Source organism: Phyllobates terribilis, unplaced genomic scaffold (assembly GCF_046119375.1).
Source record: "Phyllobates terribilis strain yellow unplaced genomic scaffold, ASM4611937v1 Scaffold_3__8_contigs__length_932513732, whole genome shotgun sequence".
Classification (NCBI taxonomy): Eukaryota; Metazoa; Chordata; class Amphibia; order Anura; family Dendrobatidae; genus Phyllobates; species Phyllobates terribilis.
In genome coordinates this window covers 447,094,928-447,167,016 of record NW_027362763.1, presented here as the reverse complement: position 1 = coordinate 447,167,016, position 72,089 = coordinate 447,094,928, and positions in this window count along the sequence as shown.

Sequence of the window (72,089 nt, the reverse complement as noted above, 5' to 3'; positions counted from 1 at the left end):
TGGGCACGGCAGATAGACGGCCAGGCAGGTACGGCAGATAGACAGGCTGGTGGGCACAGCTGATAGACAGGCAGGCGGGCATGGTTGATAGACAGGCAGACGGGCACGGAACCTGAGGACTGAGGAGAGTGTTAGCACACAAACAACAATCTTGCACAGGCACCTCCATTTTGGAGGAGGTGCCTTATATAGGGTAATTCCTCCGGCCATTGGCTGGGGACTCTTTAGGATGACGCGTGCAGCTCCTTTAAGAGGAAGGAAGCGCACGCGCCCTAAGCACAGTGCTCGGGGAACGGCGCGCGGTGCGCGCACCCTGGGCAAGCGCAGGAGGGGAGCCGGAGGATGCTAGACTGGGACCGCAGCGGTGAGGGGATTGGCGTCTCTGCCCAGCAGGAGCCGACGCTACAGTAACCCCCCTTTATGCCCCCTCTTCTTTAGGCCCGCAAGAAATTTCTCTAGAAGACGAGGGGCATGAATGTTCTCCCTGGGCTCCCAAGACCTCTCTTCAGGACCAAACCCTTTCCAATCCACAAGAAAGAAAGTTTTTCCTCTTACCCTCTTGATGGCCAAAATATTCTCTACCTCAAAGACGTCCTCAGCGGAGACTGGAGCTGGAGTGGTACGAGGATCGTCAGAGAAAGGATTAAGGACAACAGGCTTGAGGAGAGACACATGAAAGGAATTGGGAATCCGTAAGGAGGCAGGGAGTTTCAGCTTGTACGCCACTGGATTTATTTGGTTCAGAATCTCGAAAGGACCGATGAACCGTGGGCCCAACTTGTATGATGGTATCTCGAGACGGACATTTTTGGAGGAAAGCCAGACCTTGTCTCCCGGACGAAATAGAGGCGGATCCAGACGTCTCCTATCAGCATGCTTCTTCATCTTCTCGGAGGACTGAAGAAGGGCAGATATAGTGTCTTCCCAAATCACTGAAAATTCACTGACGAGGGACTTCACGGCAGGATTGTCCACTGAAGAGGAGACGGGAAACGGAATTCCGGGGTGTCGACCATAAACCACAAAAAACGGAGACTTAGCAGAGGACTTACTCACATGGTTGTTATAAGAAAACTCGGCCCAAGGCAGGAACTCTACCCAATCACTATGGTGAGCGTTGACAAAGTGCTGAAGAAAATTGGTAAGGATCTGATTAATACGTTCCACTTGACCATTGGACTGAGGATGATAGGCCGAAGAAAAGTCCAAAGAGACATCCAGCAGCTTGCACGTGGCTCTCCAGAAGCGAGAAGTGAACTGAACTCCACGATCCGAAACAATTTTGGAAGGGTAAGCCATGAAGACGAAAGATGTGACGGATGACATCCTTAGCCAGCACAGGTGCGGAAGGAAGACAAGGAAGAGGGATGAAGTGAGCCATCTTGGAGAAGCGGTCAGCGACCACCCAAATGACGGTAGAACTGGAAGATACTGGGAGATCAGTGATGAAGTCCATAGCAATGTGTTGCCAAGGAGCAGAAGGCACGGGAAGAGGAAGAATACGACCAGCAGGAAGGTGCCTAGGTATCTTGTTACAGGCACAAGAGGAACAAGCCGCAACAAAATCCTCAAAATCCTTGCACAGGATGGGCCACCAATAATGTCGGGCAATGAGAAGAAGCGTCTTCCTCTGGCCAGCATGACCAGCCAGTTTGGACAAATGACCCCAGAGTAAGACCCTCTTCCGATCCTGAGCCGCTATAAAGGTCTTACCAGGAGGTAGATGAGACAGGTCAAACGGAGCAACAGTCATTATTCTGGAAGGGTCAATGATGTGTAGAGGCTCCTCCTCTTGGTCGGCAGTCAGAAAAGAGCGGGATAGAGTGTCAGCTTTAATATTCTTGTCTGCCGGGTGGTAGTGAACAGAGAAGCAGAAACGAGCAAAGAACAAAGACCATCTGGCCTGACGCGGATTTAGTCTTTGGGTGGTCTGCAGGTAAGCGAGGTTTTTATGGTCAGTGTAGATGACTACCGAGTGCAGAGCCCCCTCAAGCAAGTAGCACCACTCCTCCAGCGCTAATTTGATTGCCAGCAATTCTCAATTAGTGTTGAGCCACCCCCGTAGTGTTCGGGTTCGGTTCGGTTCGTCGAACACCGGGATGTTCGAGGAACTGTACGTCGAACTGTTCGTCGAACACCTTAGAACACCGTCGAACACCGTTAAAACCAATGGCAGGCAAACAAAAACACATAGAAACACATAGAAAACACCTTCAAAGGTGTCCAAAAGCTGACAAACTGCTCAGAAGACGCTTTCTTTAAAAAAGCCGGCCGGCAATTCAGCAGCGGCATACACCGGTACCCGACAATTTAGACAAGAAGGAATAGAGCCTCACACATAGATTAGATAGATAGAAACATGTCAGTCACATATATATGAAGTACAGTGACAGTGTTGCTTACTGTACTTGTCATTTAGTGTAAAGGATTTATTAAAAAATATAATAGTGTTTTCATGCACTGTCTCTTTAAAAAAGCCAGCCGGCAATTCAGCATCTGTACCCGACAATTTATAACAGACAGAATAGAGCTTCACACATAGATTAGATAGATAGAAACATGTCAGTCACATATATATGAAGTACAGTGACAGTGTTGATTACTGTACTTGTCATTTAGTGTAAAGGATTTATTAAAAAAAATAATAGTGTTTTCATGCACCGTCTCTTTAAAAAAGCCGGCCGGCAATTCAGCATCTGTACCCGACATTTTATAACAGACAGAATAGAGCTTCACACATAGATTAGATAGATAGAAACATGCCAGTCACATATATATGAAGTACAGTGACAGTGTTGATTACTGTACTTGTCATTTAGTGTAAAGGATTTATTAAAAAAAATAATAGTGTTTTCATGCACCGTCTCTTTAAAAAAGCCGGCCGGCAATTCAGCATCTGTACCCGACAATTTATAACAGACAGAATAGAGCTTCACACATAGATTAGATAGATAGAAACATGTCAGTCACATATATATGAAGTACAGTGATAGTGTTGGTTACTGTACTTGTCATTTAGTATTAAAATAAAGGATTTATTATTAAAAAAAATTGGCGTGGGGTTCCCCTTAATTTTAGTCTCTAGCGGAGGTTAAGCAGACAGCTGGGGCAGATGTTTGAAGCCTGGGAAGGGGGTAATACCCACGGAGCTTCCCAGGCTACTAATATGAGCCCCCAGCTGAATACATAGCCTTTACTAGCTATTAAAATGGGGGACCCCCCCAAAAAAATGACGTGGGGGTCCCCCCTAATTTAATAGCTAGCAAAGGCTAGGCAGACAGCTGGGGGCTGATATTAATAGCCCAGGAAGGGAGCCATGAATATTGGCCCCCTCCCAGGCTAGAAACACCAGCCGTCAGCCGCCCCAGAAATGGCGCATTCATAGGATGCGCCAATTCTGGCACTTAGCCTCGCTCTTCCACGCTGCCCTGTAGCGGTGGCAGGGGGTAATAGGGCTGGGGTTGATGTCAGCTTATAATGCCAGCTGACATCAAGCCCAGGTTAGTAATGGAGAGGCGTCTATAAGACACCCCCATTACTAACCCCATAGTCAAAGTTAAAAGAAAACACAAACACCCAGAATAAAGTCCTTTAATTGAAATAAAGACACAATCCTTTATTGTTCTAAATTAAACCATACTTACCATCACGCCCATTCCAGCTGAAGCCAACGATCTCCTGCAATAAAAGAAAAATAATAAAGCAACATCATCCTTACCTTTCCATGGTTCCCACGACAGCTTCAGCTCTGCTACATCGAGATGACAGGCTGGACCGCAGCAGAACGCTGCCATTCAGCCTGTCATCCCGCAGACACTGAGAAGCGCAGGCTTGCTTGCGCTCTGCAGTGTCTGGCTGTGACGGCATAAAGATGAGACGAGTTCATGTCCAATGAACTCGGCGCACCTCATGCACGTCACTGACAGCGTGGGAAAATTCTCACGCTGAAGCGCTGAGTGCAGGAGAATTCTCCCACGCTGTCAGTGACGTGCATAAGGTGAGCTCATGTCCAATGAACTCAGCTCACCTGCACGTCAGTGACAGCGTGGGAGAATTCTCCTGCACTCAGCGCTTCAGCGTGAGAATTCTCCCACACTGAAGCGCTGAGTGCAGGAGAATTTTCCCACGCTGTCAGTGACGTGCATAAGGTGAGCTCATGTCCAATGAACTCAGCTCACCTCCTGCACGTCACTGACAGCGTGGGAGAATTCTCCTGCACTCAGCGCTTCAGTGTGAGAATTCTCCCACGCTGAAGCGCTGAGTGCAGGAGAATTTTCCCACGCTGTCAGTGACGTGCATGAGGTGAGCCGAGTTCATTGGACATTAACTCGGCTCATCTGGATGCCCTCACAGAGAGACACTGTGGAGCGCAAGCAAGCCTGCGCTTCTCAGTGTCTGCGGGATGACAGGCTGGATGGCAGCGTTCTGCTGGGGTCCAGCCTGTCATCTCGATGTAGCAGAGCTGAAGCTGTCATGGGAACCATGGAAAGGTAAGGATGATGTTGCTTTATTATTTTTCTTTTATTTCAGGAGATCGTTGGCTTCAGCTGGAATGGGCGTGACGGTAAGTATGGTTTAATTTAGAACAATAAAGAATTGTGTGTTTATTTCAATTAAAGGACTTTTTTCTGGGTGTTGTGTTTTTTTTAAATACTTTACTAGAAATTCATGGTGGTCATGTCTAATATTGGCGTGACCCCATGAATTTTGGGCTTAGGGCCAGCTGATAATGCCAAGCTGGCCCTAACCCCTTTATTACCCAGTGAGCCACCGCATCAGGGCCCTGGATGAGTTGGGTACAGCGCCAGAAGATGGCGCTTCTATGAACGCGCCATTTTCCGGGGTGGCTGCGGACTGCAATTTGCAGCGGGGGTGGCCCAGAAAGCTTGGGCCTCCCTGCGCTGCGGATTCCAGCCCCCAGCTGCATAGTTGTACCTGGCTGGACACAAAAACAGGGCGAAGCCCCACGTCAATTTTCTTTAAATTATTTCATGAAATAATTAAGAAAAAAGGGCTTCCCTATATTGTTGTGTCCGGCCAGGTACAAATAGGCAGCTGGTGGTTGGGGGCAGCCCGTTCCTGCCTGCTGCACCTGACTGGACACAAACATAGTGCGAAGCCCCACGTCAATTTTTTTTTAATTATTTCATGAATTTCCTGAAATAATTTAAAAAAATTGAAGTGGGGCTTCGCACTATATTTGTGTCCAGCCAGGTACAGCAGGCAGGAACGGGCTGCCCCCAACCACCAGCTGCCTATTTGTACCTGGCCGGACACAACAATATAGAGAAGGCCTTTTTTTCTTAATTATTTCATGAATTTCATGAAATAATTAAAAAAAATTGAAGTGGGGCTTCGCACTATATTTGTGTCCAGCCAGGTACAGCAGGCAGGAACGGGCTGCCCCCAACCACCAGCTGCCTATTTGTACCTGGCCGGACACAACAATATAGGGAAGGCCTTTTTTTCTTAATTATTTCATGAATTTCATGAAATAATTAAAAAAAAAATACGTGGGGCTTCGCCCTATTTTTGTGTCCAGCCAGGTACAACTAGGCAGCTGGGGGCTGGAATCTGCAGCGCAGGGAGGCCCAAGCTTTCTGGGCCCCCCCCCGCTGCAAATTGCAGTCCGCAGCCACCCCGGAAAATGGCGCGTTCATAGAAGCGCCATCTTCTGGCGCTGTACCCAACTCATCCAGGGCCCTGGTGCGGTGGCTCACTGGGTAATAAAGGGGTTAGGGCCAGCTTGGTATTATCAGCTGGCCCCAAGCCCAAAATTCATGGGGTCACGCCAGTATTAGACATGACCGCCATGAATTTCTAGTAAAGTATTTAAAAAAAACACAACAAAAAGAAAAAAGTCCTTTAATTGAAATAAACACACAATTCTTTATTGTTCTAAATTAAACCATACTTACCATCACACCCATTCCAGCTGAAGCCAACGATCTCCTGCAATAAAAGAAAAATAATAAACCAACCTCATCCTTACCTTTCCATGGTTCCCACTACAGCTTCAGCTCTGCTACATCGAGATGACAGGCTGGACCGCAGCAGAACGCCGCCATCCAGCCTGTCATCCCGCGGACACTGAGAAGAGCAGGCATGCTTGCGCTCCTCAGTGTCTCGCTGTGACGGCATCCAGATGAGCCGAGGTCATGTCCAATGAACTCGGCTCACCTCATGCACGTCACTGACAGCGTGGGAAAATTCTCACGCTGAAGTGCTGAGTGCAGGAGAATTCTCCCACGCTGTCAGTTACGTGCATGAGGTGAGCTCATGTCCAATGAACTCAGCTCACCTCATGCACCTCACTGACAGCGTGGGAAAATTCTCCTGCACTCAGCGCTTCAGCGTGAGAATTTTCCCACGCTGTCAGTGACGTGCATGAGGTGAGCCGAGTTCATTGGACATGACCTCGGCTCATCTTTATGCCGTCACAGAGAGACAATGTGGAGCGCAAGCAAGCCTGCTCTTCTCAGTGTCTGCGGGATGACAGGCTGGATGGCGGCGTTCTGCTGCGGTCCAGCCTGTCATCTTGATGTAGCAGAGCTGAAGCTGTCGTGGGAACCATGGAAAGGTAAGGATGAGGTTGCTTTATTATTTTATTTTTATTACAGGAAATCGTTGGCTTCAGCTGGAATGGGCGTGACGGTAAGTATGGTTTAATTTAGAACAATAAAGAATTGTGTCTTTATTTCAATTAAAGGACTTTATTCTGGGTGTTTGTGTTTTTTTTAACTTTGACTATGGGGTTAGTAATGGGGGTGTCTTATAGACGCCTCTCCATTACTAACCTGGGCTTGATGTCAGCTGGCATTATAAGCTGACATCAACCCCAGCCCTATTACCCCCTGCCACCGCACCAGGGCAGCGTGGAAGAGCGAGGCTAAGTGCCAGAATTGGCGCATCCTATGAATGCGCCATTTCTGGGGCGGCTGACGGCTGGTGTTTCTAGCCTGGGAGGGGGCCAATATTCATGGCTCCCTTCCTGGGCTATTAATATCAGCCCCCAGCTGTCTGCCTAGCCTTTGCTAGCTATTAAATTAGGGGGGACCCCAAGTCATTTTTTGGGGGGGGTCCCCCATTTTAATAGCTAGTAAAGGCTAGGTATTCAGCTGGGGGCTCATATTAGTAGCCTGGGAAGCTCCATGGGTATTACCCCCTTCCCAGGCTTCAAACATCTGCCCCAGCTGTCTGCTTAACCTCCGCTAGAGCCTAAAATTAAGGGGAACCCCACGCCAATTTTTTTAATAATAAATCCTTTATTTTAATACTAAATGACAAGTACAGTAACCAACACTATCACTGTACTTCATATATATGTGACTGACATGTTTCTATCTAATCTATGTGTGAAGCTCTATTCTGTCTGTTATAAATTGTCGGGTACAGATGCTGAATTGCCGGCCGGCTTTCTTAAAGAGACGGTGCATGAAAACACTATTATTTTTTTTGATAAATCCTTTACACTAAATGACAAGTACAGTAATCAACACTGTCACTGTACTTCATATATATGTGACTGACATGTTTCTATCTATCTAATCTATGTGTGATTCTCTATTCCTTCTATTCTAAATTGTCGGGTACCGCTGCTGAATTGCCGGCCGGCTTTTTTAAAGAGACGGTGCATGAAAACACTATTATTTTTTTTGATAAATCCTTTACGCTAAATGACAAGTACAGTAAGCAGCACTATCACTGTACTTCGTATATATGTGGCTGACATGTTTATATCTATCTAATCTATGTGTGAAGCTCTATTCTTTCGGTTCTAAATTGTTGGGTACCGGTGTATGCCGCTGCTGAATTGCCGGCTTTTCATGTTTCACTGTTGGCACTGTTCCCATCGATTTGGGCAATCACTGTAATGCCACAACCACCATGGCTGTGGCATTACAGTGAGTGGCAGACAATCCCTGCATGATTGGTGCTCTAAATAGCACCAGACATGCAGGACACGCTTTTGGTGCACGAACAGTTATCGAACATAACCTCGAACAGCCGAATTTTCTGCAAATCGTTCCGGTTCGTCGAACAACTCGAACACCGCCCAAAACAGCTCGAATTTGAGATTGGCGAACAGTTCTAGTCGAACACCGCTCATCTCTATTCTCAATCTCCTGTGGAGTAATTGCGCTCGGACGACGAAAAGAGTTTGGAGAAGAAGCCGTAGGTCACCATTCGCCCGGACGAGGATTTCTGGGTGAGCACTGCTCCGGCCCCAGAGGAAGAGGCATCAACCTCCAGGAAGAACTGTTTATTGCAATAAGGATGATGTAGCACTGGAGCAGAGGAGAAGGCTTGCTTAAGAGAGACAAAGGAATTTTCCACCTCATAAGTCCATTCAATGGGATTTGTTCCTTTACGGGTGAGAGCAGAGATGGGAGCAGAAATGAGGAATGAAGAGGCGGTAATAGTTAGCGAACCCCAGAAACCGCTGAACAGCCTTCAACCGCTCGGATCGGGGCCACTTTAAGACGGCAGACACCTTCTCGGGATCCATCCGCAGTCCGGTCTCAGAGATGATATATCCCAGAAATGGTAGGGAGGTCTGCTCAAAGAGGCATTTCTCATACTTGGCATACAGGCGATTCCTCCAGAGCCACAGCAGTACCTGACAAACATCCCTCCAGTGAGAGAACAGATCAGGGGAGAGCACCAAGATATCGTCCAGGTACACCACCACACAGGAATACAGGAGATCTCGGAAGATGTCATTTACTAACTCCTGGAAGATGGCTGGAGCATTACAGAGACCGTAGGGCATCACGCGGTACTCATAGTGACCATCACGAGTGTTGAATGCTGTCTTCCACCCTTCTCCCTGGCGAATCCGGACCAGATTGTACGGCCCACGAAGATCGAGCTTAGTGAAGATCTTCGCACCTTTCTGGCTGTCAAACAGCTGCGAGATGAGAGGCAGGGGGTACTTATTTTTGATGGTAATCTGTTTTAGACCCCTATAGTCGATACATGGACGAAGAGAGCCGTCTTTCTTCTTGACGAAGAAGAATCCTGCTCCAGCCGGAGAGGTGGATTTCTGGATAAATCCCCTTGCAAGATTCTCCTCTTCGAATTCAGACATAGCACGGGTCTTGGCCAGTGGCAAGGAGTATATTCTCTCACGAGGAGGTGAAGCACCAGGTATTAGGTCGATGGGGCAATCATACGGCCTATGAGGTGGTAGAGTCTCTGCCTCCTTTTTATCAAAGACATCTGCATATGACCAGTAGGGTGCCGGCAGGCCAGGTAGGTTAGCTGGAGTACACGGAGGTCAAGCAGGATGAACCGGAACCAGACAAGACTTATGACATTCCTGACCCCAATGGAGCACCTCACCTGAGCTCCAATAAAGGACGGGCTCATGTCTCTGTAACCAAGGCAGGCCAAGCAAGAGGGCATGATAGGGACCGGACAGCACGTAAAAGGAGATCTTCTTCGAATGTAGCATTCCCACCTGAAGAGTTACAGGCTCAGTGAAAAACAAGATGGTCTCAGAGAGAAGCTTTCCATCCACAGAGGAAACCGCTAAAGGATCAGCCAGACGTATGGTAGGAATTTGATATCGCTCCACAACAGCCTGTTGAATGAGATTCCCAGCGGCTGCGGAATCCAGATAGGCAGTCACGAAGAAGCGAGTCTCATCACTGGTAACTGAAACGGACAGAGTCAAAGGCGGAGAGGAAGAACTTTTGCCTAGGACGACCTCGCCGAACAGTCCTAGACACTGGAGTTTCCCGGTCTCACCGGACAGAAGCGGATTTGATGCTCTATACTGCCACAGTAGAAGCAACTCCCCTCGGCACGGCGGATCTCCTGGCGAGACTTGACCATCTTAACTTGGTCTATTTGCATAGACTCTGGAGAAGACACCGGGGGGAATGCTGGTTGCGAGACTGGCCTTTGGAAGGTTGGTGCGAGGCGCAGAGGTCTTCTCTCACAGGTCGTTTCCTTAGAACGCTCCTGAAAACAGATGTCAGTCCGGGTAGCTAATGACACCAGGTCGTCCAGGGAGGGAGGTATGTCACGACCGGCTAGCTCATCCTTGATCTGTCTGGAAAGGCCCTCCCTAAAGGTGACACCAGAGCCTCATTGTTCCAGGCAAGTTCAGATGCGAGGGTGCGGAAACGCACGGCATACTGTCCCACAGAGAGACGGAGAAGAGAGGAGGCAGTCGAAGATTTTCGTCAAAGCTCATCGAAAACCTTCCGGAAAGCCGCGAGGAAGGCCTGGAGATCGGACATCAGAGGATCCCCTCTCTCCCACAGAGGGTTAAGCCACTCCAACGCCTCTCCGGTGAGGTGAGAAATGATGAATGCCACCTTGGCCCGGTTGGAAGTGAACTGGTGTGCCAGGAGCTCAAAATGCAGTGTGCACTGATTTATGAAGCCCTGACATAGGGCAGGGTCACCACCAAAATGTGGAGGCGCAGAAAGCCGGGGTCAAAAGCCGGATGCCACAGTGCCACTGGGTTGAGATGCCGCCAGAGCGGGTGTCGCTCGGTTAGAGGTGGACACTAGTGTTGAGCCACCCGCGTAGTGTTCGAGTTCGGTTCGGTTCGTCGAACACCCGTGTGTTCGCCGAACTGTTTGTCGAACTGTTCGTCGAACACCTTCGAACACCGTTAAAACCAATGGCAGGCAAACAAAAACACATAGAAACACATAGAAAACACCTTCAAAGATGTCCAAAAGCTGACAAACTGCTCAGAAGACACAACTAACACATGGAAAAGTGACAAGTACATATAGTCATGCGAAAAGAAAAGAGGTGGAGGAGTAAAAGGAGGGGGAGACACAGATATAGGCATGTCATGCCCTTCTAAAATCCAAAAAGTGAGAAGCCGAGACGGCCAGTCCGCTCCTGCCCGTGCCACCTCCGTGTCGCCGGGTTTGTGCCAGAGCCGCGGTGAACCCTGACGGCCAGCCCCCCTCTCCCAATACTGGTGCCTGTCCGCTGGTGGGTCGAGAGAGCCCCCCTGTGGTGGAGGCAGCTCTAAGCTTTTTAATTTAAATTGTCCCTCTAATTTGAATGAATACACTTTAAATCCATTTACAAGGATCTATTGGAGGGCAAGTCTCATGCCAGCAGCTGCGTAATTCCAGCTCCAGTAGCGTCCACTAAAGCTGCTGCAGTTAAAAAGCTTTTATAAGGATCGAGCTCGGCTGTCCACCGCAAGGCATCCTAGTGCCAGTCCCAGCCCCTATGCCTTGGGGTGCCTCCTGATGCTCTTCACTAAGTATCCCGTGGTCCCGAAGCATTTCCTTTGAAAAAATTAAGTGTCCAAACTACAGGTGGTGTAGCTTGCTTAACAGCCGGGATAATCCGCTGACTAGCAGACACTGCTACTAGGCACAAAGTATTTCCTGGGCTAGATGCAGTTAAAAATTTGTAAGTAGATACTCTCGTTGGATGCTGAGAAAGCATTCCATAGAGTCTCCTGGCACGCCATATATGATTCTCTTAAAAAGCTTGGGGTAGGGGTCTAGGGGACCCTTTTATAGCCAAAATCACGGCCCTGTATCACAATACGTCACCTAGGCTGAAGATAAATGGAACTGTAGCACCGAGGGCTCGGTTGCTACAGACGTATTGCACCTCACCCAGAGGTGTGATATCTCACTCTCAGATAAGGATGGAGTGTGGATCAGGACCCGACACCTGCATGCATTACACCACATTGCCGTGGGGCAGGGCGACCAATATGCCCCTGAGATGGGCACGACAGTCCCTGTCCCTGGCTAGAGTGGGGGGAGGGAACACTGAGGAAGGGGAACCCTGCAGTGCAGTAGCAGGGAGGAAGCAGTTCCTGGGTGCATTGAGAAGGGAGTATAAAAGGTGGGCACCATCTTAGTTCAGTGCAGAGAAGTCTGAGCAGAAGTGGCAGGGAGCAGGGGCTCTGCATGAGCTCTGCTCCGGAGGCGGGCCTAGTAACAGAGGCCCAGGCCTGCAAGAGGGAGAAGGAAGGAAGAGGAGCGGAGAAGGCTCCAGGAACGAGGAATGAAGGGATCCCAGGGGTGCGGACGGGCGAGTCGCCACCGCACGCCCGAATCCACCTGCGTGGAGGGGTCAGGCCAAAGGGGGAGACCGGTCCCCGAACTAGTGGAGGCAGGAAACGACCCTCAGCTAGAAACCGGAGGCTCTGACATTTTATGTGGCGCAGCCCCTTGCTCCACCCGCTAGGAAGGCACCACATAGGGTCAGGGAAACTGGCGCCAAGTTTACCAAGAGGAGGCCCGAGGCAGCTGGACAGAAGTGTTGGTAAGAAAGGCCAGACAAAGGACACACAAAGGGGGTCCTGTGAAGCGCTCCAAAGTTATCTGGGAGTTGTCTGAGCCCCTCACCTGGTGAGCACAGTACGACGTGGGCAGCCGTTACCTGCAGACGTGGTCTGGATAATAAGAACTGTGAGTAAAGGCCCTGAACTGCATCACTGACTCCGTGTCGTTACTGCTGCTGCCCTGCACCATCACCCCCATCCTCCGCATACACTGCCCTGAGGCTATACTCCTCCCGTGGGGAGTTATGCTACGCTCTGCTGCACCCACAACACCAGCCTTAGCGGTCTGCCCTGTAGCGGCGGTTCACTCTGACCGCAATCCACGGGTGGCGTAGTCGGACATTTAAACATCAAAACCACATAAATAGTTCCGCCACTGGTTTGACCGCCCTGAGCCACGGAACCGGATCGCCGCCACGAAGACTACAACCACCAGCATCCACCAAAAAGGGTCCGGCTCCGGGTGTCCCAAGGCCCAGGGGGTGCGTCAGAACATTTTCATCACCTTTCACAATCACCAATGGGACAAGGCAGGGATGTCCTCTGTCCCCTCTCTTATACATCCTAGTGATGGAGCACCTGCTCTCATCAATTCGCCATAACCCCAATATTAGGTGGATTGAGGTGGGAGGCACCGAGTACAAGTGCTCTCTATTTGCTGATGATGTCCTAGTATATATCACTCAATCACATATATCCATCCCTGCTGTTATGGCTGAAATAGATCACTTTGTTACATGGTAAAATTTTAAAATCAATGCAGCGAAGTCTGAGGCCCTCGATGTCTCCCTCCCTAAATCCATATAGGATTCCATCCAGTCCAACTTTCCCTTTGCCTGGCCCTCACAGGGTATCAAATACTTAGGAATTCCTATTCATAGAGACCTCTCCCATCTATGTTATCTTAATTTTGGGCCCTTTATTGAACAATTCCATACAGACCACGGTTGGCAAGTTAGAACTGTAAGATTCACTACGTGAACCACTGGTGTTTTGTGGAAAAGCACATGTACACCGCGTTCCAAATTATTATGCAAAAAGTGTTTAGGAGTGATAAGGGAAGAATTTGTTTGTTTGTCAGTTAAACTCATTGATGGTGATGTGTGTCAGGGCTCTTTATATCACTGTAAGCAATTGCAGACACCTGTGCTAATTAGTTTGGCAGGTGTGTCCAATGAAAGGCAAGACTACTTAAGAAGGCTCTCTCACATTATTAAGCAGCCTACATTTTCTGCCAAAATGGGAAAGAAAAAGGATGTGTCGGCTGCTGAGAAGCAACAAATTGTGGAGTGTTTAGGTCAAGGCATGACTACAATCAACATTGTGCGATGATCAGGATGAAGTGTCTTGGCAATCAAGAAGTATGTAGCTGATTCACAGTACACACGTGTGCGTGCTGATAAGGGCAAATTGAGGACTCTTTCCTACAGGCAATTACGTCAGGTTGAAAGAGCAGCGGCAAAAAAGCCTTGTCATAGCAGCAGACAAGTTTTTGAAGCTGCTTGTGCCTCCAACGTCCCCCGAACAACAAGATGCAGGGTCCTGCAGAGGTTTGCAGCTGTGCATACGCCATCCTGTCGACCTCCTCTATCCACTTCACACAAGCAGAAACGGCTCCAGTGGGCCAAACATTACATGAAGACTGATTTCAAAACTGTTTTGTTCACGGATGAGTGCCGTGCAGCGCTCGATGGTCCAGATGAATGGAGTGGAGGATGGCTGGTTGATGGACACCCCACGCAAACACGGCTACAGCGCCAACAAGGAGGAGGTGGAGTAATGTTTTGGGCTGGAATCATGGGGAGAGAGATTGTCGGCCCCTTTAGGATCCCTGAAGGCGCTAAAGATGAACTCCATAATGTATGTGGATTTTCTCAAACAGCACTTCCTGCCATGGTTCAAGAAGAAGAACTGTGTATTTCACAGCAAGATCATTTTTCTGCATGATAATGCACCATCTCATGCTGCACATAAAACATCTGCATCTCTGGCTGATATGGGCATAAAAGGGGACAAACTTATGGTGTGACCCCCATGCTCCCCTGACCTCTACCCCATTCAGAACCTTTGGAGCATCATTAAAAGGAGTGTCTATGATGGCGGGAGGCAGTTCACATCTAAGCAACAGCTCTGGGAGGGTATTCTGTCCTCATGCAAAACAATTGAAGCAGAAACCATCCAAAACCTGACAAATTCAATGGACGAGAGAGTTCAGAAGCTCCTTTCGAACAAGGGGTCCTATGTGAAAATGTAACATCACCTAGAATAAAGTTTTGAGTTGAAAACTGTTTGATTTCAGTTTCTAACAACCTGGTAATGCTTATAATTTCAAAAATGACCATTTTTTTGGTCTTTATTAAAATGAAAAGGTTGATCGAAAAGTTTGGGGGATCTAAGAGTGTGGCAACCCAGTAGTCATGATTACTTCGAATTCTGACAATATGAGGGTCATGCTGCAGGTAGTGCAGCAAGAAGGCACTTATGTGTCTTGCGCATCTCGGAGCCCCAAAATTATTTTCCGGGCTAGATGCAGCTAAAAATTATTTTTAATTTTAAATCTGGTGAAGCTTATTATAGATGGCCTAATAGGATCAGTGCTGCACACTGCTACAAAGCCCAAATTATTTTCCAGTCAAGATACAGATAAACATGATTAGTAATTTGAAAGCTTAAAACGGTTGGTAGGGTGATTTTAACCAATCATCAAGCTTTTACTCTCCCCAGGATGACACAGGGGTAGAAAAGTCGTTTCGGATCCATGATTTGTTCATCTTTATGAACGTGAGTCTGTCTACATTATCAGTGGAGAGCCGCGTGCGCTTATCTGTCAGCACACCACCAGCAGCGCTGAACACACGTTCAGACAGAACGCTGGCTGCGGGGCATGACAAGATCTCCAAGGCGTAAGTGGCTAGCTCCGGCCATTTATCCAGATTGGAAGCCCAAAAAGAGCAAGGGTCCAGTGACACAGTCGTGGCTTCAATGTTTACTTGGAGATACTCCTGTACCATCGTCTCTAGGCGTTGACTATGTGTCAGACTTCTTGTCTCCTGTGGCCTTGCAAAGGATGGGCTAAAAAAGTGGTGAAATGATTCCGCAAAATTGATGTTACCAGCAGATACTGTGGTTCTGTTACGGTTTGAGTGCTGAACACTTGACGGTCCCACGGTTGGCAGGTTGGAACTGTGAGATTCACTACGTGCACCACTGGTATTTTGTGGAAAAGCACATGTAAGATTCTGCAACAGTCTCTGCTGATACTCCTGCATGCGTGCATCCCTTTCTATGGCAGGAATAATTTCTGCAAATTTACTTTTGTACCGGGGATCTAACAGTGTGGCAACCCAGTAGTCAGGATTATTTCTAATTCTCACAATTCGAGGGTCATGTTGCAGGTAGTGCAGCAAGAAGGCACTCATGTGTGTTGCGCATCCAGGAGCACCAAGTCCCTGTTGTGTTGGTGGCGAGGTAACAATCATGCTTCCTTCCTCTGTCCTCTCCCCCCAACCTCGCACAACAGAAATGTGATCAAGGTCTCCCTCATCTGATGAGTCTTCCATCAGTTCGTCCTCCACTTCTTCCTGGGCTCCTGCACCTTCCTCACTAGTTTGGCTGCTACCATGCGCCCTGGTAAAATCATCTCCCCCACCCTCACATGCCTGCCGCCCTGGTGCTGCCGACCGTCTGGACCTTGCAGATGTTAGCCCTTCCGCATACAACTCCTCCTCCTCTACTTCCTCCACCTCCTCTTGTGCCACCACCTGACTCCGAATTCTGTTTAACATGTGCTCCAGCATGTAAATCACCGGAATAGTCATGCTGATAATGGCATCGTCAGCACTAAACATCTTCGTCGCCATTTCAAAACTGTGCAGAAGGGTGCATAGGTCCCTGATCTGAGACCACTCCTCCAGCGTGATTTGCCCCACCTCTGAATCTCGTTGGCCCAGGCTATACGTCAGAACGTATTGCACCAGGGCTTGTCGGTGCTGCCACAGTCGCTGCAACATGTGCAGAGTTGAATTCCACCGGGTAGGCACATCGCATTTTAGCCGGTGAAGTGGCAGGCCCAACGACTTCTGTAGAGATGTAAGTCGCTGAGCTGCGGGATGCGAACGGCGGAAGTGAGCACACAGCGACCGTGCCCTCTGCAGAAGGCCATCTAGTCTGGGATAGTGGGCTAAAAATTGCTGGACAACCAGGTTCAACACGTGAGCCATACAAGGCACGTGTGTGACATTGCCCCGGCGAAGGGCCGCACCCAGGTTTGCAGCATTGTCGCACACGGCCTTCCCTGGTTTCAGGTCCAGTGGAGACAACCATTCATGAAATTGGTTCTCCAGAGCTGACCACAACTCCTCAGCTGTGTGACTCACATTTCCCAGACATTTCAATGTAAAAACCGCCTGATGACGTTGAGCCCTACTGCCAGCATAGTAAGGAGGTGTGCAGGATCCCTTCTGCGCAGTTAGAAAGCTTGTGGCATGACCAGACAGGCTTTGGGTGCAGGTGGAAGACCGAGAGGAGGTTGAGGAGGCAGAAGCAGTGGAGGAAAAATGACATAAAGAGGATTGACGCACAACTCGTGGGGACGGCAAGACTTGGACAGCAGCCCCTTGTCCTGCTGTCACCATAGTTACCCAGTGCCCAGTCAGCGACATGTAACGCCCCTGTCCATGCCTACTCGTCCAAGTGTCTGTGGTGAAATGCACCCTGTCACACACAGAGTTTCTCAAAGAAGCGGTGATGTTGTGTGCGACATGCTGGTGGAGCGCAGGCACACCTTTCTTTGAGAAGTAGTGCCGACTGGGCATCTGGTACTGGGGCACTGCGACGGACATAAGGTCTCGAAAATCCTCTGTGTCCACCAGGCGGAAAGGCAGCATTTCTGTAGCCAAGAGCTTGCAGATGGTGAAATTCAACCTCTTAGCTTTCTCATGGCTAGGAGGAAATGGTCTTTTACTTGTCCACATCTGAGGGACCGAGGGCTGGCTATTGTGCTTAGACGGGGTTGATAAGGGTGTCCCCGGCAAACTGCCGGTCTGTGAGGAAGATGCAGGCGGACATGTTAGGTTGCCTTGATCCAAAGCTGGTGCTATCGATGTCGGACAGCGCTCAAGACCAGCTGGTGTTACCACCTCCAAAGAAAATGATGACCTGCCAATCACGCTGGCTGTTGCGGGTAAAGAGGTGGCAGGTCTGCGCCCCAAAACAGGTGTGACTGCTGTCCCCCCAGTCACAGAGGATGAAGAGGCCGCGGATGCACAAGATATGGCAGACGGTGGTTGGCCCGGCCGGCTAGACCGCATTGTAGCACACTGAGCTTCCCACTGCAACTTATGCTTCATGTCCATGTGCCGGTTCATGCATGAAGTACTCAAACTATGTATTTTTTGGCCTCTACTTAGCTTTTGCTGACAAATGTTACAGATAACACGAGTTGGGTCATCTTTATCGATCTGAAAAAATGCCCAGGCTATGCAAGGCTTAGCACCCATGCGACCTGAAGAGCCACCACGACTTGTGGTGAGAGGCAGAGTTGTGTTTGAGGATGCAGTTGTTGACGTGCTTCCAGTACTACGTCTCTGTCCAGGAAGGCGCAACCTGACCTCGTCGTCACTAGCATATTCCTCCAACTCCTCTGCTGACCTCATCTCTTGGCTGACTGTGGGTTGACAGTAAGTGGGATCTCCGACCTCATCATCATCACCCTGTGCGTTATCACACCCGTCGTCCTCAGAGCCAACCTGTTCCTGCCCTGACAAAAAACTAAAGTTGTCGCTCCAATCAGGTATTTGAGTCTTATCATCGTCTTCCTCATTGTCTCCACCAACAGGAGTTACAGTTTGGGAATGAGGGTCTACATTATGGGCAGAACCTTCTGCGTCTGGTCCTGGATCCGACTCATAAAGATTCTGGGCATCAGTGCAGATCATTTCCTCGTCTGGATTCACAGAAGCGCTGGAGTCGACCTCTGATTCCCAGGCTATAGTATGAGTAAACAGCTCTGCAGACTCAACCATCTGTTCTACCTCATACTCAGATGGGCAGCTGGAGATTTGGGAGCTGTGAGGAAGCAAGTGCGATTTGGGTGACACCTTTGAGGACTGGAGTATTTGTGATGTTGAAGTTGATGTGGAGGAGAGCCCACTTAAAGGAGCACTTGATATCCGTTGAAGCACCTGCTGTTTTTGTGCCTCATCTGGAATTTGTAGCGATTGGCGTGGCCGTAAGAAAGGGATCTTATCACATTGTCCGCTAAAAGAAGTAGACATTTTAGTTTGGCTGGAAGATGGTCTTTCTTCTGCACCTACCCCACGGACACAACCTTTTTTCCCCTTCCCAACACGCCTATTCCCCTTTCCACCAGCAGCAGGCCTTTTTCCACTCATTTTGGTGGTTAACTAATTCACAACTCTGGAGTTGTTTGCACAAAAAATAATGGATGGTAACCGAGCAGAGCTGAGTGGCCAAACTGTGGTATTAGGCCAAAACTATTGGCTGGGTTAGATGCAGAAAAAAATTATTTTTAATTTGCAACCTGATGGAGGTCAGTATAGATGGACTAATAGACCAAGTCCCACACACCGCTAGAAGCCCAAATATTTTTTCAGAGCTAGATGCAGAAATTTTTTTTATTCAATTTGCAACCTGATGGAGGTCAGTATAGATGGACTAATAGACCAAGTCCCACACACTGCTAGAAGCCCAAATATTTTTTCAGAGCTAGATGCAGAAAAAAATTATTTTTAATTTGCAACCTGATGGAGGTCAGTATAGATGGACTAATAGACCAAGTCCCACACACCGCTAGAAGCCCAAATATTTTTTCAGAGCTAGATGCAGAAAAAAATTATTTTTAATTTGCAACCTGATGGAGGTCAGTATAGATGGACTAATAGACCAAGTCCCACACACTGCTAGAAGCCCAAATATTTTTTCAGAGCTAGATGCAGAAAAAAATTATTTTTAATTTGCAACCTGATGGAGGTCAGTATAGATGGACTAATAGACCAAGTCCCACACACCGCTAGAAGCCCAAATATTTTTTCAGAGCTAGATGCAGAAATTTTTTTTATTCAATTTGCAACCTGATGGAGGTCAGTATAGATGGACTAATAGACCAAGTCCCACACACTGCTAGAAGCCCAAATATTTTTTCAGAGCTAGGTGCAGAAAAAAATTATTTTTAATTTGCAACCTGATGGAGGTCAGTATAGATGGACTAATAGACCAAGTCCCACACACTGCTAGAAGCCCAAATATTTTTTCAGAGCTAGATGCAGAAAAAAATTATTTTTAATTTGCAACCTGATGGAGGTCAGTATAGATGAACTAATAGAACAAGTCCCACACACTGCTAGAAGCCCAAATATTTTTTCAGAGCTAAATGAAGAAAAAAATTATTTTTAATTTGCAACCTGATGGAGGTCAGTATAGATGGACTAATAGACCAAGTCCCACACACTGCTAGAAGCCCAAATATTTTTTCAGAGCTAGATGCAGAAAAAAATTATATTCAGTTTGCAACCTGATGGAGGTCAGCATAGATGGACTAATAGAATGATGCTATGCCCAAAAGATTTTACTTCACTAGGTGCAGTAAAAAAATTGGTATTCTATACACAGGTGGTATATCTTGCAACACAGATAGGCTACTCCACTGACTAACACACTCTGCAATAGGCCAAAAAGGATTAGCTTTGCTAGATTCAGCCAAATGCTGTGAAAAAAACTTGCACAGCACTGGCACAGACCTGCCTGGCAAAAACTGATAGGAACTGATGTAACCTAGTCCTGAAAAGGACTCCAATTACAATTAGTCTTTACTCCCACAATCTATCTATTTAAGAGCACAGACCTGCCTGATAAAAGTCGTAGGAAATGCTGTAACCTAGTCCTTAAAAGGACTGCAATCACAACTATTCCCTACTCCCAAGCTATCTGTATATTTGTGCGAAAATTGGCTTGAAATTAACAAGGTATAGCGCACACAGCAACAGCGGTGCCGTCTAACATGCAGCTGCAGCAGTGAGAAAATGGTGGCGACGGGGAAAATGGCTTGGTCTTATAGGGCAAGGACATGTGACATACACTGCCAATCACACATGCCCTTGCTTGTGTGAAAAAAAGCACTTCGCTCCGTGTGTGCGCTGCTGATAGGCTGACAGATTGCACCTCCCCACTGCAAATGCGGGAAAGAGAAAAAAAAATGGAGATCTTCATTGTTCCTGCAGAGATCCATCCCCTGCCCCTCCCCCCGCCCCGCTGTACACTCAAACTGCGTATTAACATTAATTTTCATCATTACTGAGAAAAAATCCAGTTATGATTTTGGTGCACGAACAGTTATCGAACATAACCTCGAACAGCCGAATTTTTCTCAAATTGTTCGTGTTCGCCGACCGGCTCGAACACCGCCCAAAACAGCTCGAATTTGAGATTGGCGAACAGTTCGAGTAGAACAACGCTCATCTCTAGTGGACACAGTTGGTTTGGACAGCGCATCCAGGCGGGAGTTGACTATCCGCAGATAGGACAAGAGAGTATCCTGTTGGGATCTCTGGTGAGAGACCTCTTGGTACAGGTCTGAGAGCGAAGGAGCCTGGGAGCCACCGGATTCCATGGCCTGTGCAAATTGTTACAGATCCGGGTGGTAGAACTTCTGTGCTGTGATACAAGGAGGGACCAGAGGGGCATAACTAAGTGCCCACTCGGACCGACCCTGGCCAAATGGCGGCTTAGTCAACTCCGTGAACCAAGGAGGGACCGGGAATGTGAACCAGGTGCCACTCAGGGACTGTCCTTGTGTGAGAGCAGGTGACTCCCATGAGACTGATGGCTGAGGCCGACAGGCACAGCAGATGAGCACGGCTGGTAGACAGTCAGGTGATGCGGGCAGACAGGCACGGCCAATAGGCAGGCTGGTGGGCACCGCAGATAGACGGGCAGGCGGGTATGGCAGATAGACAGGCTGGTGGGCACAGCTGATAGACAGGCTGATGGGCACGGCTGATAGACAGGCTGGTGGGCACGGCTGATAGGCAAGCGGGCACGACTGATAGACAGACAGGTGGGCATGGCTGATAGACAGGCTGGCGGGCACAGAACCTGAGAACTGAGGAGAATGTTAGCACACAAACAACAATCTTGCACAGGCACCTCCATTTTGGAGGAGGTGCGTTATATAGGGGAAGACCTCCGGCCATTGGCCGGGGACTCTTTAGGACGGTGCGCACAGCCCCTTTAAGAGGGAGGAGGGGCACGCGCCCTAAGCACAGTGCCCGGGGCACTGTTAAATGCACCCTGGCAGACATAGATTTAGTCAAGGAACAGGTGATGTTGTCTGCGACATGCTGGTGTAGCTCAGGCACAGCTTTCTTAGAGAAGTAATGGCGACTCGGCAACTGGTACTTGGGGAATGTGATGGCCATCAGCTTTTGGAAACCATCTGTATCTACCAGGTGGAAAGGCCAACAGATTGGAGATGGTGGAGGTCAAACTCTTAGCTTTGTCATGTGTAGGAAGAAACAATCTTTTACATGACCACAACTGCGGGACCGAGGGCTGGCTTAAGTGCTGTGAGAGGGCTGAGTACGGTGAACTGGACAAACTGCTGGACCATGAGTGAGGTGCACGTGGAGATGTTACAGTGCATTGATAAAGTTGTGGTGTGCTCATTCTCTGAGATCGGTCAAAAACAGCAGGCATGTCCACTTCCGTTACAGCTGATGGGCTCTCACTCAGCCTTTCTGGAGCGGGTAAAGAAGTGGAGGTTCTGAAGTCGGAGACCTGCATGACAATACTTGGCACGGTAACAGAGAAGGAGGAAGAAGCTGCAGAAGTGGTTGATGTGGTGGCTGATGGTTGTTGAGGTCCGCTAGTTCGCATTTTATCCCAGTGAGATTGCCAGACCATGTAGATTGCGCATGTGGAGGTTCATGCATGTAGTAATCAAATTATTGCACTTTTTCCCTCTGCTGAGTTTTTTTTTTGCAAAGTTGGCAGATAATGTGGGTTGGCTCATCCTTTGCGGTGTCAAAAAATGCCCAGGCTAGGCAACCCTAGCCACCCCTGCGAGCTGCAGACCTGCGACCGCTGCTGGCCACAGCCACAGTTGTGGCTAAGGATGCAGTGCTTATTGTGGTTGCATCACCATAGGGTGCAACTTAACCTCCTCATCTTCTTCCACCTCCACCTCTTCAGATGACCTACTCAGCTGCGTGCCGCTGGGTTCACACCAAGTAGGATCTACAACCTCATCATCATCCTCTGTGTTATCCCATTCCTCGCCCTGAGAGTCGCCTTCCTCCTCTTCCTGCCCTGACAGCACAATACAATTCGCGTGAGCCTCAGGTATTTGAGTCTCATCAGGATCACTACCCCCTTGGGGGGGTTAACGTCTGGTGACGAGAGTCAGGATGCTGCTCGGACGCTACTTTGTCCGACCACGGATCTAACCTAAAAAAATTTTGGACATCGGTGCAGATGCTCTCCTCTTGACTCTGTGAATCTTTGGAGTAGACTTCTTATGCCCATGGCATAGAATGTGTGAACAGCTCTGCATACTCACCCATCGGTGGTTCCCTACAGTCAGTTGGGCGGTTGGAGAGCTGTGACGCAAGGGTAATTGGGGTGCCACTTCTGTGGACTGTACTGTGTGTGATGTTGAGGTGGAGGAAGAGTAGGAGAGGCCACTTAATGCATCACCTGCCATCCACTGGAGCACATGCTCTTTCTGGCCCTCATCTACAAGGTGTACCACTGTGCCGCTGCCAAAGAAAGGGAGTGGAGTAGCCCGTCCATTAACAGAAGTTGTCAGCTGTCTTTGGATAGGATGTTACTGTTTTTGCTCACTAGTGGTTTCACTAACATTACCACCTACCCCACATATACCTTGAACACCAAGCCTATTCCCCCTTCCACCATGACTTCGCTTTTTACCACTCATGTTGCTCAGATAGTGTGGTAGGAGCACGCTATTAGCAACAAAAAATTAAATTTTTTACTCTGCACCAGCTCTGCACACAGCTGAATTTCAGCTCCACAAAATGACAAGCTGAGATATGGCGTGCTGTATTATGTTAGCAACTGAAAAAAAATTGTTATTCTTACTTTACTCACAGCTGAATTTCAGCATCACAAAATGACAAGGTGATATATGGCGTGTTGTATCACATTAGCAACAGAAAAAAAATAGATTTTTAAAAGTGTACTCATGCATGGAGTACAAAAGAAGCAGTGCACAACAGAGTTCTATGAAATGTGCCCTGCTGTCTTTGTCTGGACCTCACTAATGACACAAGAAAAAAAAATCTGCTGGAAGGTCGATTTCACAGCCACACAGGACACTAGCTATCTAAACTATTTACTTTTAAAGCCACCGCCAGCTAACTAGCTAAAATTTCTAATGAATCCAGGAGCAGACCAGGATCATCCTCTTTGATCTCTTATAGTCACAAAATAGCGCTAAAAGAACATGTCTGCTCGTTATATAGAGAGGGCAATGTGATTTCTGCAGCCAATGGCACAAGCCCTTGTGTCTGGACATTATCATACTGTGCTGGATTTCTGAGGGTCATGGCGGACTGGTGGTAGTCACGGAAGGGTCAGAGAGGAGGGTAAATATAAGATTTTTTTTTAACATATTATGTTAATATATATATTTAGTATTATAAATATTTTTTATTGCATGTATATTTTTTATCATATTATATAGAGACCCCAGAGCAAAATAAGGGATATTAAATTTGAGGAGAATAACTTCTCTGCAAATAAAATGTCCTGGGAAAAAAACACGCAAACATGTGAATTCGAATTCTGCTCATCTCTAATAATTATTTATCTATGTAGAAGCAGTGTTTTTCATACAGTCTGCAGGTAAAAAAAAATCAAAACAAAACAAACACAAAAAAACCCCCAAAAAAACATTATTTGATGCTTCTTCTCCTTCTCCAAAAAACTCAGAGAAGAGGAGATTCAGAGAATTAGAATTACTGGCAGAGGAACGGAAGTTGCAAAATCTTTTGCAGGTCGAAAAGTTTTTAAAGATACCCTACATTATTGGGTAAATGATAGTTTGCTTAGGGACTCAATCAATTACTATCATGCTGATCCCATTTTCATGTCATCCAAAAATAAAATCTAAGTGACACAGACTGCACAACTCTCCTGTTCTTAAAAGGGCAGGTAATAGAGAAGCTTACGACCAAACCTGTCCACCTGCCTCCTCCAATTGAAAAGCACAGAGCATATGACATTTGTTTTAGAACTGTATGAGGCTGATGGACAGGTCTGGTCACATCCTCCTTCATAAGCAGCCATTTTGAGAACATGAGAGATGTGCAGTCTGTGGGGAACACTGAAGTAACAAGTAAAGAAGAAGCTATAATACTGATAAATTACAGTGTCACACAATCATGCACCAAGCATATTTGATAAAATAAACATAAAATGGGCATCCCCATTTAACGATTCACATTTTTATATTATATTAGTATATTCTGAATACAAAATGCAGCTGATACTTTGTAAGGGTTAAGAAAAAAAATAAAGCCTTTAAGAAGATGACACTGAAACAAGGCAAAAACAACAATCTGTCCTTGATGCTACATATTTTTATATAAGCTTGCAGTAAATACGTAGTAGCACATAAACTATACAAAGTAGATTTCTTTTCAGCTCTGTGTTCTTTTGTTACCGCTGAACAGATTCAATAACCCTATTTGAATTTGTTTTAGTATTAAGCTTCATTTGGCTAAGACATATTTCTATTGGCCAATATTTTTGTGAGTTTGTTATACTATCACAAGGTTACATGGATAATTAAACTTCCACCCATGTTTCACTCCTTGAAATTATTATTGAAGTATTAAAAATAAGCTTTTCATTGTTTTAGTCAGTCTGTCGAATGTTTGCTAGTAAGTACCTAGCAATCTGGTAGAACAGACAAATTCATACTGGCAACAAGATACATTCTTTCTTTACAGTGCTAATTAACCCAGCATAGTGCTAATTAACCTAGCACCAGCCAGCCCAATAAATATGCTAATGAAGCCAGCAATTCCATGGTCAGACACTGAGAGAATTCCCTGGGAGGAGTCCACATCAGGGCACAGTGACTTGATAAAGAACAGGCCCATGTGCTTGCATTTTCATATAAGAACAATAATAATAATAAAAATAGTAATGCTAACAAGAATAACACTTTTTTTTACATCAGTCAGTGCATAAGGTATGTGAATTTAGCCTGCTGTAGCATATTTACTGTATCTGCCATTTACAATTAAAAATATTTAAAGGGAAATATTGAAAAGTGAATAAAAATAGCTTTTATTTCTTCCCAGTGTTTGCTTTTTCATTTTTAAGCAAAAACATATAACAGAGCAATTACCATAATGCTATTTTTTCACTAATAATAATATTAATAATAATAAAAAAATATATATACATAATTGTAGGATCAGTGTAGTCCAATTGTTGGCTACAGAACAAACAGTAAGATATAAGGGAATGGCAGCACAGTGGCTCAGTTGTTAGCACTGTTAGAGCTGGGGTCCTGGGTTTCAAATCCACTAAGGACTACATCTGTAAGGAGTTGGTATGTTCTCCCTGTGTTTGCGTGGATTTCCTCTGAGTAGTTCTGTTTCCTCCCATAGTCCAAAGACATACTAATAGGGAATTTAGATTGTAAGCTCCGATGGGGACAGTGATGATTGTCTGTAATGACGCTATATAAGCAAAGCATAATAAAGGGAATATTATTTTGACATTGTTTGTAGTTTGCAATGTATAAAATCACATATTGTATCTGCTCTAAGGGCAGACATGTATACTAATGAAATGCAAATAGGTCTTACTTTTGTCATCTTCATCACACTGCATCTCTTACTACTGTCTTTTAGCCTGCCTGCAAAATATTGTTTTAATGTGTTATGTCAAAATTCACATAATTAAATGACTTTTCAGATTGCAATGAGGCTGATGCTTTATGACAAACACCTCACTTTCAACAAACGAATAACTTAGAAACGAATAGCTGATATACTTTTCTTGCACATGGGCCCTCTGTTGCCTTTGTTCTTTCTTGACCTGCAAAATACATCTGGAGATCCTAATAAAATTATTTGCTTTTCCTCAACTTCATCTAAACTCTTTACCAGGCAACAATTAAAAATACTGGAGTTGGTGCTTAATGATGATTAGTGATGGGTGAACCAATGGATGCTCGGGTCCGGCGGGTTCGGCCGAACATATATAAAAAAGTTTGGTTCGGGTACCAGAATGGTACCCGAACCCGTACCGGGGCCTGCACATCTGTTGTTTGCCACACTGTCATCTGCATCACAGAACGGAAAACACGAGCTCTGATCAGCGGTAAGATCATTACCATTGAACAGAGAGCTGCGGTTTCCAACCTGTCAGGTGACAGCGTAAGCAAGCAGCTGTGATCGGCGGTAAAATGGTTACCACCGGTCACAGTCGTCAGATAAGAGAGTACTACTCTCATCAGCATACACCTGCTGTCGCTGATAACAGTGAGAGCATGGGAGTATTCATCAGTCGATGCCTGTGCTATAAATAAATAAATAAAAAATGACTTGGGGTCTCTTCTATTTTTGATAACCAGTGGAGGCAAAACTGATAGCTGTGGGCTGCAACCCTCAACTGTCAGCTTTATCATGACTGGTTACCAAGAATAGAGGGGTCCCACGAGCCTTTGCTGGTTAGTGAATTTATGGGGGCCCCACAATTTTTGGAGGGTCTCCCCTATAACCAGTAAAGGCTAAGCAAACAGCTGTTAGCTAATATTAATAGCGTGGAAACATTTATGGCTATTGGCCCATTCCCAGAATATTAACATCAGCCCCCTGCTGTCGGCTTTCCCTCTGCTGCTTATGAAAATTACGGGGTGGCCCCACACCATTTTTTCTCTTTCCCCATGATGGCACCACGGAGAGAGGAGATCCGCCCTTCAAGGACAGGAAACCTACAGATAAAAAGGGCGGCACCTCTCTACCGCATCAGTTGGTTTCCTGTCCTTGACAGGGACCTACGGATGAAAGTTCCTGTGAAAGGAATGAAGAAATAAGAAAATGAGACTTACCAGGCCTGTCCAGACTGGTTCAGGCAGCGGGGGTTCCCTGCCTCGGCTGGTGCGGTGTCCTGCAGCGCCACCGCTGGGGTCAGCAGGCCTCTAGGGTGGCAGGGAGATGCGGCACAGCAAGATGATCGCTGCGGTCTCCAGTGGCGTCGAGGCCCAGGTGGTGAGTATGGCGGGGCTTCTGGGGCTCGGGTTAGTGAGTAGGCCTGAAGCCCCGGGGCCCGAGTCGGAGGCTTGCCTGGGCTTCGCGAAGCGTGCGCGCCGGACGACTGCCGAGAGGAGTCGCAGCATCTGGGCCGGAGGTGTCGCAGTCGCGGGTCCCTCTGGGAGCGGCGCGTTCAAACGCGCACGGGAAACTGGCCGCTCAGGGGGGGGGCGCTCCCCTCCCCAATGGTACACAGCTGTGGCCTAGCGTGGGGGGGGACTTGCCGGATAGCGCAGGTGCCAGGCCAGAGGGGGGGGCGGACCCCTATAGAGTTTAAATGGCCAGTGAAGCACAGGTGAGTGCTTCCTGGCATTCTCTGGCACTCTACAGCTATGAGCGAGCAGGAGGCACAGGAGGTGCAGTCCCTGCACCCCCACTCACCATCGCCTCAGAGGAAGCGTATTAAAGGATCCTCCAGTGGCCCTTCACGGCAAGGTGATGGAGGAAGCGGGCGTTCTGGGAGATCTTCACAACGTGGCAAGGACTCCAGCGCGGCGTCAGCCTCAAGGAAGGACCCAGCTACTGGATCAGGTTCCTCTTCAAATCCGGTATTCCCTCTTACTACGGGTCGGTAAGTGATCTTCGTGAAAGCTCACTTGTAACTTGAGACCCCCTCTCTTTTCTTCTCAGGGAAGGAAGAGTACGGGCAAATCCAAGCACAGGGCCTGCGCGCTTTGCGTGGTGGATCTGCCCACTGCATGGCAAAAGAAACTGTGCAATTCATGCATCGAGCAAACTATCTGTGAGGAGACCCCTAAGTTTGCCACCGAACTCAGATCCCTGATTAAATCTCAGGTGGAAGACACCTTTAAGTCCCTGCAGAAGGGGGGGGGGAAACAAGGGAAAACTAGACACCTATCCCTGCTGCCGGAGTCCAGTGGTTCAGACGAGGAGGGAGTAATCTCTGATTCATCCGATTCATCGTCTTCATCGTCTTCAGGGGACGGGGGTCATAGTTGTTTCCCTATAGATGGAACCGATACCTTGATTAAGGCAGTTAGGTCTACTATGGGGTTCGTGGATCCTCACCCTAAAAAATCTATCCAGGACATAATGTTTAGTGGCCTAGGACAGAAGAAAAAGAGATCCTTCCCTCTTAACGATCAAGTACATTCTTTAATTAAGAGGGAATGGAGAAAACCAGAGAGGAAAGGGTTATTGGCACCCAAAAGGAAATACCCCTTTGAGGACCCTGTGTGCTCCTTCTGGGGGAAGGCGCCTAAAATTGATGTTGCGATAGCCAAAGCCTCTAGAAAGTTTTCCCTGCCATTTGAGCACATGGGGGTACTGAAAGACCCTATGGATAAGAAAGCAGACTCCTTTTTGAAAGGAGCTTGGGAGGCGGCGGGGGGGGGGTTAAAACCTGCGGTAGCAGCCACATGCACGGCCAGATCTTTGATGGTCTGGCTAGACCAACTAGAAGCACAGTTGAAGGATAAAGCCTCAAGGGATGATATAATAGACTCCATCCCAGTGATGAAGGGTGCAGCAGCCCTTCTGGCTGACACCTCAGCCGACTCTGTCAGGCTGGCAGCTAGGGCAGGGAGTTTTTAAAACACAGCTAGGCGGGCTCTCTGGCTCAAATGCTGGCCAGGCGACCTCCAAACGAAGTCTAGGCTGTGCTCTATCCCGTGTGAGGGGGAATTCTTATTCAGGTCCACTCTGGATGATATCCTGGACAAGGCCGGGGATAACAAAAAACGCTTCCCGGTCCTCTCCGGTACTTCTTTTAGGAGATCTTTTCGGAGTAGGAAATTCATGCGAAGGAGACCCCCAAAAGACCAGGGTACTTGGGTATCCTGTTAGATTCGAGGAGTCAGGAATGCCATCTCCCGGCAGAAAAAATCCAAAGCCTGATGGCCCGAGTGTCCTACGTGAAGAACCATCCCAATATGACACTGAGGGGAGCAATGTTCCTCCAAGGCTCCATGACTGCCTGCATCCCGGGGGTCCGCTGGGCTCAGTTACACACCAGGGGCTTACAATGGGAGATCTTGGGGGAGGAAAGGTCACTAAGAGGGCACTTAGAAGGTCGGTTGACCTTATCATCAAAAACTTTGCTTTCTCTAACATTGTGGACAGAGTTGGACAATCTAGGCAGAGGCCTCCCATGGACAATACCAGTATCTCAGATACTAACGACGGATGCAAGCCACAGGGGGTGGGGGGCTCATCTAAACGACCAAGTGGCGCAGGGGGTCTGGTCGAAGGATTTGGAAGGGGTATCCTCCAACATGAAGGAACTCCTGGCGGTGAAGTATGGCCTCTTAGAATTTCTAGACACGCTAAGAGGGCACCACGTGAGAGTGTTTTCAGACACCAGGGTAGTGGTGGCATACCTAAATCACCAGGGGGGTACCCAGTCCCATTCTCTTCTAAGAGTGTCAAGTTCCATCCTCCAGGTAGCAGAGAACAATCTAGAATCCCTATCGGCACTCCATATAAAAGGGACAGAGAATGTCACGGCGGACTTCCTGAGCAGGACTCAGCTGAGACAGGGCGAGTGGGAGCTAAACCAGCTAGTGTTTGACAAAATCACGAGGGTTTGGGGGCGCCCCTCCATAGACCTATTCGCCAACTGGCAAAACAAGAAAGTGGACACGTTCTGCTCGATCAACCCCAGGGGGAACCCAGCGGCGCTAGATGCCTTCTCCATCCCATGGAACCACCAGCTAGCGTATGCCTTTCCTCCGATTGCTCTCATTCCGGCAGTTCTGAGGAAGATCAGGGAAGACGAGGCAAACATGATCCTGATCACCCCCTTCTGGCCAAGGAGGCCTTGGTTTTCCTGGCTAAGGATAATGTCCACCTTCGACCCCTGGGTCCTTCCGGAAGTTCCGGATCTGCTGTCCCAGGGACCAGTCCTTCACCCACAGGTAGCAAACCTGCACCTGACAGCTTGGAGTTTGAGAGGGTGCTCTTGAGGGATAGAGGGTTCTCCCCCAATTTAATCTCCACCTTACTGCAGAGTAGAAAACCTGTAACTACCAAACTCTACGGTAAAACCTGGAGAAGATTTCTTTCTTTCACGGGGTCGGAAGTAGTGGGGGAGGCCCCCATTTCTGCTATCTTGGAGTTTCTTCAAAGAGGGTTGGAGCAGGGGTTGGCCACAAGCACTCTGAAGGTTCAGGTGGTGGTGCTGGGGGCTCTTTATAACTGTGACCTGGGGGGTATAGATGGGTCTCCAGGTTCATCAGGGCATCTCATAGGTCCAGGCCCATCCCCTCCCGGAATGCTCCTCCTTGGGACTTAAATCTCGTGCTTTCGGCTCTAACCAGGTGCCCCTTGGAACCTCTAGCGGACGAGTCTCTTAAAATCCTGTCCCTTAAGACGTCCCTTCTAGTAGCTCTCACATCGGCATGTCGGATTAGTGATATACAAGCCTTATCAGCAGGGCCCCCCTTCACGCAAATCCTAGAAGATAGGGTGACACTTAGGACTGACCCAGCGTACCTTCCTAAGGTGGGTTCCCTCTTCCACAGGTCGCAAGAGATCACCCTCCCTTCCTTTTGTTCAGACCCAAAAAACAAGGGGGAAGAGGTCCTTCACACCTTAGACGTCAGGAGGTGCATTATACAATACTTAGAGGCCACACGAGAGTGTAGGAAGGATAGGTCTCTCTTTGTGTGCTTCCAGGGATCTCGGAAGGGACGGAAGGCTTCCAAGAGCACCCTGGCAAGGTGGATAAGGGACGCCATCTCCCTGGCTTACTCCTCAAGTGGGGATACCGCGCCTGCGGGCCTAAAGGCTCACTCAACTAGGGCAGTGGCAGCCTCCTGGGCGGAGAAGGCTGGGGCTTCTATCGAACAGATATGTAGAGCAGCGACCTGGTCTTCTCCTTCCACATTCTTTAAACACTACTGGCTAAATCTAACCTCATCTTCAGACCTTACCTTTGGCAGAAGGGTTCTGGAAGCGGTGGTCCCTCCCTAATCTTCACTTCTCTGCAATCTCTCCGTGGTGCCGTCATGGGGAAAGAGAAAGACGTAGTTACTTACTGGTAACGGGATTTCTCGGAACCCATGACGGCACCCGTACATTCCCTCCATTCACACATGAGTGCGCACAATTGTTTGTCGCCTTTGTTTAGTCACAGGGTGTGTCTGGCAAGCTCCTTTTTTTTTTAAAAAAAAGAAAGAAAATATATATATATATCTATATATATATATATATATATATATATAAATAGAAATGTAAAAATTTGTGTTACTAACCTGGCGGTCCTCTCGGTGCTCTGTAAACCAACTGATGCGGGAGAGAGGTGCTGCCCTTTTAATCTGTAGGTTTCCAGTCATTGAAGGGCGGATCCCCTCTCTCCGTGGTGCTGTCATGGGTTCCAAGAAATCCTGTTACCGGTAAATAACTACGTCTTTCATTTATTTTTTTATTTATTAGCAAGTATAGTAAAATAGACACCAAAGTAATCTTAGTTCACAGCCTCCGGTAACGTTAAAATGTCCCTCAAAATTTCCCATGAGGTTTCCAGGCCTCGCAGCTGCCGGGAGACAGCGGGGAGGCTGTGAACTCTGGTAATCTGAAAGTTTTCTGAATTCAAGCCACTAGACCTCACAATAGCTCGAGTGCCGAGTGCTAGACTCACAGGCGTTCATCAGTCCGGCACTGGAACTTGCAAAGCATGAGAAACAGTTGCTGTGATGTAACCTTACTGTTTTTGTTAATAAATAAAAAAATTAGAAAAAAACAAGTGGTGGCCTCCCAAAATGTTTATAATCAGCAGAGGGAAAGCCTATGGCTGGGGGCTGATGTTAATATTCTGGGAAAGGGGACAATATCTCTAAAGGTTCCCAGACTATTAATAACAGCTGACAGCTGTTTGGTTAACCTTTACTGGTTGTTTTATGTGAAGACCCCAGAAAAAAATGATATAGGGTCCCCCCATAATTTCAAACCAGCAAAGGCTATACAGACAGCTGTGGACTGATATTAATAGCCAGGGAAGGGGCCAGGGATATTGATCCCACTCCCAAGCTAAGAACATCAGCCCTCAGCCGCGCCAGAAATGGTGCATCAATAAGAGGTGCCATTTCTGGCGCTTTGCCTCACTCTTCACACTTGCCCTGGTATAGTGGCAAGTGGGGTAATATTGGGGGTTGATGTCAGCTTAGTATTGGCAGCTGACATGCAGCCCAGGGATTAGTAATGGAGAGGCATCTATAAGATGCTCTATTGCTAACCCCATAGTAAGTTTTGAAATAAACATACATAGAATCATAGAATCATAGAATGGTAGAGTTGGAAGGGACCTCCTGGGTCATCTGGTCCAACCCCCTGCTCAAAGCAGGATTCACTAGATCATCTCAGACAGATGTCTGTCCAGCCTCTGTTTGAAGACGTCCATTGAAGGGGAACTCACCACCTCTCGTGGCAGCCTGTTCCACTCATTAATCACCCTAACTGTCAGAAAGTTTTTTCTAATATCTAATCTGTGTCTCCTCCCATTTAGTTTCATCCCATTGCTTCTAGTCTTTCCTTGTGCAAATGAGAATAAAGATGATCCTTCTACAATGTGACAGCCCTTGACATATTTGTAGACAGCTATTAAGTCTCCTCTCAGTCTTCTTTTTTGCAAGCTAAACATTCCCAAATCCTGCAACCGTTCCTCATAGGACATGGTTTGCAGACCAGTCACCATTCTGGTCGCTCTTCTCTGAACTTGCTCCAGTTTGTCTATGTCTTTTTTAAAATGTGGTGCCCAAAACTGTACACAGTATTCCAGATGAGGTCTGACCAAAGAGGAGTAAAGACCGATAATGACTTCACATGATCTAGACTGTATGCTTCTGTTAATACATCCCAGAATTGTATTTGCCTTTTTTGCTGCTGCATCACACTGTTGACTCATGTTCAGTCTATGATCTATTAGTATACCTAAGTCTTTTTCACATGTACTGTTGCTTAGCTCTATTCCTCCCATTCTGTATATGCTTTTTTCATTTTTATTGCCCAGATGTAGTACTTTGCATTTTTCCCTGTTAAAAACCATTCTGTTGGTTGCTGCCCACTGCTCCAGTTTATTTAGGTCTTTTTGAATCCTCTCTCTCTCTTCTCTAGTATTAGCTATCCCTCCTAGCTTTGTGTCATCAGCAAATTTAATCAGTTTACCCTCAATTCCTTCATCTAAATCATTGATAAAGATGTTGAACAATACAGGTCCCAGGACGGAGCCCTGTGGTACCCCACTTGAGACATTCATCCAGCTGGATGTGAAGCCATTTACAACCACCCTTTGAGTCCGATCACTAAGCCAGTTATGAATCCACCTAACAGTTGCCTGGTCCATTGCATACTTGGTCATTTTTTCAATAAGGATGGTGTGAGATACTTTGTCAAATGCTTTGCTGAAGTCAAGATATACTATATCTACAGCATTTCCCTGATCCACCCAGTCAGTGATTCTGTCATAGAAGGAAATTAAGTTAGTCTGACATGACTTGTTAGTTACAAACCCATGCTGACTCTGGTTAATCACTTCATTCTTATCCATGTACTTACATACATGTTGTTTAATAATTTGTTCAAAGATCTTTCCTGGTATAGAAGTCAGACTCACCGGCCTATAGTTCCCTGGGTCCACCTTCTTCCCCTTTTTGAAGATAGGAACAACATTTGCTCTTCTCCAGTCTTCTGGGACTTCTCCTGTTCTCCAAGAATTTTCAAAGATTATGGAGAGTGGTTCTAAAATTTCTTCTACGATCTCCTTCAGTACTCTGGGGTGTAATTCATCTGGACCTGGAGACTTGAACTCATTTATGTTAGTTAAATATTCCCTCACAATCTTTCTGTTTACAGATAACTTGGATTCCTCTATTCCTTTAAAAGGACAGTGAAGATCAGTTGATGTTACATTTTCTTTCTGAGAGAAAACAGATGCAAAATAGGAATTAAAAAGTTCGGCCTTCTCAACATCCTCTCTTACCATTTCTCCATTTTCATCCTGTAAAAATCCTATAGCATCTTTGACTTTTCTTTTACTTTTGACATACCCCCAAAATCCTTTCTTATTGCTTTTGACATCTCTTGCAAGCCTTAATTCATTGTCAGCTTTAGCTAACCTGATACGTGCCCTGCAGGATCTGCAGACTGCATTATAATCTTCTTTAGATATGCCTCCCTCTTTCCATTTAATAAACATTTCTTTCTTTCTTTTTAGCATGTGTTTAAGTTCTGTGTTCATCCATCCTGGTTTCCTTAAATGCTTCCCATTCTTCCTACTTTTCGGGATTGTTAACGATTGTGCTTTGAGAATCTCATTTTTAAACATTTCCCATCCTTCCTGGACATTTTTGTCCTTAAGGACATCCAGCCATTGGATCCCTCCTATTCTCTTTCTGAGTCTCTTAAAATCTGCCTTTCTAAAATCTAACCTTGAAGTTTGAGTCTTCACATGTCTTCCTCCTCTAGTTATCCAAAATTCTATAATAGCATGATCGCTGCCTCCTAGGGTCCCAGCCACCTTTACCTCCTCAACCATTTCCTCCCTGTTTATAAGGATTAGATCCAAAGTAGCAGATCCCCTTGTTTTCTCCCCTACCTTTTGGAAGATAAAGTTGTCAGCAAGAGAGGATAAGAATTTGCTTGACCTGTTAGCTTTACTTGAGAGAGATTCCCAACAAATGTCTGGATAGTTGAAATCTCCCATGACCACTATGTCATATTTTTTGGAGAACTTGGTCATTTGATACATAAAGAGTTCATCCATATCTTCAGCTTGCCCAGGTGGCCTGTAGTAAATGCCTACAATGGTGTCCTTTCCGTTGTTCTCTCCTTGTATTCTTACCCAAACAGTTTCCACAGAACTCCCAGTCTCTGAAGCTTCAATCTCTGTGCAGATATACGCTTTTCTAACATACAATGCGACACCTCCTCCTCGTTTATCAAGTCTGTTTCTTGCAAATAAGTTGTATCCTTTTAGCCTTTTATTCCAATCATGTGTATCGTCCCACCAAGTTTCAGTGATTCCAATGACATCATATTCCTTTTCCTGCATTAGTAGTTCCAATTCTCCTTGTTTGTTGCCCATGCTTTGTGCATTTGTATAAAAACATGTTAGTTTGTGATTGGTTTCTCTTCCTCCCATATTTTTATTATTTAAATTGTTTTGTCTTTGTTCTTCCTTTCCACTTCCAGTAGCAGAGATCTCAATAGTATTTGTCAGCTGTATGGCTTTTTCTGGCCTTTTGCTTCCCTTCCCACATTGTTCTAGTTTAAAGCTCTTCTGATGAGTGTAGCAAGGCGACTTCCAAATACATGTTTTCCAGTCTTCGTAAGGTGCACCCCATCTCTAGCAAGTAGTCCATCGTATAGGTAATTCATTCCGTGATCCAGAAATCCAAATCCTTGTTGACGGCACCATCGACATAGCCAGTTGTTCACCTGTAGAATCTTATTCCACCTCATTGTTCCATGGCCATCCACTGGGAGGATGGATGAGAAGACCACCTGCGCTCCCAATTCTTTCACTTTCTTGCCTAAGTCTTCAAAGTCACTGCAGATGGTTTCCAGGTCCTTTCTTGCGGTGTCATTTGTCCCCACATGTATTAGCAGGAATGGGTAGTGATCTGTAGGTCTGAAGAGTCTTGATATCCTGTCAGACACATCTTTAATTTTTGCTCCTGGAAGACAGCACATTTCTCTTGAGGTTATGTCTGGTCTGCAGATAGCGGCCTCTGTTCCTCTTAACAGGGAATCCCCCATGACCACCACTCTCCGTTTTTTCTTCACAACATTCTTCTTTCTCCATCCAGGAGGATTCTGAGGGCTTACAAGGTTATTCATTGCTGGCAAAGTCTTATTTTGCTGTATTTCTTCATGGTTCTCCTGCGTGAGAGCCTGGTACTGGTTCCTGAGCAGTATGGGTGCTGACTGCCTCTCGATCCTCCTGCTTCTCTGGGTCACATGCTTCCATTCCTCTGTTTCGTCAGGTGCAGTTCGAATTTCTTCTCTTTCTGAATCATGAAGAGATAATTCTGCTCTGTCTAAGAACTCTTCACCTTCCTTAATGATTTTCAAGGTAGTTAACCTCTCTTCTAGATTTCGCAACTTTTCCTCCAACAGGGACACAAGCTTGCATTTCTGGCATGTGAAGTTTGGCTTTTCCACTGGCAAGTCTGTGAACATGTAGCAGGATATGCAGCTCACCAAATGGCTCCTGGACTCTTCCATGTTCTTATTGTTAATGTTCTGAAAACAGTGAAAAAAGCGTAAAAAAAAAAGCTTCAAAATGCGCGCGTCGGTAGGCGCGCGGTTTACCGATGTCCTCTTTTCAGCTCCAACAGCCAAAATCCAGTGTTCTTTGAGCTCGCGGAGACTCTTCACTTACCCCAAAATGCAGTGGGAATATGCAAATTATCTCCTCAGGACTCCTCCCCTGGTACAGCAAGAATAAAATCCTTTACTTGAAATAAAACTCAACTCTCTGTTTTACATATTTATTAAAAAATACAAAACACAGTTATACACACGTTAACGCCTAATCCATGAATATAATCCATACTGTCCCATGCCGTAATCCATCTGTGCCTCATTTGGTTTTCAAAATGAACGGTGGCATGATGCGACCGTTCACACTGAAAACCAGGGAAGAATGAGTTGCTGCAAGCGGGCCGATGACCTGTGCTGAGCTCAGTGAGATCACTGCCGTTCATCATCAGAAAATTCTCATGGTGCTAGCGGTGATCTCATTGTGGTCATTGCAGTTCATCGGCTCGCTCACAGCAGCTCATTAGGTCCTCGTTTTCAGTGTGAACGGTTGCATCATGCCCCTGTTCATTTTGAAAACCAAATGTCTCACAAGTGGATTACAGTGTGGGACATTATGGATTATCTTCACGTCGGACAGATGAGGTATATGGTTGTTTATTATTTTTGTTTTTTACAGGGGACATTGGCTTCAGTGGATTAGGTGTTAAGGTGAGTTTAAGTTTGCTTTTTTATTTTTGTTTTTTTTACTGGGGATATTGGCTTTAATAGATTAGGCATTAAGGTGAGTATAACTGTGTTTTTTTATTTTTTAATAAATGTGTAAAACAGGAAGTTGAGTTTTATTTCAAATAAAGGATTTTATTCTTACTGTGTGTTTCTTTCAAAGCTTACTATGGGGCTAGTAATGGGGGCATTTTATAGAAGTGTTTTTCAGCCTTGTAATACCTTCTGCAATGATGCCTGTATTAGCCCTAAATATATGTCTTTAAAAACTAAATTTAGTTGTCCTTGCTCTCTCTGCAGGCAGTCACTGGACTAGTCTGGGATCACTGTTAATCAATGTAATCAATGCCATTGCATTGGGGGAGCGGTCAGAGCAGGGCCGGCTCCAGGTTTTTCTGGGCCCCGGGCGAAAGAGTCTCAGTGGGCCCCTTTAATACATACCACGATTCATGATGCACAGATACCGCAGAGAAATATATATATATAGTACAATGCAAAGATTTTCACTTCTTACATTACATGAGTGATATCTATTGTAAATTCCACAATAGCTCAGAAACCAGCGAATCGCTCCACACAGAATATTGGCCCAAATATAAGGCCCCATACGGAATACTGGCCCCCATATAAGGCCCCATACGGAATACTGGCCCCCATATAAGGCCCCATACGGAATACTGGCCCCCATATAAGGCCCCATACGGAATACTGGCCCCCATATAAGGCCCCATACGGAATACTGGCCCCCATATAAGTCCCCATACGGAATACTGGCCCCCATATAAGGCTCCATATGGAATACTTGGCCCCCATATAAGGCCCCATACGGAATACTGGCCCCCATATAATGCCCCATACGGAATACTGGCCCCCATATAAGGCTCCATACAGAATACTGGCCTCCATATAAGGCTCCATACGGAATACTGGCCCCCATATAAGGCTCCATACGGAATACTGGCCCCCATATAACGCTCCATACAGGATACTGGCACCCATATAACGCTCCATACAGGATACTGGTCCCCTTATAAAGCTCCATACAGGATACTGGCCCCCATATAATGCTCCATACAGGATACTGGTCCCCTTATAACGCTCCATACAGGATACTGGCGCCCATATAATGCTGCATGCAGGCTGTTACACCCCACATAATGCCCCATACAGGCTGTCCCCCCCCTTATAATGCTCCATGCAGGCTGTTACCCCCCACATAATGCCCCATACAGGTTGTCCCCCCCCTTATAATGCTCCATGCAGGCTGTTCCCCCCACATAATGTACTATGCAGGCTGCCCCCCCCTTATAATGCCCCATGCAGGCTGTTCCCCACCCTATAATGCCCCATGCAGGCTGTCACCCCTCCTCTTTATAATGTCCCATGCCAGATGTACCCCCCCTCTTAATAAGGCCCCATGCAGGATGTCACCCCCTCTCTTTATAATGCCTCATGCAGGATGTCACCCCCTCTCTTTATAATGCCCCATGCAAGATGTCACCCCCCTCTCTTTATAATGCCCCATGCAGGATGTCACCCCCTCTCTTTGTAATGCCCCATGCAAGATGTCACCCCCCCTCTTTATAATGCCCCATGCAGGATGTCACCCCCCTCTATTTATAATGCCCCATGCAGGATGTCACCCCCCTCTATTTATAATGCCCCATGCAGGATGTACCCCACCTCTTTATAAGGCCTCATGCAGGATGTCACCCCCTCTCTCTATAATGCCCCATGCATGATGTTACCCCGCCTCTCTTTATAATGCCCATGCAGGATGTCACCCCCCTCTATTTATAATGCCCCATGCAGGATGTACCCCACCTCTTTATAAGGCCTCATGCAGGATGTCACCCCCTCTCTCTATAATGCCCCATGCATGATGTTACCCCGCATCTCTTTATAATGCCCCATGCAGGATGTCACCCCCCCTCTCTTTATAATGCCCCATGCAGGATGTCACACCCCCCTCTCTTTATAATGCTCCATGCAGGATGTACCCCCCTCTTTATAAGGCCCCATGCAGGCTGTCACCCGCTCTCTCTATAATGCCCCATGCAGGATGTCACCCCCTCTCTCTATAATGCCACATGCAGGATGTCACCCCCAATCTCTTTATAATGCCCCATGCAGGATGTCACCCCCCCTCTCTTTATAATGCCCCATGCAGGATATCACCCCCCCTCTCTTTATAATGTCCCATGCAAGATGTCACCCCCCCATATTATGCCCCATGCAGGATGCCCCCCCCCATATTATGCCCCATGCCTCCATACATAAAAAAAAAAAAAAAATTAAATACTCACCTCCCTCCTCCTCACCTGCTGCCCGCTGCTCGGGTCCGGACTCCAGCATTGCCGTCGTCGTCCCGCTCTGCGCTCCCTGTGACGGCTCAGGGGAGTGCACGGTGGAAAGATGTCACCGCGCCTTCTGACCTGAGACGTCACAGGGAGCACAGAGCAGGAAGACAGTGGATCTGCGGAGGCACGGGGAGAGGTAAGTATCCGGCTGTCAGGGCCCTGAGCAAGCGGCGGAGAAGGGAGGGCGCTGGCACCGCTCTCCTCCGCCCATAGCCCAGCGGGGTGTGCGACCGCCAGTGGGCCCCAGTGCCTGCTCAGGGCCCTGGCACTTGCCCGGGTGCGCCAGGTGCTGACGCTGGCCCTCGGTCAGAGAGGTTAGAGGAGGAGTGTAACTGACATTCCAGTATGTGCGAGGAGAGTAGGAAGGAGGAGGAAATGAATGGCTTCTTCTTCCACTCCATTCTCTCCCCACACTTGATGGAATGCCAATTCAACTGCTGTAAATGTGATCCCTCCCTGTGCTGAGGCATTGATTCACAGTGGTCTTGGACAAGTAACCACATGCAAGGAGAGCAGGGACTATTAAACTTAGCTTTTATTCACTTACATCTAGCTTTTAGGACTAATACAGGCATAATTGAAGAGGGTATTATTGTGACATGCAGAAGTAGTGCTGTTGCTCCAAAAGCATCCAGCAACTATAAGAGTTAACACAGTCACAGGTGACAGGAAGTGTTGTGCTTCAGAAGTATCCAGCAACTAGAGGGGTTACCACAGTCACAGGAAACAGGGAGTGTTTTAGCAGAGCCCCCGGGGGATTGTGGGGAACTTGTTATTGTAGTCTGGCTGAAACCAAAGAGAAAGGCGGTGTGTTATCTGAATATGAGAGAAGGCAACTGAACAGGATTTAGATCAGGAGAGAAACTAAACACAGGTCAGATAAACTCCCTGAGCTAACAGTGCAGAGTATTATCGGGCAGAAAGATAAGGACCAGAAGGAATCATGTCACAGGGATCATCTCCCTCATCAAACCCCTCCCCCCTCCATCTCCATGCAGGATAAAGAATGATGTGTACTATTGAGTCCTTGTGAAGGAAAAGCCTGTGGTTGTGTATGCATAGAAGTGTGCTGCTAAGAGATCTAAGAGATCGCCCTGAGTAATGGTTCCCCCAGGATTCCAAAGAATTCATGAAACCCGTCTCGCCCTATCTGAACCTAGCAGCGTGCGTGTAGCATTATAACTGATAAAACGCTACTAATTCCTTCTAGAGGTAAATTCTGTTGACAGGTTCCCTTTAACTTTTTCAGCTACAATAACTCTTCAGTGGATCAAACGCGCTTGCCTTTTCTCCCCACTTGCATCAAAAAGTTATGGACCTTCAGTTCAGTCAATCATCTATACCAGTCATTATCATCTCCAGTGCTCAAGGCCCTTAGCAGGTCATAATTTTAGGATTTCATTACTATTGCACAGGTGATGTCATTATAAGCAATGCATCAGAAATTGCCACAGGTTATTTCTATAAAATATACACAAATCATGACCAGTTGTGGGACTTTGAGGATTGGAGTTGGGAAACACAGATCTAGACATAACAATATAGACTTTGACAAATTCACTTGGATCCTTACACTTGCCCATTTTTCTTGCTTACAAGACATTATGTCCAAAACCCGACTATTCTCTTGCTGCCTAATATATACAAACCTTTTGGTGACATAATACTGAAATAATCAATGGTATTCACTTCAGCTGTCGGTGGTTTTAAAGCAGCAGCCAACATGAGGGCTGCAGAACACTTCAACAATAGTGGAGCATGACTGCGCAATTTGACTAGTGTGGCATTCATTAAAAGTGAAAGCGTATTTGTCAAATCTGTCAAAGGTTGCAAGCTCTAAAAGGCTACCTCAAACAGGCTTGGCATAAGCCACTCCATCTGGCAGATTCCAGAAGAACCCCAACCTTCACCCCTTATCCTCTGCACACGGATCCGGTCTTACAATGGGGCTGCTGTTCGGAAGAGCCAAACACAGGCAAGAAGTGTTGCCAAGAGGTCTTGTCAGGAACAGAATTCTAAAACAAGAGGATGGTCAAAATTTATGCTGAGGTCAGAAAACAGTAGAAACCAGGAAACCAACACAACCAATGACTAGCACAAGTCAGGTAGCAAAACTAATCGGCGAGGGAGTGGAAGTCAGAGACCCAGGTGTGTATATAGCAGGCGACCCTGCCCAACCCTCTCAGAAAGGAACAATCAAAACCAGACAATTAACCCCAGAGTTCCCCGATCTTATGGCACAAAAAGATCTGAAATGAAACAGGACTCACAAATAGCATCACCAGCAACAAAGGCATGGAGTTGCCTAAACAGGGTCCTACAGATATGTTACAGAATAGCAGCATTATGCAAACAATATAAAGCAGCACCGCATGCTAAACTAATAACATTAACGGCAGCTCTCATATGAACAGCTACACCTGTATAAAGAAAATAAAGAAGATAGGCCCCAATTCATTATTGTCTTTGCACCTTTTTGTCTAGTTTTGTGTGTTTTGCGCCTTTTTTTTGGCATCCAATTCCTTATTCTATTTGCGCCTTTTTTGAAGTCCATTTTATATGTGCTCATCTGTTTGTTAGTTTTAATCCACTCTGTGGGCGTAGTTTATTATTTCCAGATATTTTCTCCTGATTCATCAATTGCGACTTTTTAAAAAGTTGCAAAATTTAGCTCAACTTCACTCCAGTCCCCTTTGGTGTATTTATAACTACACCAGTTTTTTTATGAATTTTGGCGCCAACATGCGACTTTTGGCAACTAAAGTTACAAATCCAGTTCAAGACAGGAAGAAAGACCATATTTGACTAAGCAAAATTCATAAATCGCATGTGCAATTTTGAACAGTTTGGTGCCCAAAAGGGCAGCTAATAGAACAAGATAAAAAAAAAAGTGACAACCCTGCGATGTATCGGGGCCATAGTGTTCTTATGAAGTTATTAAAATTGCAAGTAAATCCTGACGGTTGTAAAATGTAGAGTTAATCAGTAGAGAAACATTTGCAAAATTCAATGTAATATAATATATATTTTTATATCAATAGTTATAGTACGTTCTTTTTCACATAGCACTCATCGATCATATGGTGATGAGGATTTCTATAGAATGCATTTAGAGATTCTGCTAGAATGCATTTCCAGGATTTATTTCTCTACAATTTTTTACATGTCTATCAACTTAAAGGAAATCTGGTGACTTATAGGATAAAGATACAGCTATTAATGGAAAAAAAATCTTTCAGAATTGATACTCAACATGCGCTTCTCTGATATATAGTAAAACAGAAGTGATAATGGCTCAGGGTAATGCAAGCAATGCATTTACTTTTGGCTATTGATTGGTGATGGTGTTTTGGAATCAGTATTTTCTGTATTTTAATATATTACATTTTGTCAGTGATGTGTAACATACACACCTTCAATTGTCTATAAACAATAAGACATATATCCAATCTAGATTTATGATATCATATTGCTTCTATATTTTTTCCATTACTAAATCACCTCTAATGGTCGGTCTTGAAAATAGTGTTGTAATACGGAAGGTAGAAAGACAGCCTAAAGCTTGACTTTAAGTATTGCTTTAAAAACTATATAAATTGATTTCAATTTTCCAATAGTTACACTTTTATTTCTCATGTCAACATGCTTATTTCAAGGGCATATCGCTTTCTAGCAGAGAAGGTATTTTCTCTGCATGGAGCCCATCTCCAGGTTTCTGATATTGGAAGCTAGTGCAAATCTGTGGTTTACTTGGATTAAATATAAATGTAAGTGGAGTTCATGTTAAAACTTGTTGTTTGGCCTCAGTGGTTCCTCTACTGTCCATCTTATCAATTTAAATTCAATTGTTTTGCTTATCCCCTTATGATTTATTTTTCATTTCATACACCTATTTTTTATTTTCTCTTAGAATTCCAACCTTTGTTTCCTGTGGAGTCCTAAGTTTTAAAATCTTGCATCCCCAATCACTCGCTTTACTTTTCAGCAGGGGTCTAGCAGCTTTACTCTTAAGATAACTTATATCTTAATAGTCACTGTGAAGACTCTTTGTAGACTGCCGCAATGTGATAACTTAACTGGCTTGTGGAAATACATCTCGAGCATGATACAAGTATGCTTACCAATCTAGTTGTTTCAATTGCTGATTGTTTCATGGTGCCTTTCTCTGGTAATCCTAAAAACTAATTTAGGTTAGAAAATAAAGTTTCTTTGATAAACAAAAATGGCAGAAAATATGAAGGAAACATTTGTAAAATAATTAAATACCTAATTTATTTGTCCTAGAAAATAAATCAATATTTCCTATAGATTTCATCAAATAATTTATATTGATAAATTAATTTGTAAAATTTTATTACATTTAATATTCATTTTTTTTTCTCTCTGAGACCAGTGATTTCCTGCAGCTGTCATATGTGTTGTTGACAGACATGAGGTCAACTCTGCCAGCCATGACTGGGGCAGCAGCAGGGACTTGGGGAGGGTGAGTAACACCTGAGTATATTATTTTAACCGAGTGGAAGCCAATGGAAAGGGAAAAGTTATTCCTGTGACGACCCATTTAAAAAGATTGTTCTTATTTTAAGTTACATATAGTGTTGAGCCACCCCCGTAGTGTTCGAGTTCGGTTCGGTTCGTCGAACACCCGTGTGTTCGCCGAACTGTTCGTCGAACTGTTCGTCGAACACCTTCGAACACCGTTAAAACCAATGGCAGGCAAACAAAAACACATAGAAACACATAGAAAACACCTTCAAAGGTGTCCAAAAGCTGACAAACTGCTCAGAAGACACAACTAACACATGGAAAAGTGACAAGTACATATAGTCATGCGAAAAGAAAAGAGGTGGAGGAGTAAAAGGAGGGGGAGACACAGATATAGGCATGTCATGCCCTTCTAAAATCCAAAAAGTGAGAAGCCGAGACGGCCAGTCCGCTCCTGCCCGTGCCACCTCCGTGTCGCCGGGTTTGTGCCAGAGCCGCGGTGAACCCTGACGGCCAGCCCCCCTCTCCCAATACTGGTGCCTGTCCGCTGGTGGGTCGAGAGAGCCCCCCTGTGGTGGAGGCAGCTCTAAGCTTTTTAATTTAAATTGTCCCTCTAATTTGAATGAATACACTTTAAATCCATTTACAAGGATCTATTGGAGGGCAAGTCTCATGCCAGCAGCCGCGTAATTCCAGCTCCAGTAGCGTCCACTAAAGCTGCTGCAGTTAAAAAGCTTTTATAAGGATCGAGCTCGGCTGTCCACCGCAAGGCATCCTAGTGCCAGTCCCAGCCCCTATGCCTTGGGGTGCCTCCTGATGCTCTTCACTAAGTATCCCGTGGTCCCGAAGCATTTCCTTTGAAAAAATGAAGTGTCCAAACTACAGGTGGTGTAGCTTGCTTAACAGCCGGGATAATCCGCTGACTAGCAGACACTGCTACTAGGCACAAAGTATTTCCTGGGCTAGATGCAGTTAAAAATTTGTAAGTAGATACTCTCGTTGGATGCTGAGAAAGCATTCCATAGAGTCTCCTGGCACGCCATATATGATTCTCTTAAAAAGCTTGGAGTAGGGGTCTAGGGGACCCTTTTATAGCCAAAATCACGGCCCTGTATCACAATACGTCACCTAGGCTGAAGATAAATGGAACTGTAGCACCGAGGGCTCGGTTGCTACAGACGTATTGCACCTCACCCAGAGGTGTGATATCTCACTCTCAGATAAGGATGGAGTGTGGATCAGGACCCGACACCTGCATGCATTACACCACATTGCCGTGGGGCAGGGCGACCAATATGCCCCTGAGATGGGCACGACAGTCCCTGTCCCTGGCTGGAGTGGGGGGAGGGAACACTGAGGAAGGGGAACCCTGCAGTGCAGGAGCAGGGAGGAAGCAGTTCCTGGGTGCATTGAGAAGGGAGTATAAAAGGTGGGCACCATCTTAGTTCAGTGCAGAGAAGTCTGAGCAGAAGTGGCAGGGAGCAGGGGCTCTGCATGAGCTCTGCTCCGGAGGCGGGCCTAGTAACAGAGGCCCAGGCCTGCAAGAGGGAGAAGGAAGGAAGAGGAGCGGAGAAGGCTCCAGGAACGAGGAATGAAGGGATCCCAGGGGTGCGGACGGGCGAGTCGCCACCGCACGCCCGAATCCACCTGCGTGGAGGGGTCAGGCCAAAGGGGGAGACCGGTCCCCGAACTAGTGGAGGCAGGAAACGACCCTCAGCTAGAAACCGGAGGCTCTGACATTTTATGTGGCACAGCCCCTTGCTCCACCCGCTAGGAAGGCACCACATAGGGTCAGGGAAACTGGCGCCAAGTTTACCAAGAGGAGGCCCGAGGCAGCCGGACAGAAGTGTTGGTAAGAAAGGCCAGACAAAGGACACACAAAGGGGGTCCTGTGAAGCGCTCCAAAGTTATCTGGGAGTTGTCTGAGCCCCTCACCTGGTGAGCACAGTACGACGTGGGCAGCCGTTACCTGCAGACGTGGTCTGGATAATAAGAACTGTGAGTAAAGGCCCTGAACTGCATCACTGACTCCGTGTCGTTACTGCTGCTGCCCTGCACCATCACCCCCATCCTCCGCATACACTGCCCTGAGGCTATACTCCTCCCGTGGGGAGTTATGCTACGCTCTGCTGCACCCACAACACCAGCCTTAGCGGTCTGCCCTGTAGCGGCGGTTCACTCTGACCGCAATCCACGGGTGGCGTAGTCGGACATTTAAACATCAAAACCACATAAATAGTTCCGCCACTGGTTTGACCGCCCTGAGCCACGGAACCGGATCGCCGCCACGAAGACTACAACCACCAGCATCCACCAAAAAGGGTCCGGCTCCGGGTGTCCCAAGGCCCAGGGGGTGCGTCAGAACATTTTCATCACCTTTCACAATCACCAATGGGACAAGGCAGGGATGTCCTCTGTCCCCTCTCTTATACATCCTAGTGACGGAGCACCTGCTCTCATCAATTCGCCATAACCCCAATATTAGGTGGATTGAGGTGGGAGGCACCGAGTACAAGTGCTCTCTATTTGCTGATGATGTCCTAGTATATATCACTCAATCACATATATCCATCCCTGCTGTTATGGCTGAAATAGATCACTTTGTTACATGGTAAAATTTTAAAATCAATGCAGCGAAGTCTGAGGCCCTCGATGTCTCCCTCCCTAAATCCATATAGGATTCCATCCAGTCCAACTTTCCCTTTGCCTGGCCCTCACAGGGTATCAAATACTTAGGAATTCCTATTCATAGAGACCTCTCCCATCTATGTTATCTTAATTTTGGGCCCTTTATTGAACAATTCCATACAGACCACGGTGTTTTGTGGAAAAGCACATGTACACCGCGTTCCAAATTATTATGCAAAAAGTGTTTAGGAGTGATAAGGGAAGAATTTGTTTGTTTGTCAGTTAAACTCATTGATGGTGATGTGTGTCAGGGCTCTTTATATCACTGTAAGCAATTGCAGACACCTGTGCTAATTAGTTTGGCAGGTGTGTCCAATGAAAGGCAAGACTACTTAAGAAGGCTCTCTCACATTATTAAGCAGCCTACATTTTCTGCCAAAATGGGAAAGAAAAAGGATGTGTCGGCTGCTGAGAAGCAACAAATTGTGGAGTGTTTAGGTCAAGGCATGACTACAATCAACATTGTGCGATGATCAGGATGAAATGTCTTGGCAATCAAGAAGTATGTAGCTGATTCACAGTACACACGTGTGCGTGCTGATAAGGGCAAATTGAGGACTCTTTCCTACAGGCAATTACGTCAGGTTGAAACAGCAGCGGCAAAAAAGCCTTGTCATAGCAGCAGACAAGTTTTTGAAGCTGCTTGTGCCTCCAACGTCCCCCGAACAACAAGATGCAGGGTCCTTCAGAGGTTTGCAGCTGTGCATATGCCATCCTGTCGACCTCCTCTATCCACTTCACACAAGCAGAAACGGCTCCAGTGGGCCAAACATTACATGAAGACTGATTTCAAAACTGTTTTGTTCACGGATGAGTGCCGTGCAGCGCTCGATGGTCCAGATGAATGGAGTGGAGGATGGCTGGTTGATGAACACCCCACGCAAACACGGCTACAGCGCCAACAAGGAGGAGGTGGAGTAATGTTTTGGGCTGGAATCATGGGGAGAGAGATTGTCGGCCCCTTTAGGATCCCTGAAGGCGCTAAAGATGAACTCCATAATGTATGTGGATTTTCTCAAACAGCACTTCCTGCCATGGTTCAAGAAGAAGAACCGTGTATTTCACAGCAAGATCATTTTTCTGCATGATAATGCACCATCTCATGCTGCACATAAAACATCTGCATCTCTGGCTGCTATGGGCATAAAAGGGGACAAACTTATGGTGTGACCCCCATGCTCCCCTGACCTCTACCCCATTCAGAACCTTTGGAGCATCATTAAAAGGAGTGTCTATGATGGCGGGAGGCAGTTCACATCTAAGCAACAGCTCTGGGAGGGTATTCTGTCCTCATGCAAAACAATTGAAGCAGAAACCATCCAAAACCTGACAAATTCAATGGACGAGAGAGTTCAGAAGCTCCTTTCGAACAAGGGGTCCTATGTGAAAATGTAACATCACCTAGAATAAAGTTTTGAGTTGAAAACTGTTTGATTTCAGTTTCTAACAACCTGCTAATGCTTATAATTTCAAAAATGACCATTTTTTTGGTCTTTATTAAAATGAAAAGGTTGATCGAAAAGTTTGGGGGATCTAAGAGTGTGGCAACCCAGTAGTCATGATTACTTCGAATTCTGACAATATGAGGGTCATGCTGCAGGTAGTGCAGCAAGAAGGCACTTATGTGTCTTGCGCATCTCGGAGCCCCAAAATTATTTTCCGGGCTAGATGCAGCTAAAAATTATTTTTAATTTTAAATCTGGTGAAGCTTATTATAGATGGCCTAATAGGATCAGTGCTGCACACTGCTACAAAGCCCAAATTATTTTCCAGTCAAGATACAGATAAACATGATTAGTAATTTGAAAGCTTAAAACGGTTGGTAGGGTGATTTTAACCAATCATCAAGCTTTTACTCTCCCCAGGATGACACAGGGGTAGAAAAGTCGTTTCGGATCCATGATTTGTTCATCTTTATGAACGTGAGTCTGTCTACATTATCAGTGGAGAGCCGCGTGCGCTTATCTGTCAGCACACCACCAGCAGCGCTGAACACACGTTCAGACAGAACGCTGGCTGCGGGGCATGACAAGATCTCCAAGGCGTAAGTGGCTAGCTCCGGACATTTATCCAGATTGGAAGCCCAAAAAGAGCAAGGGTCCAGTGACACAGTCGTGGCTTCAATGTTTACTTGGAGATACTCCTGTACCATCGTCTCTAGGCGTTGACTATGTGTCAGACTTCTTGTCTCCTGTGGCCTTGCAAAGGATGGGCTAAAAAAGTGGTGAAATGATTCCGCAAAATTGATGTTACCAGCAGATACTGTGGTTCTGTTACGGTTTGAGTGCTGAACACTTGACGGTCCCACGGTTGGCAAGTTGGAACTGTGAGATTCAATACGTGCACCACTGGTATTTTGTGGAAAAGCACATGTAAGATTCTGCAACAGTCTCTGCTGATACTCCTGCATGCGTGCATCCCTTTCTATGGCAGGAATAATTTCTGCAAATTTACTTTTGTACCGGGGATCTAACAGTGTGGCAACCCAGTAGTCAGGATTATTTCTAATTCTCACAATTCGAGGGTCATGTTGCAGGTAGTGCAGCAAGAACGCACTCATGTGTGTTGCGCATCCAGGAGCACCAAGTCCCTGTTGTGTTGGTGGCGAGGTAGCAATCATGCTTCCTTCCTCTGTCCTCTCCCCCCAACCTCGCACAACAGAAATGTGATCAAGGTCTCCCTCATCTGATGAGTCTTCCATCAGTTTGTCCTCCACTTCTTCCTGGGCTCCTGCACCTTCCTCACTAGTTTGGCTGCTACCATGCGCCCTGGTAAAATCATCTCCCCCACCCTCACATGCCTGCCGCCTTGGTGCTGCCGACCGTCTGGACCTTGCAGATGTTAGCCCTTCCGCATACAACTCCTCCTCCTCTACTTCCTCCACCTCCTCTTGTGCCACCACCTGACTCCGAATTCTGTTTAACATGTGCTCCAGCATGTAAATCACCGGAATAGTCATGCTGATAATGGCATCGTCAGCACTAAACATCTTCGTCGCCATTTCAAAACTGTGCAGAAGGGTGCATAGGTCCCTGATCTGAGACCACTCCTCCAGCGTGATTTGCCCCACCTCTGAATCTCGTTGGCCCAGGCTATACGTCAGAACGTATTGCACCAGGGCTTGTCGGTGCTGCCACAGTCGCTGCAACATGTGCAGAGTTGAATTCCACCGGGTAGGCACATCGCATTTTAGCCGGTGAAGTGGCAGGCCCAACGACTTCTGTAGAGATGTAAGTCGCTGAGCTGCGGGATGCGAACGGCGGAAGTGAGCACACAGCGACCGTGCCCTCTGCAGAAGGCCATCTAGTCTGGGATAGTGGGCTAAAAATTGCTGGACAACCAGGTTCAACACGTAAGCCATACAAGGCACGTGTGTGACATTGCCCCGGCGAAGGGCCGCACCCAGGTTTGCAGCATTGTCGCACACGGCCTTCCCTGGTTTCAGGTCCAGTGGAGACAACCATTCATGAAATTGGTTCTCCAGAGCTGACCACAACTCCTCAGCTGTGTGACTCACATTTCCCAGACATTTCAATGTAAAAACCGCCTGATGACGTTGAGCCCTACTGCCAGCATAGTAAGGAGGTGTGCAGGATCCCTTCTGCGCAGTTAGAAAGCTTGTGGCATGACCAGACAGGCTTTGGGTGCAGGTGGAAGACCGAGAGGAGGTTGAGGAGGCAGAAGCAGTGGAGGAAAAATGACATAAAGAGGATTGACGCACAACTCGTGGGGACGGCAAGACTTGGACAGCAGCCCCTTGTCCTGCTGTCACCATAGTTACCCAGTGCCCAGTCAGCGACATGTAACGCCCCTGTCCATGCCTACTCGTCCAAGTGTCTGTGGTGAAATGCACCCTGTCACACACAGAGTTTCTCAAAGAAGCGGTGATGTTGTGTGCGACATGCTGGTGGAGCGCAGGCACACCTTTCTTTGAGAAGTAGTGCCGACTGGGCATCTGGTACTGGGGCACTGCGACGGACATAAGGTCTCGAAAATCCTCTGTGTCCACCAGGCGGAAAGGCAGCATTTCTGTAGCCAAGAGCTTGCAGATGGTGAAATTCAACCTCTTAGCTTTCTCATGGCTAGGAGGAAATGGTCTTTTACTTGTCCACATCTGAGGGACCGAGGGCTGGCTATTGTGCTTAGACGGGGTTGATAAGGGTGTCCCCGGCAAACTGCCGGTCTGTGAGGAAGATGCAGGCGGACATGTTAGGTTGCCTTGATCCAAAGGTGGTGCTATCGATGTCGGACAGCGCTCAAGACCAGCTGGTGTTACCACCTCCAAAGAAAATGATGACCTGCCAATCACGCTGGCTGTTGCGGGTAAAGAGGTGGCAGGTCTGCGCCCCAAAACAGGTGTGACTGCTGTCCCCCCAGTCACAGAGGATGAAGAGGCCGCGGATGCACAAGATATGGCAGACGGTGGTTGGCCCGGCCGGCAAGACCGCATTGTAGCAAACTGAGCTTCCCACTGCAACTTATGCTTCATGTCCATGTGCCGGTTCATGCATGAAGTACTCAAACTATGTATTTTTTGGCCTCTACTTAGCTTTTGCTGACAAATGTTACAGATAACACGAGTTGGGTCATCTTTATCGATCTGAAAAAATGCCCAGGCTATGCAAGGCTTAGCACCCATGCGACCTGAAGAGCCACCACGACTTGTGGTGAGAGGCAGAGTTGTGTTTGAGGATGCAGTTGTTGACGTGCTTCCAGTACTACGTCTCTGTCCAGGAAGGCGCAACCTGACCTCGTCGTCACTAGCATCTTCCTCCACCTCCTCTGCTAACCTCATCTCTTGGCTGACTGTGGGTTGACAGTAAGTGGGATCTCCGACCTCATCATCATCACCCTGTGCGTTATCACACCCGTCGTCCTCAGAGCCAACCTGTTCCTGCCCTGACAAAAAACTAAAGTTGTCGCTCCAATCAGGTATTTGAGTCTTATCATCGTCTTCCTCATTGTCTCCACCAACAGGAGTTACAGTTTGGGAATGAGGGTCTACATTATGGTCAGAACCTTCTGCGTCTGGTCCTGGATCCGACTCATAAAAATTCTGGGCATCAGTGCAGATCATTTCCTCGTCTGGATTCACAGAAGCGCTGGAGTCGACCTCTGATTCCCAGGCTATAGTATGAGTAAACAGCTCTGCAGACTCAACCATCTGTTCTACCTCATACTCAGACGGGCAGCTGGAGATTTGGGAGCTGTGAGGAAGCAAGTGCGATTTGGGTGACACCTTTGAGGACTGGAGTATTTGTGATGTTGAAGTTGATGTGGAGGAGAGCCCACTTAAAGGAGCACTTGATATCCGTTGAAGCACCTGCTGTTTTTGTGCCTCATCTGGAATTTGTAGCGATTGGCGTGGCCGTAAGAAAGGGATCTTATCACATTGTCCGCTAAAAGAAGTAGACATTTTAGTTTGGCTGGAAGATGGTCTTTCTTCTGCACCTACCCCACGGACACAACCTTTTTTCCCCTTCCCAACACGCCTATTCCCCTTTCCACCAGCAGCAGGCCTTTTTCCACTCATTTTGGTGGTTAACTAATTCACAACTCTGGAGTTGTTTGCACAAAAAAACAATGGATGGTAACCGAGCAGAGCTGAGTGGCCAAACTGTGGTATTAGGCCAAAACTATTGGCTGGGTTAGATGCAGAAAAAAATTATTTTTAATTTGCAACCTGATGGAGGTCAGTATAGATGGACTAATAGACCAAGTCCCACACACCGCTAGAAGCCCAAATATTTTTTCAGAGCTAGATGCAGAAAATTTTTTTATTCAATTTGCAACCTGATGGAGGTCAGTATAGATGGACTAATAGACCAAGTCCCACACACTGCTAGAAGCCCAAATATTTTTTCAGAGCTAGATGCAGAAAAAAATTATTTTTAATTTGCAACCTGATGGAGGTCAGTATAGATGGACTAATAGACCAAGTCCCACACACCGCTAGAAGCCCAAATATTTTTTCAGAGCTAGATGCAGAAAAAAATTATTTTTAATTTGCAACCTGATGGAGGTCAGTATAGATGGACTAATAGACCAAGTCCCACACACCGCTAGAAGCCCAAATATTTTTTCAGAGCTAGATGCAGAAAAAAATTATATTCAATTTGCAACCTGCTGGACGTCAGTATAGAAGGACTAATAGAACAAGTCCCACACACTGCTAGAAGCCCAAATATTTTTTCAGAGCTAGATGCAGAAAAAAATTATTTTTAATTTGCAACCTGATGGAGGTCAGTATAGATGGACTAATAGACCAAGTCCCACACACCGCTAGAAGCCCAAATATTTTTTCAGAGCTAGATGCAGAAAATTTTTTTATTCAATTTGCAACCTGATGGAGGTCAGTATAGATGGACTAATAGACCAAGTCCCACACACTGCTAGAAGCCCAAATATTTTTTCAGAGCTAGATGCAGAAAAAAATTATTTTTAATTTGCAACCTGATGGAGGTCAGTATAGATGGACTAATAGACCAAGTCCCACACACCGCTAGAAGCCCAAATATTTTTTCAGAGCTAGATGCAGAAAAAAATTATTTTTAATTTGCAACCTGATGGAGGTCAGTATAAATGGACTAATAGACCAAGTCCCACACACCGCTAGAAGCCCAAATATTTTTTCAGAGCTAGATGCAGAAAAAAATTATATTCAATTTGCAACCTGCTGGACGTCAGTATAGAAGGACTAATAGAACAAGTCCCACACACTGCTAGAAGCCCAAATATTTTTTCAGAGCTAAATGAAGAAAAAAATTATTTTTAATTTGCAACCTGATGGAGGTCAGTATAGATGGACTAATAGACCAAGTCCCACACACTGCTAGAAGCCCAAATATTTTTTCTGAGCTAGATGCAGAAAAAAATTATTTTTAATTTGCAACCTGATGGAGGTCAGTATAGATGGACTAATAGACCAAGTCCCACACACCGCTAGAAGCCCAAATATTTTTTCAGAGCTAGATGCCGAAAATTTTTTTATTCAATTTGCAACCTGATGGAGGTCAGTATAGATGGACTAATAGACCAAGTCCCACACACTGCTAGAAGCCCAAATATTTTTTCAGAGCTAGATGCAGAAAAAAATTATTTTTAATTTGCAACCTGATGGAGGTCAGTATAGATGGACTAATAGACCAAGTCCCACACACTGCTAGAAGCCCAAATATTTTTTCAGAGCTAGATGCAGAAAAAAATTATTTTTAATTTGCAACCTGATGGAGGTCAGTATAGATGGACTAATAGAACAAGTCCCACACGCTGCTAGAAGCCCAAATATTTTTTCAGAGATAAATGAAGAATAAAATTATTTTTAATTTGCAACCTGATGGAGGTCAGTATAGATGGACTAATAGACCAAGTCCCACACACTGCTAGAAGCCCAAATATTTTTTCAGAGCTAGATGCAGAAAAAAATTATTTTTAATTTGCAACCTGATGGAGGTCAGTATAGATGGACTAATAGACCAAGTCCCACACACTGCTAGAAGCCCAAATATTTTTTCAGAGCTAGATACAGAAAAAAATTATATTCAGTTTGCAACCTGATGGAGGTCAGTATAGATGGACTAATAGAATGATGCTATGCCCAAAAGATTTTACTTCACTAGGTGCAGTAAAAAAATTGGTATTCTATACACAGGTGGTATATCTTGCAACACAGATAGGCTACTCCACTGACTAACACACTCTGCAATAGGCCAAAAAGGATTAGCTTTGCTAGATTCAGCCAAATGCTGTGAAAAAAACTTGCACAGCACTGGCACAGACCTGCCTGGCAAAAACTGATAGGAACTGATGTAACCTAGTCCTGAAAAGGACTCCAATTACAATTAGTCTTTACTCCCACAATCTATCTATTTAAGAGCACAGACCTGCCTGATAAAAGTCGTAGGAAATGCTGTAACCTAGTCCTTAAAAGGACTGCAATCACAACTATTCCCTACTCCCAAGCTATCTGTATATTTGTGCGAAAATTGGCTTGAAATTAACAAGGTATAGCGCACTCAGCAACAGCGGTGCCGTCTAACACGCAGCTGCAGCAGTGAGAAAATGGTGGCGACGGGGAAAATGGCTTGGTCTTATAGGGCAAGGACATGTGACATACACTGCCAATCACACATGCCCTTGCTTGTGTGAAAAAAAGCACTTCGCTCCGTGTGTGCGCTGCTGATAGGCTGACAGATTGCACCTCCCCACTGCAAATGCGGGAAAGAGAAAAAAAAATGGAGATCTTCATTGTTCCTGCAGAGATCCATCCCCTGCCCCTCCCCCCGCCCCGCTGTACACTCAAACTGCGTATTAACATTAATTTTCATCATTACTGAGAAAAAATCCAGTTATGATTTTGGTGCACGAACAGTTATCGAACATAACCTCGAACAGCCGAATTTTTCTCAAATTGTTCGTGTTCGCCGACCGGCTCGAACACCGCCCAAAACAGCTCGAATTTGAGATTGGCGAACAGTTCGAGTAGAACAACGCTCATCTCTAGTTACATACACTATAGTTAAGTCTAGATTTTTTTTTTGGACAATATACTGGTACATATTTTTTTTCCTTTATTTTCTGAACTCAAGTGCAAGATATGAGGAAGTGATTAAAGAGTAAACTTCAAGCTTTTATTTAAGGGATTTTTGCAAAAATATCACATGGTCCATTTAAAAATTACAGCTATTTTTGACTATGGAGACATCTATGTTGAAAATATAGGTCTTTATTTTCTGCAAAGTTAAAAGGATCTATAATATTTAATACTCTGTTAACGTTTGTTGGTATATTTTAGACTCCATTTACTTGACTGGCTTATATTCTTTCAGTAGAAATTAGTAAAGTCTAAATATAACCATACAAATCAACAGTATAAAAATTAAACTTCATTGAGTTCTTTATTGAAATGTTTAGTAGTTTACCTATTCACTAATAGTAAATTAGATTTTTTTATAGACTTGCAGAAGATTGCAATCATGGTGCATGCAGCAACATCAACCTCTATGACTTTAGTTGCTCATCTCTACTTGGCAACTGTATTAAACATGTGTAAGGTGGCGCTGTTCACCCCGTGCAGTAACTGAGGCAGTGACCCAAGCAAGTCCAACATAAACAGCTTTATTCAGCAACTCACGGGTAAACAGGACAGTCCTCCGGTTCGCAGCCGGGTTAACATCAGTCTTCAAACAATGGTTGCCGTGGGCAACGGCCGCGCCGGGCCGCTCAGAGCATGACAGGTGCAGAGGCTTCCCAGGCGTGGGTTCAGCCACCCTCAATCCTGCTGAGCTTCCCTGCTGTGCTCCTAGCAGGTTCCAGCATAGAACAACACTAATCCTTAATGCAGGGTTTTGAAAGGACCTGTGGTAACAGCCACTAGAAAAACCCGGGTTGGAGGGAGTAGGCCGCCCCACTGCCTCCTGTGACCTCCTCCAAGAAATGAAGGCCCTGCCGGGTTTTACTAATCTGCCTTAGCCAGATAGCCTGACTAAGTCAATGCTTACCTTCATTCCTGCATTGCAGCCGCAGGTGTGTCTGTGACTGCAATGCACTCCAATGGTTTTAGTAGGTCTCTGTACACATTCTGGGGGAGATATAACGTCCCTCATATATGATCCCGGTCACTGCCTCACATGTCCCCCCCTTTGTTCAAACTTGTGGGGCTGAACATTTGCCATCATACAGGGTGCCCAGGACAGGACATCCACGTTTGCTTGCGACTTCCCAGGGCGATGTTCTACAGAGAAACTGAAATTTTGCAGTGACAGGAACCACCTGGTGACTCGCGCATTCCTCTCCTTGGTATTCCTCATCCATACCAAGGCTGAGTGGTCCGTCACCAAGTGGAACTGCCACCCGAGTAAATAATAACGTAGCGATTCCAAGGCCCACTTTATAGCTAGTGTTGAGCGAGCATGCTCGACACTGCTCGGTACTCGCCCGAGCATCTCATTACTCGGGATGTTCGGCGAGCACCGAGCATTTCCGGGTTACTTGGGCGGGAGCTCGGGTCTCCGCCCTGCACGTTTGGCGCTTTTTACAGAGCCAATGAACATGCAGGGATTGCCAGCCAGTCACTGTAATGCCGCAGCCATGTTGTTTGTGGGTATTACAGTGATTGGCTGGCCGCACAGCGTCACCTCGAGTATTTAAAACCGGGCGCCGCCATCTTGGACACAGTTGCTCCGGATCAGACAGTGTAGGGAGAGTGCTGCTGAGTTAGGGAGAGATATATAGTGCGAAATAGGTAGTGTAGGGTCTCTAAAGCCTGCCAAATCAAACAAATAGTCCTTCTCAGGGCTAATATCCATCCCAGATATCAGGCAGGCAGGCAGGATGTATAGGAGACACAGTGGTTATACCAGCAAACGCTGCATTACAGTCCTGTGTGCTCCTGTTGGTCAAATTGCTAGACTTATCCTCCGGTATCAGGGGCCAGGAAAAATCCTTTTTTTTTCATCTAAATCCTGTATTTTTTTTTCCTCACTCAGACTGTACAAATACGCGTCTTATTAACCTTTTGATATTTCCCCCCCGCCAAAAAAACATTGAGTGTGTCTGTGACTGTTCAGACAACAATATATCTGTTTAAAAGAGTCTGGTGTAGGCCAGATAACTAGAACTGTGGTTTTGCAGTTCCACGGATCAAATCTCTGTATTATCCTGCTTTTGGCATTTTTTGCCGTAAAAAAAAACTGTAATAGTGTTTCCCTGACTGATCAGACACCAATATATCTGTTTAAAAGAATCTGGTGTAGGCCAGAGAAATAGAACTTTTGCTTTGCAGTTCCACGCATCAAATCTCAGTATTATCCTGCTTTTGGCATTTTTTGCCGTAAAAAAAACTGTAATAGTGTCTCCCTGACTGTTCAGACACCAATATATCTGTTTAAAAGAGTCTGGTGTAGGCCAGAGAAATAGAACTGTGGTTTTGCAGTTCCACAGGTCAAATCTCTGTATTATCCTGCTTTTGGCATTTTTTTCCGTAAAAAAAAAAAACAGTAATAGTGTCTCCCTGACTGTTCAGACACAAATATATCTGTTTAAAAGAGTCTGGTGTAGGACAGAGAAACAGAACTGTGGTTTTGCAGTTCCATGGGTCAAATCTCTGTATTATCCTGCTTTTGGCATTTTTGCTGTAAAAAAACAGTAATAGTGTCTCCCTGACTGGTCAGACACCAATATATCTGTTTAAAAGAGTCTGGTGTAGGCCAGAGAAATAGAACTGTGGTTTTGCAGTTCCACGGGTCAAATCTCTGTATTATTCTGCTTTTGGCATTTTTTGCCGTAAAAAAAAAAAACTGTAATAGATTCTCCCTGACTGTTCAGACACCAATATATCTGTTTAAAAGAGTCTGGTGTAGGCCAAAGAAATAGTACTGTGGTTTTGCAGTTCCACGGTTCAAATCTCTGTTTTATCCTGCTTTTTGCATTTTTTGCCGTAAAGAAAAACTGTAATAGTGTCTCCCTGACTGTTAAGACACCAATATATATGTTTAAAAGAGTCTGGTGTAGGCCAGAGAAATAGAACTGCGGTTTTGTAGTTCCACTGGTCAAATCTCTGTATTATCCTGCTTTTGGCATTTTTTGCCGTAAAAAAAAACTGTAATAGTGTCTCCCTGACTGTTCAGACACCAATATATCTGTTTAAAAGAGTCTGGTGTAGGCCAGAGAAATAGAACTGTGGTTTTGCAGTTCCACGGGTCAAATTTCTGTATTATCCTGCTTTTGGCATTTTTTGCCATAAAAAAACAGTAATAGTGTCTCCCTGACTGTTCATACACCAATATATCTGTTTAAAAGATTCTGGTGTAGGCCACATAACTATAACTGTGGTTTTGCAGTTCCACGGTTCAAATCTCTGTATTAGCCACCTTTTTGCCTTTTTTACATAAAAAATAAAAAAATTGAGTGTCTCGCTCAGTATTCAGACACAAATATATCTGTTTAAAAGATTCTGGTGTAGGCCAGAGAAATAGAACTGTGGTATTCCTCTTCCACGGTTCTAATCTCCTTTTTATTACCCTTTTTCTATTGATAGTGCGAATGTAAGCTATTTTACTTCATTTACAATGGGCAAGGCGCGTGGCAAGGGACGTGGAACTGGACGTTCTGGTGATGGTGCGTGTAGAGGATGGGGCCGTGGCCAAGGTGAAAATGTGCCACAACCAACAGCCACATCTTCTCGCTCCCAGTTCTTGACCGAATAACTAGGGAAGCACACAACAAGACCACTATTGCGAACTGATCAGTGTGAACAGGTTATTAATTGGATAGCAGATAATACATCCAGTTACCTGGGCACCACCACCTCCGGTCTGTCTTTCACACGGTCAAGTTTTAGTAGCCGTGAGTCTCAACCGCATACTCCTCCTCACCCTGATGCTCCTTCCTCCCGCCATGCCGAGTGTCATCAGACAGCAACTGATCCCACACTTGGACACTCTGAAGAGCTGTTCACTGGTCCATTTCCATATTTGTGCCCCTCGCCTGCTCCGCTTGAAGTGGTGGAAGAGGAGATCCCATGTATCGATGCCCAAACATTTGAACATCCACGGCCACAGAAAGTCAACGCTGGCAATTTGTCACAAGAGGTGGACGATGACGATACAAAATTGCCACAAAGTGAGGAGGAGGATCGTGGTGCGCAAGTGGAAGAGGAGGAGGTGGTGGATGATCTAGTAACTGACCCTACGTGGCAGGAGGACACGCAGAGCGAGGCCAGCAGCACACAGGGGGAGGGAGGCAGAGTACCCCAACAGGCAGGAAGAAGCAGTGTGGTGGCCGCCCACAGAAGGCGGGCAACAGTTCCCCGTAACACCAACACGAGGGATGTTGCCTGTACAACCGTTAGGTCTTCCAGAGTCTGGAATTTTTTTAAAGACTCTGCTGATAACCCCAAAAAGGCCATTTGTACCACCAGCCATGCCAGCATCAGCAGGGGTGACAAAACTACCAGCCTGGCCACCACCAACATGATCAGGCACATGTCAGCAAAGCATCCGACTTTGTGGGGCGAACCCCAGGGTCCACGACCAGTGTCAGCGGGCATCACCACTGCTTCTTCCACTGTTGTGCATGTAATAGAACCCCCTGTTGTGCGTGCAAGGTAATCCACTGTCCATACTGCATGCAAAGATGCCCCCTCCTCTCAGTCTTCACTTGTTATGGCAGTTTCTCAAGAAACAGCATCAACGTCAATGTCCACGTCCCACCGCAGTGTTCAATTGTCCATATCCCAGAGCTTTGAATGTAAGCGCAAATTCGCAGCCAACGCCCCACAGGCCACAGTCATAAATTTGCACATTTCACGACTGCTTGCATTGGAAATGCTGCCTTTTAGGCTTGTGGAGATGGAATCCTTCAGCAACCTTATGGCGGTGGCCGTCCCTCGGTACTCGGTCCCCAGCCGACACTATTTTGCCCGGTGTGCTATCCCCACACTACATAAGCACGTGTCCCAAAACATCTGCCATGCCCTCAGCAATGCAGTTACTTCGAGAGTCCACCTGACAACGGACACGTGGACAAGTGCTTGTGGCCAGGAACGGTACATCTCCCTGACGGCACACTGGGTAAACATAGTGGAAGCCGGGACCCAGTCGGACCTTGGGACGGAACACATCATCCCCACACCGAGGATTGCGGGCCCCATGTCAGTCAGAGTTTCCCCCACAGTGAACAGCTTCTGCGCATCATCCTCCTCCTCCTCCTCATGTTCAGCCTCTATCTCAGATATCACCACATCAGTTACAAGCTGGAAGCACTGCAGTACTGCCTCAGCCAAGCAGCAACAGGCTGTGCTTAAACTCATAAGCTTAGGTTATAAACCTCACACTGCTTGTGAGTTGTGGGCAGCTGTGAAAGAGCAGGCAGATCTGTGGCTGAGACCGCTGAACCTACATCCAGGCATGGTCATGTGTGACATTCGCCTTAACCTGGTGGCGGCTCTGAGGCGAGGCGAGATCACACACGTACCATGCCTGGCTCAAGTGATTAACCTCGTGGTTCAGCGGTTTCTTAAATCATACCCCGAGTTGCCAGATCTGCTCGTCAAAGTACGCCGCCTGTCAGCTCATTTTCGCAAGTCGGCTAAAGCTTCTGCCGCCCTTGCTGTGTTGCAGCAGCGTTTGCAGCTTCCGGCACACCGACTGGTGTGTGATGTCCCCACACGTTGGAACTCTACCCTCCACATGTTGCAAAGGATTTGTGAGCAGAAGAGAGCAGTTGTGGAGTACCAGCTGCAACAAGGCTGTTGATATTCAGGTCAGACTCCACACATAAGACCTCAGGAGTGGACCTGGATGTCTGACATATGTACCATCCTGACAAACTTTGAGGAGTCTACCAAGATGGTGAGTGGCGATGACGCCATCACTAGCGTCAGCATCCCACTTGTCTGTCTTTTGCAACTCTCTCTGCAGAGAATTAAAGAGGAGGCATTGCAGCCAGAGTATGATGAGATGGATCAAGAAGCCGTAATGGGCGATTACACACAGCCCAGCCTCATCTCATCCCAATATGCATTGGGGGACTATGAGGGAAAGGGGTTTTCTCGTACAACAGACAACTGTACCCGATCAGGTCGCACCAACTTCTCTGGCATTCCCAGAATCTGGGCTATTTCCGCCCTAGGAGGGATTGTGAGATCACCTTCGTCCAGGTTAACTATAACATTGCCACCCTGTACGGTGGCCAGTGTCCGAGCCACCAGGAGTCCGGGGGTACTTTGTCCATCGATGTTGTTTCTATCTGAACTTCGACCCCCTCAAGAGGTGTGCAGGCCCGTGTGGGTAACGTGAGTACAGTTTGTTCTGGTGGTAAGGTGAGCTTCAAGAAGTCACTCATCTGCAACATGATCCACATATAGTTAGGATTCAAAATAATGATGACTACTGGGTTGCCACTCTGTTAGATCCACGTTATAAGAGTAAATTTTGCCAGATTCTTCCCGCCCTGGAAAGAGACCCGCTAATGCTGGAGTATCGAAACAAGTTTTTAAGAAAACTTAACAGAGGTTTTCCCCAAGATAGCAGTGAGGCACACAGTGTGCATCGCAGCTGCATTCTTTCAACCTCCGGCACGTCTGTTCGTCAACACCAAAACATTAGCAGCAGCAGAGTAAGTGGCAGAAGCAATTTCTGTGAGTCCTTTCACACATTTACTACAACAGCTTGTGCACCAGTACAAATACAAGTCTGATACGTGGTGAACAACTGGAGAGGATGGTGCAGGAGTATCTAGAGCTCAATATGAATACCATCATGGATGATTTGGACCCTTTTACGATTTGGTATTAAAAATGGATGAATGGCCTGAGCTCGCCTCTCACGCCTTGGAGGTTTTATCATGCCTGGCAGCCAGCGTTCTCTTAGAACGTGTCTTCAGCGCTGCTGGTGGTGTCCTAGCGGATAAGTGTAGATGACTGTCCCATTAAAGTGTAGACCGCCTAACTTTCATCAAGATGAACAAGTCATGGATCTCCAAGGAGTTTTGCACCCCAATCGCAGACTGTACAGACTAGGTGATGTTGTACTTTTTGGTGTGCTGCATTGATTTTGCGGAATTGGAGTCTGTGATATGGCTTCTGTGCCTGCTCTTGCTGCTGCAGGTTTTAGGCCCAAATTTTTTAAAATTTGAACACTCCTGATTGTGTCTCTATCTGCTGGATTGGCTTTAGTGGAAGAGGTGTTGGTCCCCATTATACTACTTATACACTAGTGAAATTGATGCCACTTTGGTGGTTTTAGGCCCTAATTTTTTAAAATGTGAGCAATCCTAATTAAGTCTCCATCTATTGGGTTTGCTGTAGTGTAAGAGGTGTCGTTCCTAATTCTACCATTTGTACTTTAATGAAATTGATGCCACTTTGCTGGTGTCTGCCACTAATTTTTGTAAATCTGGAGAATCCTGATTGGGGCTCCATATACTGGGTTGGCTGTACTAGAAGAAGTGTCTGTCCCCATTATATTACTTCTACACTAGTGAAATTGATGCCACTTTGTTGCATTAGGGTGTTAGGCCCTAATTAGGGAAATGTGAACACTCCTGGTTAGGTCTCCTTCTCCTGGGTTGGCTGTACTGGAAGAGAAGAGGTGTCGGTCCTAATTGCACTATTTCTACTGTAGTGAAATTGATGCCACTTTGCTGATGTCTGCCACTAATTTTTGGAAATGTGGAGAATCCTGATTGGGTCTCCATCTACTGGGTTGGCTGTTGTGGAAGAGATGTCGTTTCTAATTCTACAATTTCTACTGTACTGAAATTGATGCCACTTTGCTGGTGTTTGCCACTAATTTTTGGAAATGTGGAGAATCCTGATTGGGTCTCCATTAGAGTTGAGCGAATTTGCTCGGCGAATGTTCTAAAGTTTCAAATTTGCCACAAATATGACACATTCGGATTTGTGGTCGGAAAGGCGAGCAAAATTTGTCAAAATCGGAAATTGGTAGACGAATAAGTGCGGAAGTGCGAATACGGGACAACCACAGTGTTTCGAACAGTTTTGCTAGCATAGTGCAAGTGTATGTTGAGCAGTGAGACGTGGTACATGAGTGTGGGGGCTGTTGAGAGCTCAGAACAGGTCAGATCAACGACGCACGCATTTTTTTTTTCCGGTAGGTGGTAACTTTAAGTCAGGAAAGCGCGGCCAGCCAATCAGAGTGCAGGAAGCATCCACACTGTCCAGAGAAAAGGCCTTGTGCAATTGGCTGCTGAAATCACATGTCCTCCCTATATAAAAAGCGGCCATGTTCCCTCAGTGCCATTCTATACATGTAACTGCTGGGGAGACAGACGCAGCTCAGTGTAATCCTGTGTAATGACAGATATTAGCTAGCTGGATGGGCGCTTGTGTGGAAGTCAGATAGTGTAGATAATTCCTGGCCTGTGTACCTGTGCAATTGATGGTGCAGCACATTTTTTGTTTTCTTATGTAAGTACTGAGATTCTGACAGAAAGAGCAGGGCCCATGCCATAGAATAGCGTTGTGCACTGCTTGTATTGAGCTCCAGGCATTAGTATACCTTCAATCTATTTTTGCACTCGCTAATGTGATCAAGCAAGCAAGCGCAGCCCCCATTTTCATTTTGTGGAGTTGAAATTCTGCAGAACTTTTGATTACAGTGCACAAAAAACTTTTTTTTTTCTGTTGCTAATGTGATAGTGCAAGCTGTGTTAGCCCAGTTTTTCCTTTTTTTGGTGGGTGAAATGCAGCTGTATGCACAGTAAAACAAATATTTTTTTTGGTTGGCAGGCAGAGTCCACAAAAGTTTTTTTAGTGTCGCAAACGTGATCCAGTCTGCTAAAAGCCAGATACTATTTTAGTGGCATTGAAATTCCGTTGGTTTCAGAGTAAATAAATAAATTTTTTCTCTTGCTAGGCACAGTCCAAAAAATATTTTTTCGTGTGACAAACGTGATACACTGTGCTATAAGCCAGCTACTATGTCAGTGGGGGTCAAATTCAGCTGTACGCACAAGTCAAACAAATATATATTTTTTGTTGACAGGCAGATTCCATAAAAGTTTTTTAGTGTCGTAAACGTAATCCAGTCTGCTAAAAGCCAGATACTATTTTAGAAGCGTTGAAATTCAGCTGGTTTCAGAGTAAAAAAAAAATGTTTTTTCTCTTGCTAGGAACAGTCCAAAAAATATCTTTTCGTGTGCCAAACATGTTACACTGTGCTATAAGCCAGCTACTACGTCAGTGGCGGTTAAATTCAGCTGTACGCAGAGCTTATGCAGAGTAACAAAAAAAATATTTTTTGCTCTGAGCAACGTGATATAGCAGGCTAGATACACTCAGCTATAAGCCACCTAGTTCTTTAGTGGCGGTGAAATTCATCTGTATGCTGAGCTTATGCAGAGTATAAATAAATCAATTTTTTGCTGTTCCTAATGTGATACAACAGGCTAGATCTGAGTTTGAAACATCTTTGAGCATATATTCTATGATATACAGGCCTCATCCACAGTAAAAATATACTTTCTTCTGTTACTAACGTGATAGAACAGGGGACATCTCAGTTTGAAATTGTTTGGAGAACATCTCGTATGTTTTATCGGCCTCATCCACACTAAAAAATTTCTTTCGTCTCTTAGTAATGTTATACAGCAAGCCATATTTTACCTTGCAATTTAGTGTCGCTGAAATTCAGATGTGTGAAGAGCTGTTGCAGAGGAAAAAAAACAAATTTTTTCTTTAGTTAATAGCGTGCTCCTACCACAGTATTTGAGCAACATGAGTGGGAAAAAGAGAGGTTGTGGTGGAAGGGGGAATAGGCTTGGTGTTCAAGGTATACGTAGGGTAGGTGGTAATGTTAGTAAAAGCACTAGTGAACCAACGCAAACAGATCCTATCCAAAGACAACTGACAACTTCTGTTACTGGATGGCCTACTGCACTCCCTTTCTTTGGCAGCCGCACAGTGATAGGCCTTGCTGATAAGGGCCAGAAAGAGCAGGTACTCTAGTGGATGGCAAGCTCTGCTTCAAGTGCCCTCTCCTCTACTTCTTCCACCTCAACATCACATGCAGTACAGTCCACAGAGGTGGCACCCCAATTACCCATGCTTCCCCCCACGTCACAATAGTCCAACTGTCCAACTGACTGTAGAGAACCACAGATTGGCGAGTCTGTAGAACTGTTCACCCATTCTATACCCTGGGCATCAGAAGTGTACTCCAAACAGTCACAGAGTCAAGAGGAAGAAAGCATCTGCACCGATGCCCAACATTTTTTTACCTTGGATTTGGGGCAGGATAAAGTAGGGTCCAGCAGGTTCCTGACCCTCATCATCAAATGTTAACTGCAGTGGAGGGAGGTGATCCCGATGAGACTCAGATACCTGAAGCTCATGTGGACTGTACTGTGCTGTCAGGGCAACAACAGGAGAAGGGTCACTGTGAGGGCAAGGAATGGAATAACACATTGGATGATGACGAGGTTGAAGATCCTACTTGGTGTGATCCCAGAGTCACGCAGCCGAGTAGCTCATCTGAGGAGGTGGAGGAGGAAGACGAGGAGGTTACATTTTGCCTTACTGCGCAGACACGGAGTGATTGCAAGCACAAGGAGCACTGCATCCTTGGCCACAACCGTGGTTGTGGCCAGAATCGGTCATGGGTCTGCAGCTCTGCAGCTCGCAGGGGTGGCAAGGGTTGCCTAGCATAGGCCTTTTTTGTCACCGCAAAGGATGAGCCAACACATGTTATCTGCAAACTTTGCGATAAAAAACTCAGCAGAGGGAAAATCTGCAATAATTTGACTACTACATGCATGAACGTTCACATACTCAAACAACACGCTGGGAATCTCACCGTGCTGAAATGCGGACCAGCGGACCTCAACAACCATCAGCTGCCCCATCAAATGCATCAGCTGCTTCTTCCTCTTCATCTGTTACCGTGCCAAGTATTGTCACGCAGGTCTCCCATGTCAGAAACTCCGGTTCTTTACCCGCTCCAGTCAGGCCGAGTGACAGCCCGTCAGCTGTAACAGAAGTGGACACGCCTGCTGTGTTTGTTTCAGCAAGCACACCACATGTTTCTTGTTCCGCCATAACATCTGCACCTGCACCTCACTCACGGTCCAGCAGTTTGCCCGGTTCACCATACTCCGCCCTCTCTCAGCATCGCAGCCAGCCGTCGGTCGCACAGTTGTGGTCACATAAAAGATTGTTTCATCCTATGCATGACAAAGCTAAGAGGTTGAACTCCACCATCTCCAATCTGTTGGCCACGGAATTGCTACCTTTCTGCTTAGTAGATACAGACGGTTTCCTAAAGCTGATGGCCGTCGCAGTCCCCCAGTACCGGCTGCCCAGTCACTATTACCTCTCTAAGAAAGCTGTGCCTGCACTACACCAGCATGTTGCAGACAACATCACCCATTCATTGTCTAAATCTACTTCTGCCAGGGTGCATTTCATCACAGACACCTGGTCGAGTAAGCATGGCCAAGGGCGTTACAACTCGCTGACTGGGCACTGGGTGACTCTGGTGGCTGTGGGGGCAGGTGTGAAAGGGGCTGCTCCACAAATCTTGGAATCCCCAAGGCTAGCAGAAGAAACCTCTGTATTTCCCACTTCTTCCACTGCTTCTGTGTCCTCCACCTCCTCTAGGGCCTCCACCTGCGCATTCAACCTCTGCCTTAATGAGACACGCGTTCCAGAGGTGCACAGCGAATCCATACCACCTCCGTACTGTGCAATCAAGGCTCACCACAATCAGGCAGTGTTAAGATTAATATGCCTTGGAAATTTCAGTCATACAGGTGAAGAGTTGTGGTTGTGGGCAGCTCTACAGGCTCAGTTTGAGCAATGGCTGTCTCCGCTGAACCTAGAACCAGGGAAGGCCACGTGCGATAACGGTACGAGCCTGTTAGTGGCCCTAAGCCGAGGCAAGCTCACACATGTGCCTTGCATGGTTCACAGCAGCTGTCAGAGGATGAATAGGATAATCATCCCCTCTCAGTTGAACGTGGTTGGCAGGAGGGGACGGAGGAAACAAGCATCAATGTTACGCAGTCCACAATACAGCCTGGTTTTGGACCTCCTGGAAGAGCCCAACATATGAATGCCTTCTTGATGCACTATCTGCAACATGATCCCCGTATAGTTAGGATTCTAAATAATGCTGACTACTGGGTTGCCACTCTGTTAGATCCATGTTATAAGAGTCAATTTTGCCAGATGCTTCCCGCCCTGGAAAGGGACCCGCTTGTGTTGCAGTAACGAAACAATCTTTTAAGCAACCTTAATAGAGCTTTTACCCAAGATAACAGTGAGGCACACAGTGTGCATCGCAGCTGTAGTCTTTCAACCTCCGACACGTCAGTTCGTCAACACCAAAACATTAGCAGCAGCAGAGTAAGTGGCAAAAGCAATTTCTGTGAGTCCTTTCACACATTTTTAGACCACCTCGTGCACCAGCATAACAGAGTACAAGTCTGATACGTGGTGAACGGCTGGAGAGGATGGTGGAGGTGTATCTAGAGCTTAATATGAATACCATCAGGGAGGATTTGGACCCTTTTACATTTTGGTATTCAAAAATGGATGAATGGCCTGAGCTCGCCTCTCACGCCTTGGAGGTTTTATGATGCCCGGCAGCCGGCATTCTCTCAGAACGTGTCTTCAGCACTGCTGGAGGTGTCTTGACGGAAAAGTGCAGCTGGCTGTCTCATGAAAGTGGAGACCGCCTCACTTTCATCAAGATGAACAAGTTATGGATCTACAAAGACTTTTGCACCCCAATTTCAGACTGTACAGAGAAGGCGATGTTGTAGTTTTTAGTGTGCTGCATTGATCTCGCAGAATTGCAATCTGTCATATGGCTTCTGTGCCTGCTCTTGCTGCTGCTGCAGGTTTTAGGCCCTAATTTTGGGAAATGTGGAGAATCCTGAATGTCTCCATCTCCTGGGTTGGCTGTACTGGAAGAGGTGTGGTTCTTATTTACACTATTTCTAGTGTACTGAAATTGATGCCACTTTGCTGGTGTCTGCCGCTAATTATTGGAAATGTGTAGAATCCTGATTGGGTCTCCATCTATTGGGTTGGCTGTAGTGGAAGAGGTTTTGGTCTCCTTTGCAATACTTATACTCTAGTGAAATTTATACCACTTCGGTGGTGTTAGACCCTCATTTAGGGAAATGTGAACACTCATGGTTAGGTTTCCATCTCTTGGGTTGTCTGTACTGGAAGAGTTGTGGGTCTTATTTACACTATTTCTACTGTAGTGAAATTGATGCCACTTTGCTGGTGTCTGCCGCTAATTTTTGGAAATGTGGAGAATCCTGATTGTGTCATCATCTATTGGGTTGGCTGTAGTGGAAGAGCTGTGGGTCTTATTTACACTATTTCTACTGTAGTGAAATCGATTACACTTTGCTGGCGTCTGCCACTAATTTTTGGAAATGTGGAGAATCCTGATTGGGTTTCCAACTATTGGGTTGGCTGTAGTGGAAGAGGTTTGGGTCTCCTTTGTATAGTTATACTCTAGTGAAATTGAGTATTTGGTGCAGATACTGTTCTACCCAAATGGGTACCCAAACATGATAAACTCTGAATTGATCTTCAATAAACAACCATCATCACCCCATCAAATGCCTCTGCTGCTTCTTCCCCCTCCCCTGTTACCGTGCCAAGTATTGTCAAACAGGTCTCTGACAGAACCAGCTGTACACCCACTGCAGTTAGGCTGAGTGAGAGCCCGTCAGCAGTAACAGAATCGGACATGCCTGCTGTGTTTGTTTCACTGAACACACCACATGTTTCTCAATTCACTGTAACATCTCCGCCTGCACCTCACTCATGGTCTATCAGTTTGTCTGTTTCACCGTACTCTGCCCTCTCTCAGCACTGCAGCCAGCCCTCAGTCCTGCAGTTGTGGTCACGTAAAAGATTGTTTCATCCTACACATGACAAAGCTGAGAGGTTTAATGGTACCATCTCCAATCTCTAGGCCACGGAAATTGTAGTCTTAGGCCCTATTTTTTTAAATGTAAACACTTCTGGTTGAGTCTCCATCTCCTGGGTTGGCTGAACTGGAAGAGGTGTGGGTCTTATTTACACTATTTCTACTGTAGTGAAATTGATTACACATTGCTAGTCTCTGCCACTAATTTTTAGAAATGTGGAGAATCCTGATTAGGTCTCCATCTATTGGATTTGGCTGTAGTGGAAGAAGTTTCTGTCTACATTAAACTAGTTCTACTTTGGTGAAATCAATGCCACTTTGATGGTGTCTGCCACTAATTTTTGTAAATGTGGAGTATCCTGATTGAGTCTCCATTGGGTTTGACTGTAGTGGAAAAGTTGTCGGTCACCATTATACTAGTTCAACTCTAGTGAAATTAATTCTTTGGTGCAGATATTTTTGTCACAGGGGTATACAAGATAGAATCTAAATTGGTTTTCCTAGTACCGTGGTATATAAAGTAGGCTATATTTCAGCTTTCAATTTTTCAATGCTGATATTGTTACAGGGTTACACATTAGTAATGAGAGAGCACTAAACCAGCTTCAACACGCCCATCGGCATTCAGGTCAGCCTCCGCACATAAGAGCTGATGAGTGAGTGGGCATGGATGTCTGAGATCTGTGCAGTCCTCCAAAACTTTGAGGACTCCACCAAGATGGTGAGTGGCGATAATACCATAACTAGTATCACCATCCCTCTTCTCTGTCCACTGAAATGTTCACTGCTAACAGTTAAAGAGGAGGCATTGCAGGCAAAGCAAGGAACTATGCAGCCCAGCCTCATCTCATCTCAATGTGGATTGGGTGATAATGAGGAGGAGGAGGATTAGGAGGAGAACATGGACAGTCGTCCTCTTGGGGAGGACAGAGAAGTCTTGCTTGTCTTGGAAGTCTTGATACCCCTGTTTCAGTCTGTGGGAAAGCTGTATGAGTTTCGCTTAACGACCTTCAGTGGCCTAAACCGTGGCTTTGCTTATGCACGTTATTTCTCAAAACGCATTGCAGATCAGGCCATTGTCCAACTCTGTAGTGATTAAATTCAAGGCATAAAAAAAGATCTTTGTCTGTGGCTAAGCACCAACTAGAAGTGTGAGCTGATGTTGGAAGGGCTGCCATTGCTCATGCAAGAAGCTGCATTAAAGGACTTCCTGGGAGAAATGACAGCTGGAGTAGATACGTTTTCCCAAGTCCTTTCACCGAGCTAAAGAATATGGCTGTGGTGAAATACAACTCTCACCCACAAACTGTGGACTGACTCCGTACCATCCCTGGCCACATTCACTTGTCCATATGTTTGTAGTTAGGCGGTCCTTCCCAATAAGTGCACTGGGAAAGGCACGAGTAATGTTCTGGGACCCAGGCTCTTCTCCATCTACACTTTCGGCCTGGGACAGCTCACGGACTCATGGCTTTCAGTATCAGCTACAGTACAGACCAAAAGTTTGGACACACCTTCTCATTTAAAGATTTTTCTGTATTTTCTTGACTATGAAAATTGTACATTCACACTGAAGGCATCAAAACTATGAATTAACACATGTGGAATTATATACTTAACAAAAAAGTGTGAAACAACTGAAAATATGTCTTATATTCTAGGTTCTTCAAAGTAGCCACCTCTTGCTTTGATGACTGCTTTGCACACTCTTGGCATTCTCTTGATGAGCTTCAAGTGGTAGTCACCGGAAATGGTTTTCACTTCACAGGTGTGCCCTGTCAGGTTTAATAAGTGGGATTTCTTGCCTTCAGTGTGAATGTACAATTTTCATAGTCAAGAAAATGCAGAAAATTTTTGACATGAGAAGGTGTGTCCAAACTTTTGGTCTGTTCTGTATATGCTGATGACACACAGATCTACCTCTCTGGACCTTATATCACCTTCTTACTAACCAGAATCCCACAATGTGTGTCCTGTATTTCATCTTTCTTCTCTGCTAGATTTGTAAAAATGAACATGGATAAAACAGAATGCATCGTCTTTCCACCGTCTCATTCACCCCCCCAACTGACCTATCCATCAAAGTGAATGGCTGCCCACTCTCCCCAGTCCCACAAGCTTGACTCTGACCTGCCCTTAAAACGTCAGATCCAAGTCCTTTCCACTTACTGCTGACTCCAACTCCAAAGTATCTTGAGGATCCGCACATTCCTCAACCATGCATCTAGAAAAACACCAATGCATGCCCTCATCATCTCTCGATTCTTTTACTTCAAGCGCCTGCTCTGAGGCCTCCCTTCTACCACTCTTGCACCTCTCCAATCTATCCTAAAGTGTGCTTGCCGATTAATCCACCTGTCACCCCACTATTCCCAGGCTTCTCTCCTCTGTCAATCCCTGTTCGGGCTCCCTGTTGCCCAGACACTCCAGTTGAAAAGCCTAACTTTGGCATACCAAGCCATCGAAAACCTGTTTCCTCCAAACATGTGTAACCTAGTCTCACTGTACTAGTTACCTGCACGCAACCTCCCATCCTTCCAAGATCTCCTTCTCTACTTCCCTATTATCTCTTCTTGTCACAATCGCATACAAGATTTGTCCG